The 69,183-nt window shown below is 33.8% G+C and overlaps 1 non-coding gene across 1 annotated transcript; it reads left to right on the forward strand.

The window, feature by feature from the left end:
• The first annotated feature begins 39,191 nt into the window (after positions 1-39,191).
• Positions 39,192-39,298, forward strand: LOC123324182. Its single transcript, XR_006539672.1, has one exon. It is a non-coding gene; the product is annotated as a U6 spliceosomal RNA (small nuclear RNA).
• The last annotated feature ends 29,885 nt before the right edge of the window (positions 39,299-69,183 follow it).

The following is a 69,183-nucleotide window of genomic DNA, read 5'->3' on the forward strand; positions in this document are numbered from 1 at the left end:
CCTTTTAAAGTATTCATGTATACTTTAGAAATAACCTTTGGAACAATTATACAACAAGTCTTTCATTGAGGAAATGTGACAGCTATGTCCTTTCAGAGACCAAGGGTAAAGCAATTTCCATTTTGTCAAATATGCTAAATTTTTCACAAATTGCCTTACATCATTCATTGATGCATCCTTCATTTATCAAGGAGTTATTGAGCACCTGAAATGTGTTAAATACCATGTTAGTTTCTAGAAATACAATAAAAGCCATCACTTGCCTGATGTCACACTATAATATATACCAAAAGTATGTAGCACAGGCAGAGGAAAACTGCATGGTGAGATGGTTGAAAGAAGGTACTTTGGTCTGCATTGCCAAAAAGCAGACAGAATTTGTGATCCCAAGAAGAAATTCAACTATTAGAGAACAAATCTATACGAGTATGAACTACTTAAATCCTATCCCTAGTACATGCACACATTCCAGAGCTCCTTCTTGGTATCGTGCCTCAGAGACTAGAACAGCTTTGCTCAGGAACAGCAGAAGAAGGAGTAGGTATATGATTTAGGCTCCCACTGAAGACCTTCAGAGGTACTCCCCTAAAAGTGCCCTTTAGGTTTGTGAGGCTCTGTCACAGCACTCACACTACCTAGAAGCAAAGAAAATGTAATCTGTCATTTCTTTTAAAAGGTCCAGAATCCCGGGGCGCCTGGGTGGCTCAGTTGGTTAAGCGACTGCCTTTGGCTCAGGTCATGATCCTGGAGTCCCAGGATCGAGTCCCGCATCGGGCTCCCTGCTCAGCAGGGAGTCTGCTTCTCCCTCTGACCCTCCTCCCTCTCATGTGCTCTCTCTCATTCTCTCTCTCTCAAATAAATAAATAAAATCTTTAAAAAAAAAAAGGTCCAGAATCCCATTCTCCATAAAAACCAGATTAATTTTTCTGTATCTACAATTAAATGACATAGTTGCTTGAACACAGAATCAAGAATATTGAATTAACTTGGTGCAGAGTATGAATTCAGTGTGTGTGTGTGTTTGTGTGTGTATGTGTGAGTGTGTGTGGCAAGGGAGGTATGACTATTCCCATATCTGATTATACTCCCTAACTTTCAAGACTTCTACCCCTACCTTCCACTCCACAGTTTTTACGAAACAAGGGGAAAAAAAGAAAGAAAGGAAGGAAAAGGCAAGCAGGTGGCAGAAACTAAAGCACTGGAAGTATGGAGGTAAATAATGCAAGGTAGACCTCTTGCTCCATTGAAATTAAAAAAAAAAAAAAGTTTGAAAGTGATCAAAATACCTTTTGATCCAGCTACATATCTTTTAATATTTTAACCCTTGACACAAAGCACAATATTTATAACTAAAGCACTTATGCAAATAGGGGCGCCTTGGTGGGTCAGTTCGTTAAGTGTCCAACTCTGGCTCAGGTCATGATCTCATGTATCATGGGATCCAGGCCCACCTCGGTCCCATGCTCAGTGGGGATTCTTTTGAAAATTTTCTCTCTCTCCACCTCCCCACTCTCATGCACAGGCATGCACACACACACACACTCTCTCTCTCTAAAATAAACAAATAAGTCTTAAAAAATAACACTTTATACAAATAGTGTAAAATACCTAGCTTATAGCTTGTAACATTATGCAGTGGCAACAGTCAGGCTGTGGTTGAGAATAGGACGTCTGAACAAGGCTGTCTGGGATCAAATTCTGGTTCTGAGTGACCTAGAGCAAATCTCTCTCTCTGTTGGTTTCCTTAGCTCTAACTTGAGAATCAGAGAAGAACTATATCACAGGGTTGTCATAAAAATGTATACATGTCAGTTTGTATAAATAAGAAAACATGATAAATAGTAGCCATTTAAGAAACATCAGCCATATTATATACAACAGCTCTTTAAGCACTCTACCGGCTGATACCTTTAAATAATTAGAGAAAAAACTAAAGATCAATAGCATATTTTGTCTTATTATAGGAATAAAAAAAGGAAGAAATTCATTGGAAGATGATGGAAAGAGTCCCATATTTTGAAGCATTATAACTCTAATGTTCTTCAAAATAATTTAAAATTAAGATATTGTATTATAGGGAAAAATTTTATTTGTTAAATACAAATCTCTTACCCAGAAGAGTTTAGGATTAATGTTGATTTGATTCATTTACTTCCAAAGAATCAAATAAGAAATAAGTGGGAAACTTTTAATCTCCCATCATTGAATCAGCAACTGTTCCCTTAATGTTTCAATAAAATTAAAAAGTGAAAAACAAAGATTCAAGTAGAGATTTTTAAAAAACCTCAACTTTGTAACTAATGTGAGGTCAAAAAGTTTCTATTATTTGGTTCTGAGAGTAAATATAAATAAGACTATCATTGAATTTTAAGGATCAAAAAGGCAAAGATATAAGAGGTCATCTGTTTTTCCTTTCTATAAATTTCTTTCCACCAGATTTTTTTCCCATCCATTTTCAGACATCCCGCCCTGCATTTCTAAAATTTCCCAGGGGAAATAATATGGACTTAAATTACAGGCAAACAACAGTTCTCATATCTTGTAACTTTATGGATAGCACAGTACAGAGGGTGGTATGATACCATAAAATGCCTTGGGATAAAGAAAATGGAAAAATAAATTCAGATTTCCTTTTTTAACCATTAACATTCTAGATAAAAATCACACAAGCTGATGAAAGTTACAATCACGCGTGATGAATTCATCTACAATTTCCCACACTTACCTACATTATTTCTGAGGCCCCAGTAAAATACAACACGATTAACTCGTGGTTTAGAACAACTTCCCATCACAGATTTCCATTTGAAACAGGTCTATGTTGTGTTTCAAGGAAGAATTGTCCATCTGTATGCTAAAACACATTCAAACCTCATGCGATTATTCTGTTCTAAACTATTCCTGGAAAGAAAAAAGGAACAGCATTTAACAGTATCAATATATTGGCTCTCCTCATGTTTCTTTATGAGATGGAACTGACATGCACAGGAATATCTGAGACTTACCTCTGCAGATTTAAAATTCAGTAGCCAACATTCTCAAAGATGAGGAATCAATTTCATTATTCTTTTTAATTCTTTAGTACATTCCAAACAACAATTCCCTGACCTTACAAATATTCTCACAAACAGAGTTGTTCAGTCAAGCTGCACAATGAAACTCCTTTGCTCTCCCCCTCATCTATCAATGCCAGCATTAATTTATTCATTGCATTTATACTTCTTGGAACTCTAATTTGTCTAGACCTTTTTGTTACTCTTGTGCTAAAAAATGAATAGAGAATTCTCAGTTAGTGCATATTTATGCAGGATTTTAAAGTAGCATATTTTGATTTATAACTAAGGCCACAGAAAGCATCATTTAAAATGAAAAGATAAAGCAGTCTTTTCAATATTTGGACTATTTGAATGAATGGCTATATTGAACTTGCAGTTAAAATTGTTTCTTATTATGGCTGATAAAAATGAACCAGAAACTGCTTTTTTCCTTAATTCACAAGACTGTTGTAAAAATCAGAAGTTGTAATATATGCAAAAAGCACTTTGAAAATCATAAAACACTTTATGCATGGAAGGCATAGCCATTACTATTAACAAACATATGATCCACTTCTAGGAATGTCCAATGAGAACAGGAGAAAGCAAGAGCTAAAATTAAAAGCAATGAACATACATCCACCCTCCAGAATGAGCAATCTGCATATTGCAGTCTTTCCCTATGGTAGGAAGAAAATTTTTCTCTCCCTGTGGATAGCACTTGATTCTGCATCCCATTGTCAGGACTGTAGATAGTACCATTTATGTGTGCAATCACTTCCTTCCCATTTGACTTATTCTATACGACATTATTCTAGATAACTTAGTGAATATAAAGATATCTGAGATACAGCTGAAGTTATCAAGCTACTAAAATATATTAAAAGTTGATAAGCCATATACACAAACAACATAATACAGGAAAACAAACTTTCGTTTGTTTGTTTTTGTTTGTATTGTTCCTTGAAGAAGGAGAAGCTTGATTTTTCAAGGGAAGTGATGCACATAGAGGCCACCTAGGGGCAGGAATTTGCAGCCTCTTTCAAGAATTAGTGAAGCCCAGGGACGCCTGGGCGGCTCAGTTGGTCAAGCGACTGCCTTCGGCTCAGGTCATGATCCTGGAGTCCTGGGATTGAGTCCCACATCGGGCTCCCGGGTCATCGGGGAGCCTTCTTCTCCCTCTGACCCTCTCCCCTTTCATGCTGTTTCTCTCTCACTCTCTAATAAATTAAAAAAATAAATAAAATAAAAAAGAATTAGTGAAGCCTGGTTTCTTAGAGAAAAAGTGCTACAACAGAAGTCTGAAAACCAAGCTACGCATATGTCTTACATACATGTACAGATTCCAGAAGCCAGCTCACGTGGTATGCCATGCACCAGCAAACAAATGTGTCACGATACTTCCCCAAGGAAGTACATTTCTCTGAGAATATTCTTCCCTTCCTAGGAATCACTAGGGACTTCTTAAAGCAGGTTATAAAATGTAGGACTACAAGCATGTGCTTGATTTCCTATGAATTCCTTCACCAAATCACCACAATTCTAGAACAATAAAACAAAAAAATACAATTTAAATTTTTGAACATAACATGAACTTTCAAAGCCAGATCAGAAACAAAGGAAAAAAGAAAAGAAACAAAATAGTTATAAAAGATGTATATTTTATGATACAATTCTTAATTGAGGAAGATATATTTTCTGACATGCTTTTAATATCTTTTTTAATTTAAAAAATTTCTGAGACAAATAAAAATCAGTGAAAATATTCGCAGCATATATGATAAATAATAGGTTATATGCACTATGCATTATTTTTACAAGTGTCTATCTAATAAAATACTAGAAAATACTAAAGACTTGGTAGAAAACTGAATATAGTTTATGAATAGTATACAGATAGACCAACCAAATAAGCACTATTGAAAAAAAATGCAAAATAATTGAGGTATAATATACTCCTTTATTTGAGTGAAATTAAAAAGAATGATAATACATTATCAGAGTACTGATAAAGGTGGGGGAAAAAGAACACTCTACATTTCTGTAGGAGTTGTGAGTTGCTACAGTTTTTTGAGAAAATAATCTGTTCACACCTGTACAAATGGAAACTATTCTCAAATCTTGCATTCCTTCTTCTAGGAATCAAGCTAGTGGAATTAAAAGCAGCATTACTCAGGCTATATGTAAAATAATGTCTGCCACCACAGTTTTGTATTTGGAAAATGTTGGAAACCACTTGAAAGTTTGGTAATACTAAAATATTTGAATAGGTTTTGAAATATTATACCAATATTGAATAAAATAGGTTGCATTTGTAGTTATCGTCTCTAATAGATATCCATATATCCATGATATAAAATTATTTGGAAGAAATGATGAAGTAAATTGCTGAATATGCATTTACGTCTTAATGTGTATATTATAATCTTTTATTTTTCTCTATTTTTTTGATAATGCACACACACAAAATTCTATACACCTGAAAATTTGTGTTTTATAACTCCATAAGCTTGGAAGAAGTTGTAAAGCAATATACAGCGGCTGTTATAATTAATAGAACTGGGAAAATAGGTGTTTGGCTACAAACAAAAACAAAAGCAAAGCTGGAAATTAATTAGAAATAGAAAACAAAATCCTATATTAAACAATATCGAATATGTGAAATTTAAAATTAAATTTAAAATTTAAAAATGAATATGTGCCAAAATTAAAACAATATGACCAATTAAAAACAGATTTGGTTATGAGAAGTTAAAAATTTAGGGTTTTAGGTTTCTGTCATTATTAAAAACAAACTCTTTGGCAACTACCAATTTGTAGGTTTTTGGTATATGTTGGAACAACTTTGGATAGGACATTTCTACCTTTAATGTCAAATTCCTTCTTGGATAGAAAGTATATGTATTTACATGCTTTCCTTTCTTTTTTATTGTGTTTTATGTTTTTAAAAGTTTTAAAAGATATATTATAGGAGCTTGATATATTTTCCAAAATCAATGCTACGTTCAAATAAACAAAATATCTCAATAACAAAAATTAAAAATCAGGCTAATTTTAAATAATAGTGAGATACTGATTAAATAATACATTTTTTAGAATATCTATTTCTAAATTCTAAATATTCTAAATACTTAGAATATTTTTTTTCATCTTATCTAAAACTTACATGCAGCATTGGCCCACAATACAGTTTAATGGCTAAAATGGTTTAATAATCTTTAGAATACAAATTAGCATACACTTTTGTAGGAGTTATATACATTCCTGTGTATATTATAGCTTCTCGAAGGTATGCAAATTCATCGGGAAGTCCTCATTCGAACTGAGGCTGAATCCATGCAGAACAAACTAAGTGTAATCTGTAACTATCTCGTTTATAGATGAAGACAAACTGATCGTTTATAGGCCAAAATACTCATTCATATCCCTGATGATCAAACCGGTTGTATCATCACCTAATCTCAGTTTCATTCTGTGGTATTTATTTATTAATAACAATACTTCAATTTTGAAACTTCCTTGAATGAATAGATATGCTTTAACAGAAAAAGATAAAAAACTTAGAACTAGTATTTCCCTCGGGGCTACCATATCACTTTTCCTCTCACAGAGGAAACTCAACTCATAATTTCTGATTAGAAAAAAATACTGCGAGATTTCCCGGTAGAAAAAAGATCATGCCTTGGGGAAAAGTCCCTAGTCAATGTGAAAAACCATAAGGAAGAGAATGTTCTCTCTGGAAATTTAAACCAGCTTTCGGGGGAGAAAATGGAAAAGCTTACTCTATTATTTCCATTGCTATAATCCATGAATATAATTAATAATTCTGTTACTCTTAGAGTCTAGTGCCTTGATCCAGAAAATGAATCATTTAAAAAGAGGAAAACCCCAGGGAAGTAAGTGTAAATTGTTTCTCTACTCCACGGCTAAGATGGTTTAGACATTTTAGATTAGAATATATTCCTGGTAGGTTACATAAATCCCTGCGGGTATATTAGCTTCCAAATTTTCTTGACTGGGCCTAAGCCACATTTGAAATGTTATGAAAAACAGAATTATTCCTCAAGATGGCAATTTCATTATCCTGTTCCACAAATGGGGAAATCGTGATTCCTGAACAAGCTCAATGAAGGGTGGTGATAAGGATTTGGAATTACAATCAGGAACACAATCTATGTTTTCCAGCTTAGGCAGGAAAACTTACACAACTTGAAGGGATAGCTTAAATAGCTTTCTTAAGAACACAGAATTACAAAAGCTTTTTATCTTGATGAAGTCCCAATAGTTCATTTTTGCCCTTGCTTCCCTTGCCTTTGGCGATGTTTCTAGGAAGAATTTGCTGCGGCTGAGGTCAAAGAGGTTGCTGCCTGTGTTCTCCTTTAGGATTTTGATGGACTCCTGTCTCACATTGAGGTCTTTCAACCACTTGGAGTCTATTTTTGTGTGTGGTGTAAGGAAATGGTCCAGTTTCATTCTTCTGCATGTGGCTATCCAATTTTCCCAACACCATTTGTTGAAGAGACTTGTCTTTTTTCCATTGGACATTCTTTCCTGCTTTGTCAAAGATGAGTTGACCATAGAGTTGCGGGTCCATTTCTGGGCTCTCTATTCTGTTCCATTGATCTATGTGTCTGTTTTTGTGCCAGGACCATACTGTCTTGATGATGACAGCTTTGTAATAGAGCTGGAAGTCCGGAACTGTGATGCCACCAGCTTTGCTTTTCTTTTTCAACATTCCTCTGCATGGAGCACTGGGTGTTATGCACAAACAATGAATCATGGAACACTACATCTAAAACTAATGATGTAATGTATGGGGATTAACATAAGAATAAAAAATTAAAAAAAAAAAAAAAGAAATACTTCTCTCCAGGCTTCAGAGTATAATTCCCTGTTTGGAATAACAAGTATGTACACAAGATTCATTAAAAAAAATGAGATAAAAAAAAAAAAGAACACAGAATTATACCTTAAAATCAAGTATGAAAATACCTTTTTAAACTGCAATGTGAAAGTAAATTACAGTAATTTTTAAATTTTAAAAAGCAGATGACTACCACAAACTTCAAAAATATCCAGAAATAGCATAATACCTTTGTCTGTATTAACTTTGATTGTCTCTTTATAGGACACGATAACAGAAAAATCAATCAGACTTTCCTCTATCTTGGTCTGTTTAGAAGGGTGTGAGGGTTCAGGAGTGCTCATGGCTGGGATGGCCAAAGGTCGTAGGAATGTTAAAACTTTTCTGCTGTGCACAGCATCAAATTGTGTGGGTATTAGGTAGATGCCCATACATGGCTATGCGAATCATATAAATATATAACTAAAATTCCATACCAACAATTTACACTCAACTTTCTCTTAATACCCTAAATGCCAGTAGCTAATGTAATGCTATCAGACACCAGGAGGAGTGTGATGGACAGGCAGTTAGAGTGGAAAGAGACAATAATCCTATTCGTTTGCTGTTAAAATTATTTTACTTTTGCAAATTTCATGAAAAAAGTAATCATAAAAGCATATTATAAGACCAAATCTTGAGCTTCATTAACTTCAAAGTAATCAAGCTTATTACTTTTGGTTCTATTGATTAGAACATTTTGAAAAGATCCTTAAGCAGATGCTGTGCTATAAAATAAATAATAGTCACAGGGAACAATTCTGGAAAATACGGAATAAACCTAGTAGTTAAATATTCTCTCTTCCTATATCCCTGTGTGCTTTCTTATTTGTTACAACCTTAAATGTTTGGTTTGAAAATAAGTTCATTGTATGATAATTTATATATTAACCTACCAATTATACAAGAACAGATGCGTGCAAGATTGGGAGACCTTTCAACCACTTCCCATACATACACAAACTTACCTTAAGTTGAAAATCAGTGTAGATAAATATAAAGGTACAGGAATTGATACGGACACAAATTAGATTAATATAATAGATTATATTAGATTAATATAATAAATAAAGCTAGAGATACAATGGTAGTAGAAACAATAGGGAGATATGAAAAGTATAGGCATGATGTTTTTAAGTCACTGTGGTATTACCTTTGCTTTTACCTAGAATCATTATTTCAAACAGTAGGGATTTTTTTTTTCCCTCCATTTGTTGTTGTTGCTGTAATCCTTAAGTCACTTTCCTAAACATATCCAGAATATTTATATTCTCCAGTTACAATAGAATTTGTAACTGCCAGTTATAAATAGCAAATCAAGTGCCTAGAATTTTCACTTCACCAGGTAGATAGTGTTAAAAGCCCTAATATATTTTTGAATACATGAGTAAATTTTAGGGATTTTATGTATTTAGGATCATTTTTAAAAGTCATCAAATTGATTTCTTATTAGGATTTCAATTCTCAGCAGGGATGGACCTAATGGACTACTCAGATATTTACCTTGCAATTACCTCAAATTCACGTTAATGACATCTTTGCTAAGTACAAACTCCTCCAAATGTATTTTTAAATATATCATTTTCCTGTAAGTTCCAGTGATCTTTAATATATTAAACCACTAAAAAAATTTAAATGTCAGTAGTTTTCCTTACACAGATAATGCTACACATAGCATCAAGTTCAAAAATACAAGAAATTATAAAATAAAAAATTCTCTTCAGACCATTGTCACTTATTAATAGTTAATTAATTAATATTTATTCATAATTAACTATTGCCAGTAATATCATGTTTGTTTTTTCAACTACGTTTCCCATATTTTGAAACAAGAGGTATGAAACAATATAAATATTGTGGCATCTTGTTTTTTTTTCATTTAAATTAGAGATATTTTTACCTTCGTAATCTTGGTAATTTTTATAAAAATATGTATGCCACTTTACAATGTAAAAAAAATAGTATTTGAATTTCACTTTATGCATTGGATCTTCTAAATTCATTTATTTATTAATAAGATCTCCCTACTGATGATATTATCCCTACTATTTTTTTTTTTAAGATTTTATTTATTTATCTGAGACAGAGAGAATGAGAGAGAGCACATGAGAGGGGGGAGGGTCAGAGGGAGAAGCAGACTCCCTGCCAAGCAGGGAGCCCGATGCGGGACTCGATCCTGGGACTCCGGGATCATGACCTGAGCCGAAGGCAGTCGCTTAACCAACTGAGCCACCCAGGCGCCCCAATATTATCCCTACTATTAAGGGATAGTATCTAAAAGCAGATTTGCCCTCTGTCTTTTAGTTTTTCACCACTTTCTACCATCATATTATTTTGGCTTAGCAATTCAAATAATCTTTGAAAGAGAACATGATGATATTCCTTTATTTAAAGATAGTCCTTGTTTTATAGGTGGCTTTTTTAATTGTGGCAGCTCTTAAGGCCTTAATTTTTAACATTGGAAACTAGTGTCTCTCACAAAACTAACGAAATAGTAATTTATGTTGTACTATTTAAACTAATAGTTATATTCACAGGTTTAGGAAAGTCAGTATGGAGAAAAAAAGTTATTGTGCCTGGGAGAAAATGTTTATACCTGCATGCCCAATTTGCACATAAGAATTTGCATGCATGTATATAAGTAATCAACTATCAAAGCCAATTACTTTTAGAAAATTAAGTGAGTTATTACCTTCCTGAATTATTTATTCTACATAAGACATCCAGTAATAAGAGATTTAATTGCACAAATTCACAAATTTTAACTTTATTTGATTTAAGAAAGAAGAAATAAACTGATGACTTAAAATTAGATTTTTAAACATAAATACCACTAAATTCAAACCAGATTTGATTATTAGCTAGCCGTATTCTTGTTACATCTTTCATAAGGGCAGGAATCCTGATGTAGGGTATTATGTCACGGAGGTTAACAGCATAATAATTTGAATCATACATGTGTGTTTGAATGCCAGCTTCAACACTTAAGTGTCCACAACTATAAAATAAGATAATAATTTCTACTTGGTATGCTTGCTCTAAGGATTAAAAAAGGTAATAAATGAAATTAAAGTTATTCCCATAAACTGCATGCATAGTAGGCACTCCATACCTGGTAGATACTTTAAATGGCTCAGGTTTATCTACAACATCGTTAAAGACTTTGTATACTTTATAGTTATGTATTTGCCAATAAAAATTATTTAATTCTATCCCATTCGTATTCTTACTTAATTCTACATTGGTATTAGAGGGCTTAGTATTCAGAACACATGTACAGATAGATAAACTGAAGATTTGCTGTTCAGAGGAAATACCCCTCAAGCCTTATAGTGTTTTGATTTCTTTGAATGTACTACAAATGGAATAACATCTATTATTTGCGACTCAACTATATATCATAGTATACCCCTTGATATGTTACAATCAAATCATTATTTAGGCCATAGGATATTATAAGTCAAATCAGCTGGGGCCTCCCAAACAGAAAATGCCTTTTTATAAATTCTAGTAAAAAAAAAAAAAAAAGCAATATTCCTCCTCTGCATCTCTAATCATACTCAAAAGGGTGATAAGGACAGTGTATCACAGATTTGGGAGCACATGATGTGTTTTAGAGAGGTCCTATATCCTTGGTAACCATCTTAAATAATATTTTAATTCTACAAACCAAAGAAATAATGGTCTGTTGTCTAAGCTCACTGTTAAGCATAAAACTTTAAATTATAATGTTTGATGCAGCTATTTTATGTGTGATTCCTCAAGTCACAAACTTTTATTCCATATTTTCAATGTATAAATCATTAATATATGCACACATAGTAATATATATGCATATAGTGGTAGCATTCATTTAGAAATATATTATTGATTGTCTTTTCTCAGGACCTCCAATTTAAGCTGTTTTCCAGTAGGAACAAGCCTATCATAAATTTTCTCTAAAACTATATCCAGTATCAACATTTGAATATTATTATTAATCTGGTTAAGGACTCATCATGTGTCTTTAAATCTGCAAAGGACTTTGAGCCATAAAGTCATTGTGTGTTTTAAACTGGGTTTATATAGACCATGATATAATAAACTAAAATTGCTATTTCACTCAACTGAAATGATATTTCATTATAACAAACTCATTTTTTTTTTTTTATGGTTGTATCACTGAGATGGTGTAAATCACTTGCATTGAATAGCTCTGGGGAAAAAAAAAAAAATGGTCATTCTTGCCGGAGTGACAGTTGGAGGATAATATGATAGAATGCCGTGGAGTTAACGTTTTGTGAAACGAAGAATTCAGGTTTTAGGATTCAGCTACAGCCTGCAGGGAAGATCCAGCAGTTATAGTTGTGGGTCCAGTGTTCTTGTTCCCTACAATCAGCTGGTGTAGCCAACAGGAGGGAGTAGGCCAGTGGCTGTCAGGATAGACACTGAAGCAGGGCATGAAGCTTGAGCCCTTTGGGCTGAAGAAACACAGACAGTGGTTATGAGAAACTATTGTGGGGGTGCCTGGGTGGCTCAGTCATTAAGTGTCTGCCTTGGGCTCAGGTCATGATCCCAGGGTCCTGGGATCGAGCCCCGCATCGGGCTCCCTGTTCCGCAGGAAGCCTGCTTCTCCCTCTCCCACTCCCCCTGCTTGTGTTCCCTCTCTCGCTGTCTCTCTCTCTGTCAAATAAATAAATAAAATCTTTAAAAAAATAAAAAAAATAAAACAACAACAACAACAACAAAAAGGAACTATTGTGGATACATTGTGGATATTCAGTGGTCTTTATATAAGACAAATAATGACCTTCTTTCATTACTAGCAATGGGGATGGGCTATCTTTGAGTTATCCTTATGCCAATGAAATTGTTTATTATTCATTATATGCCACTAATGGCATTTACCAGAAACAGATCATTTTTTTAGGGACATTGCTTTAGGAGGCAAGGACTTTCTGTTTTTTCAAATCTTGGGCATATTCATTTCTATCATTCATATTCCAGCAAAACAAAATTATTCCCACCTAAATTATTCAGATCAATTCAAAAAGCACACATTGAATGCCTACAATATGACTTGAAGTGTTATGAATTTAGATATTTGACTTTGAATGATTCCTGATGTAATGAAGTGAGAAACAGAAGAGTGAATTCCTCTGCAGTAAGGAGCAGGAAAGGAGGTATGGAGAGGGCATTGTCCGAGTTATGAGATCATGGATGAGATCCCATAGGGCATTAATATGCTCTTTGAAGTGAGGCTTCCGTGATGCATGAAAGTCAATAAGGCAAAGATGTGAATGTGTACGTCATTTGTTTTCATATAAAGGATTTTATTTTTGAAAGTAGATTTAATTAGAATTATTCTATAGGTTCATCTATCCAGCGAAATCTATTCACTGATCATATATATGTTCTTTTTAAATTTACATAATTTTAAGACATATCTATATTAACTATCTGGAGTTTAGAAAGTAAAGGGCTAGCTATGTGAATAACCCAAAATTCATGGGTTATTTCTCAGAAAAAATATCTTAAATAGCATATTATTTTTAATTTTTAATATTCATCAAGCGTTTTTTATGGTTAATAAATGTGAGATATTGACATCTTCAATTGATTCACCTGTAGGATATTTCACAGGTATCAGTTTAATGTCATCATTCTGAGTAACTATTTTCCACAAATATTTTGCAAGACAAAACCCATGAATGGTTGGCCAAGTTTTTATGCCGCTGAGGTTAGATTTTTGTCTTTGTAATTTTGTATCCCTTTGGTATAGAATACAGAAATTTCAGGATTTTTCCCACAATTTTTTATTTCAAATTACAAGTACATGGTTTAAAAATTAAATCTTCATACAGTGGTTGAAGTACTCACAGTCTAAGTTTTCAATTCCTGTAGGATGTTATAGAACAATCATGGAGGATGTCAGGGACCTACCATAATGAGTACCAGGTTCAGTTTATGGGATCATGGAAGAGATCTTTTATTTTTGCAAACTTTGAATACTAGCAGCTCACTAGAATCTTCAAGGTTTTTTTGTCATTTTATTTGTACAATATTTTTGACTGTAGATTTCCATTTGTTTTTGAACAAATACAAACAAAATTTAATGTATTCATTTATTTAAAATGTCAATATCATTGTGGGACACCTGGGGTGATTTACAAGAAGTTCTTCAGAGACTCAAGTGTTTCTAAAATCATATTATCAGAAATAAAGAGAGAAATCTTTTACTCTAGGCTGAAGTATGAGTTTTCCAACAACTGTTTCACAAATTTTGTAATTCAGCTATTATAATACACACACATATATTTACCAAATGTGTGTGTGTGTGTGTATATATATATATATATATATTTACAAAATATACATACATACATGCCAATTAGTAGCATATCATAGCATTGGGGGAAATAATTACAGTTTATATATTCACTACAAGCAATGCCAATTATATTTCCACTCTGTGATGGTTATTTTTATGAGTGAATTTGGACAGTGTTTTTGGATGTTATTAACATTTAAATAGGTGAACTTTGGGCAAAGTAAATGGCCCTTTATGATATGGGTTGGCCTCATCGAAGCAAATTGAAGGCTTAAATAGAACCAAAAACCTGAAAGAGGGACTTCTCCAGCAGACTGACTTCAGACTTCATCTGCACCATTGAAATTTCTGGGTCTCCAGCCTATCAGCGCACAGATTAGCCCTACAGATTTGGATTGGCTAGTTTCCATAATCATGTGAAACAACTCTTTATAATAAGTCTCTTTCTCTCTCTCTCTCTCTCTCTCTCTCTCTCTCTCTAGATAGATCCTACTGGCTCTCTTTCTCTGAAGAACTCTAATACATGCCCCATAGGTTTCTAAATTTGTAGAAATACTACTTTTACCAAAATAATTCTTCCTCAAACTTTTTATTTGTAATATCAGTGAAAACAAAACTTCATCTTTATGTAAATTTATAATAGTATTTGGAGTGTTCGTTCTGACAGACTGAACTGAAAATTCGGTTTAGATGATGAGACAGATGACAACACACACACCCAATAGAGTAAAGATTTACTGTGCATATGAGACTTTCTGGAGAGAGTATGGCAGGTTCCTAAGAAGGTACCAAAATGGTTTAAGTAAAGGGAGGGCTGGAGTGGCTCTGGCTTGTATTGTCGTTATAAGGTGGTGGGTGAGGGGTTACTTACTGACTGGGATAAACATTGTGAATGGTTTGAACTTCCCGTCAGGGCAAGAGGAGGGAATATGGGGCTTTTTTATGCTTTTGGCCAAGTGTGGAGCAACAGAGAAACTGGGAAGGGTACAACTTGAAAGCTGTCAGTGATCAGACATCAAAAGTAGGGTCAGACTGTGAACCCATAAGTTGGATGAAATATCAACTGATGATGGAAATTAACGTATTCTTTATTTGAAAGATCTGATGGCACTGTTATAAAACTGGCATTATTTTACTATTTACAATTTTTTTCTTCTGCTAATGAAGCCAACACATTAAAAATACCTCTTACACCTTTACTTACCTGTACAAGAAAACTTGGAATTAAAATAAGGAAAATTAATTTTGAGGAGCAGCATTTTTAATTTAAATGTCAAGTTACACTTCACAGAGAGTGATTTGTAAATGCACATCCTGCTCCTAAGTGAGTTTTATCATTTTAAGCACAGTCTTATAAAAGCAACTGCTTCTTTGCAGACTCTCCTTCTTAATATCACTGATTGGGTCAGTGATATCACTACTACTCCCACAATAGATGTCAAATGTCTACAAACGTTTTGTGGAAATTATTCATTCATTGTAAACTTCCTGAAGAAAAGCCCCATAATTTATTGTTAATCAAGCATGAACTTCCTTTTTTATTTGTTTTTAGAGCTCATTGCTTCTGAAATGATTTATTTAACAATAAAAAATATCACTTATCCAATAGTAAAATGAATAAATAGCAATAGATTTACTATTCAATAAATGACCGAACGCAGTAGTAAGTGTGCAGGCTACTCCCTCCATTGATGGAAAACTGCTTAGCCTTTACATTCTGAGAATATTTCATGAACTTTTAACCTGTGAATCTTCATATTTGTTCACATCATAGTTTGAGTTCAGCTATGAGGCTTGGTGACAGGATATATAGTACAACTGGCTAGGAATCCTAGGGCCAGCAGCATGGACTACTTCTCCCTCCATCACTCAAGATAGGAAGGAATATGCTTCTAGGAGATTTCCTATAAGCACAGTTCATTTCTGGTAAACACTAAACCCGCTGTTCTTGGAAGACAGGTGTTAGGGGAAGGGGGGCGGAATGAAACAAGACGAAACCAGAGAGGGGGACAAATTGTAAGAGACTCTTAATCTCAGGAAACAAACTGAGGGTTGCTGGAGTGGAGGGGGTGGGAGGGATGGAGTGGCTGGGTGATAGACATTGGGGAGGGTGTGTGCTATGGGTGAGTGCTGTGAACTGTGTAAGACTGTTGAATCACAGACCTGTACGCCTGAAACAAATAATACATTATATGTTAATACAAAAATTAAAATTAAAAAAAGAAAGAAAGACAGGTGTTAGTTGTCTTTATTTGGAAAAGGGAGGAGATGCTTTATCAATACACATCCTTCAGCTACAAATACTAGTTAACATGAAACCATATGCATATCCTTCTTGTATGCTGCTAGAAAATACGATACGGAAACTGGAAGAAGGGAGGTATACCATATCCACGTTGGCTATTAAATGCCATTATTAATAATTTTTAAAATTCATGAAAATTGTGAAATGCTGGCTTAATACTATGTTTAATGGCATGCCAGGACAACAGTGAAAACAGGGACGGTGCCAAACAAACAAATAAACAAACAAAATCCCAAAAGGAAGTTCGCTGCATTTATGAGGAAAATAGTGCTATTGTCATTGTTCCCAATAACTACTTTTCCCAACACAAGTCAAACAGTAAATGCCAGAGCCCATATTTGGACTCAGACATTTTGATGCCAAAGCTTGAGTTCCTCACCATTACAAGTAATGCAGCTTGAAGACAGCTATGATAAGCTAAACAAAAGCACTGCAATTATTTAGAAGGGACTGAAAAATGATTAGTAAGGAGTATCAAGACAGGATGCTGAAGTGGGAACACGTGCTTAATGGTAATTTCTTTAAAAGAATGGCAGATACTGCAACAAATTTATTGTCCTTACTCTTTAGGTTTAGGGACCAAATTTATGGGAGTCTTAGCCCAAATTCATTTATCCAGTCATTTAATTAAGTAATTAATTTAATTAATACACAGAGTACTTCCTCATGTCAAACTTTTCTAGATGCTAAGGGTAAATCAATCTGCAACAATGCAGACATGGTCTCGTGGAATTTATGGCATAGAAAAGTAGACAAGTGTTCAGTAAGCACCATTGTCTCAAACTTTTTTACTTACTAAAATGCCAGTAAAATATTTAAGCATGCTGAGAGAGATTTTAACACATCTGGGGAACTGAAGAAAGACCAGAATCACTGAAGCAAAGAAATCAAGGGGAAAGTGATAAGAGGTGATACCAGAGAGGTAGGTAGCAGTGATGACTTCAAAGCCATCCTTGAAAACCATGACTTTTGGATTCTAACCTTAAGACAGTGAGCATTTACCAAAAACAAACAAACAAAACAAAACAAAACAAAAAACCAAAAAACAAACAAAAACTTTAATCAGAAACATAATTTAATAGGAGCTGAATTTTTGAAAGATCAGTTTAAAAATCTTAGAAACTCTGTAAAAGTGCAAAAATAGGTGTGGGCGCCTGGGTGGCTCAGTCGTTAAACATCTGCCTGGGGTTCAGGTCATGATCCCAGGGTCCTGGGATCAAGCCCCTCATCGGGCTCCCTACTCAGTGGGAAGCCTGCTTCTCCCTCTCCTACTCCCCCTGCTTGTGTTCCCTCTCTTGCTGTCTCTGTCAAATAAATAAATAAAATCTTTAAAAGAAAATAGATGTAAACATATGAATAGGAGGTCACAGTATTAGTGAGAAATATGATAAGGACTCTGTTTAGGTTGGTGGCAGAGCAGATGGAGAACAGTTTAAATGACTGGACTGCAGAACATTCCAAATTACTGTGTTCAAAATATAAGCCAAAGAAAGGGCAGGGCATGGAACCTGTATTCATCTGCTAAGACTACCATAACAGAGTACCACACATTAGGTGGCATAAACAACAGAGATGTATTTTCTACAGTGTGGAAGCTAGAAGTCCAAGATCCAGGTGTTGGCAGGGCTGATTCCTTCGGAAGGCTGAAAAGGAAGGATTGTTTCAGGCTTCTCTCCCCCATCTCCCTTGCCTCTGGTATCCATGTCTTTTCCTTGTCTTCCCTGTGTGCATATCTCTTTCCCTTCATGTGGCATTATTTGTTTTAAGGACTTTTTTAAAAGTGACTTTGGTTGGCCTTTATTTTCCCTTTGTTTCTCATAAGTTATAGGTAGTGTGGAGATAGAAAATTAGCAATGGGGAAGGTTTGAAGAGAATGGAGGCAGTTTGATGTAGTTACAGGGAAAGACAGGGTCAGTTGCTTCAATATGCTCATTTAAGATTCCATGCCTGTCAGTGGTTGCTTCCCCCATCAACCAATGGATCTCTCTTTGTTTTTTCATGGCCTCACAGTAGGCAGAAAAGAACTGAACTGCCCCATTGAATTCTGTCCTTGAGAATGATAGTTATCAGCTATATTCTTGCCCTCAAGGCTGGACCTGGGCTGGAAATTTTTTTCAGAGTTTGTACAAAATTCAATTAATCTAGTTAAAAAGGAAGGAAATTTTGGGGCACCTGGGTGGCTCAGTTGGTTAAGCGACTGCCTTCAGCTCAGGTCATGATCCTGGAGTCCCAGAATCAAGTCCCATATCGGGCTCCCTGCACAGCAGGGAGTCTGCTTCTCCCTCTGACCCTCCCCCCTCTCATGCTCTCTCTCTATCTCATTCTCTCTCTCAAATAAATAAATAAAATCTTTAAAAAAAAAAAAAGGAAGGAAATTTCAATATACATTTATCATCACCACTTCAATTAAATAGAATATTTTTACTTTTTATTTCTGAACCAATAAAATTTAACATTTCTATGTGAGGGAAAAATAAAATAAATTAAAAAAAATGATTATCAGCTGCATCGGCTCCTACAATAACTAAACTGATCTATAAAATCCTGCCTGAAAGACTCAGTGTCTATTTCAAGGTCTGCTGGATTGTTAGCAAGTAATCCATGACAATTTGTTACTTAAACGGGAGTATGAATGAATGTTATTATATAAAATGTGCAATGGTGCCATAAAGAAAGTAGATAATCAAGAGTTAAAATTAGTAGGAAGAAATAATGTAGTAAGTCAATCAAATTAGCATGAGCTTAAAATAGGTTCCTTTTATACCTTTTGTTCCAGCATACAAAATCAGCTGTTTAGCTATCTAAAGTGAATTAGAGCCATTTGCATTATCACCTTTTTATTTTTATTTATTTATTTATTTATTTTTTAAAGATTTTATTTATTTATTTGAGACAGAGAGAATGAGAAACAGAGAGCATGAGAGGGAGGAGGGTCAGAGGGAGAAGCAGACTCCCTGCCGAGCAGGGAGCCCGATGCGGGACTCGATCCCGGGACTCCAGGATCATGACCTGAGCCGAAGGCAGTCGCTTAACCAACTGAGCCACCCAGGCGCCCGCATTATCACCTTTTTAATTCACTAAAATATACTGAGCAAAAAAATAAGTCTATTTTTTAATTTATAGATCACAGATGTTCAAGAGATTTAGCCAGTTCCCCAACCTCCTTTGAATAAAGTTTCTCTAGATTTGAAATATGAAAATGAAATCAGCAGTTTTACCAAACTCCTGGACTCATAAACTAAATGCAACTACTACATAATTTTTGAAGTTAAGAAATCTTTGTTGGTTTAAATGTCTATCATCTTGTTATTTTTATATGCTTGGTATTTAATGAAATACTATAATTAGGAAAGAGCTCTAGTTGTTCAGGCAGTCAGAGAACTCTTTATTTCACTATTACTTAACCACAGCACAGAAAAGTAAGCTTTTGTATACACATGCTGTTCGTTTCATTTTCGAACCTAAACGTGTATTGTTTATATTAACTACATAAGTATCTCCACAAATATGTGACTTGTCCCAAGGTTGATTACAAATTCTTCTAGGATAAAGCACAAGTCTAAACATATAGTAGACACAAAATAAACACTCTTATTTTATTTTGAGATTACATATTATAAATAATTAAAATAATGTATGTAGTTAAATCCTACAATTGAGTAAAGCAATGAGTAACTAGTGCTATGAATATTGTCTATACAATAGTTTTCAAGCATTTTAGATTGAAGGAATACATGCAAAATTATCATATTAAATTCTTGTGAAAATGTTCATAAATATATGGTCACTGTTCATATATACTTTGAGAATAATGAAAATGCATTCGTTGGCTAGACATAAAATTTTATTTATAGGTATGTATAGATTGATTTCAGAGTAAAATTTTATACTCTTTTTTATCTTGTGTCACCCATGAAATGATCATGATGTTTAAACGAAATTTGTAACCTAGTAAATGAGAGTAGTTACAGCTGTTTTGTAATCACAATCTTTTGCAACCTTAGATTTATTTTCCATGTCACCATGAAAATTAATACACTATAAAATAAAATCTATGCCCTTGAAGATCTTATGGTGCACCTTTCTGTTAGACCACAGTGTGAGCTTTTTATACAACTATATGGAATTTTTTCTTACCTGAATTTTCCTAATTTGAAAAGGCCATGTTGGTTAAAGCTAAGATGAAGCAAGTTAAAATGCTGAGATATAACATGCTTTGAGCTATAGGTTTTTATTCCTAATAAATTATTGTTAATAGTTGATAGTTAATAGTTGAAATATATATGTAATTATATTATATTAATAGCATACATGTATTGAGTTAAAATATCCCTGACATTTGCAGATCAGTTTCCATGCATAATCTCATTTATAATTATACTGACCCAGTGAAGTTGATGCAATTATTATTCCCATTTCACAGGGAAGGGAAATGAGGGATAGAGAGATTAAGAAGGAAGAAATTGACAGGAAGAAGTGAAGAATTTGGGAGAAATAGAGAAAAACAATAATATCAGAACTTTTCCTCTACAGAGATTCAAAAGTGAAGATTTCCACCTCTTATTCTACATTTAGAAAGGAAAAGGATGACAACAGTGGAGCAGCATTTTCAAGAAATTAAGGGAAAAAATTGTGTGGAGCGGGGACTCTATATCCAGCTAAGCTTTTCTTTAAGTCTCAAAGTGATAAAAAAACAATGCTGCATTTTGAAGAACATTGAAGAACAGTGATATCTTCTTTCTGAGGAATTCAGTACAGGATGAACCTCACCAATAGAAGATGACAATGAAAACTTTGGCAAAAAGAATGACTTTGATCATTTTGTGTTTAATTGTTGAGCTAAGGCAACCACAAGAGTGGAGTCATGGGTTAAATGATTATATGTAACCATTATGGTGTCTGACAAAGTAGAAAGATGCTACTAGAAAAATTGGGAGAGAATAGGTAAAAAAAGAAGAAATTAAAATAAGATTATTGATCGATATGTAATAAATGCTAGTAAAAGATGTATAAAACCAAGAAAAATGATAGTATAATGTTAAGTAAGGAAATACTTTTTTTTGTTGTTAAGATTTTATTTGTTTGAGAGGGAGCTCAAGAAGGTGGAGGGGCAGAGGGAGAGAATCTAAGCAGACCTCAGGCTGAGCTCAGAGCCGGACATGATGTGGGGCTCCATCTCACGACCCTGAGATCATGACCTGAGCTGAAACCAAGAGTCAGATGCTCAAACAACTCTTGATTTCGGCTTCAATCATAGCTCAGGGACATGAGATGGAGCCCCATGTCGAACTCTGCACCCAGACGGGAGTCTGCTTGGGATTCTCTCTCTCCCTCTTCCTCTGACCCACCCCCTGCTCATGCTCTCTCTAAATAAATAAATAAATAAATAAATCTTTCAAAAAATATGAACACAAAGGTAACCATTAAAATAAAAGTGAAAATTACTCTAAGTACTAAAAAAAAAAAAAAAATTAAGAAATTCAAAGACATGGGGTGCCTGGGTGGCTCAGTTGGTTAAGCGACTGCCTTCGGCTCAGGTCATGATCCTGGAGTCCCTGGATCGAGTCCCGCATCGGGCTCCCTGCTCAGCAGGGAGTCTGCTTCTCCCTCTGATCCTCCTCCCTCTCATGTGCTCTCTCTCATTCTCTCTCTCTCTCAAATAAATAAATAAAATCTTAAAAAAAAATAATGGTTTAAGAAGAAAAAAAAATCTATATCTGGGCGCCTGGGTGGCTTTGTTGGTTAAGCGACTGCCTCCTGCCCAGGTCATGATCCCAGGGTCCTGGGATGGAGTCCCGGGATCGAGTCCCGCATCGAGCTCCCTGCTCAGCGGGGAGTCTGCTTCTCCCTCTGACCATACCCTCTCTTGTGCTCTCTCTCACTCTCTCCCTCAAATAAATAAAATAAAATCTTAAAAAAAGAAAGAAAAAAAAGAAATTCAAAGACATGGGATGTCTGGGTGGCTCAGATGGTTGAGTGTCTACCTTCGGCTCAGGTGAGACCCGCATCAGGCTCCCTGCTCAGCTGGGAGTCTGCTTCTCCCTCTGCCCCACCCCCCATATTCTTTCTCTCTCTCTCTCTCTCTCTCTCAAATAAATAAATAAATAAATAAATAAATAAATAAATAAATAAAATCTTTAGGGAAAAAAAGAAGTAATTATGGCCATATAGAGGTGGCAACGACATAGTGACTACCAAGTGAGATTTCAACTGCGTGATAAATTTGTCCAGAGTTTTAAATTATCATTTGAAAATATAAATTTGTGAAATATGCAAAATGATTGCTCATTAAGAACATGGCTGAAGGTGACGTGGCATACATCACAAACTGGAAATTTTTGGTCTGTGAGTCATATCTGCTTTTCATATTAAGTTTTATTTTTAAATTGAAAAGTACTGTCCCACAAATTATGTTTTTAAAATTAACTTAACTGACAATATTTTTCAAAAGAATTTCCCTTAAAATCTACTATTCTCTTTGGCTTAAAAAATAGATCTGGTAACACTGGGTTTGCATTTCTATCCAGCAATAAATGGAAGGTGCTTCCGAACCCTCTGGGTGAAGGATGTACTCTGAGTCTGGAACAATTTCTTCCTTGGGTATTGCGTCCTCACTTTAAACCCAAGCTTCTATTTCCTATATCTACGCCTTCTTTACTCATTAACTCATGGCACCGAGAGATGTGACTATTCCATTCTGGGCCTATAGAATAGAATCAGGAAATGAAAATGTGAAATGTAGAGAAATTAATTTAATCCAAGGAAGAAGGACATTTCAAAATGGGGAGTAACTAATTGTGTTACTGTTATTTTTCTTGTAGTTAAATATGTCCACTTAAATGCCTATTAATTCAAAACATGGATGTTCCAAACAAGACTTTAAAAGGGTCTGCATACAGGGTTAATAAACCGCAAACCAACTTTCTGGCAGAGACAGTGATCAAGCAAATAAGAAAAAGTCAAGAAAAGAAACATTTATATAATTGTTGACAAAATAATAAAGTGCCATACTATGGGACAGAAGTAACCCAAAATGAGAAACATAAAGCTTACAGGAGCTATCTTTCTTCAAATGTTGATTATTTTATTAATTTTTAAGATTTTTCTTTATTTTCTTAATTTCTAGTTATATTACTATATAATCATCAAGTATATTATTTTTAAAAAGTAAAGAAATCTATTGTATTTAGGATATCTCATGAAGAGATTCTCCAATTTTCCAGTGTCCACGGTACGCTGATTTTATCTACAAAAAAAGAAAGCTTCAATATCCCTAGACATCAACCCGGCTGTTTCTAGCTTCTGTTATATTTATACTGATTTATCTAGCATGGCATATAATTAGTTGTTTGGGTTATTGAATAAAGCCTAACTGTACTTGATTATGATTCAGAACATATTATTTATATTGTCATTATGAAGGCAGTTTTGAGCCAAGGTGCATTTCAACATTTTTTTTTTTTAACTGAGGAAAACATGGAGAAAAGAAAAGGTACATAGCCTAAAACACTATAAATTATTTGCTGTATGTGCTTAATGAAAACATTATCGTTTTTAATTAAAAAATGTGTTTAGAGAGTTCTAAAATACTCATATCCACGTAACAATAGAAATTTTTCATAGCCTATTGAAGTTTTTCACAGCCTTTAAAATTAACTCAAAGTCCATGTTTATGTAAATTTTTCTCTTAAATTTCATTAAAAGGAATTCATTCATTTATATTTATAATGCATATGGTATATGTTTTACAAATCCATCTATCTGCAATAGTGGACACAGTCATATTTGTGGAAAAGCAGAAGGGAGAAGACAGGGAGTATAGCTGACATATATTCATTCTCCTTTAGGACCAAAGTTTTCATATACCACTTTAGATAGTATATTTCACATCAAATCTAAGATGATATGCTTGTTCATTGTTCTCTACCAAAAGAAAAAACAAAAAAAACAGCAGTGGTTCATAGGAAGACATGACTAAGACACAAGTATTTAAGGAAATTCTTCAGCTATCGTTAGCTCAGAAATCTAATTTCAGTAGAATATTTTATAAAAGTTATAAATATTTGCCTTCTAATTTTCCTTCAAGGGTTTCACTAAAAAGTCACAGTATAGTTTAGGAGTCATAGAAGTCTTTAATTTATATATCAAAGCCTGCTATCATTTGGGCCAGGGATGTACATAGCATGCACGCTAAGCATTCCCCAATTGCTCATGCCAACTACACAGAGACAAGAGTACGGAGATTCACTGCTTTCATGCTAAGCCTAACTCAGCTATTCCAAAGGTCAGATGAAGATGAGCAAAAGAATGAGAAGACTCTCTGGGAGCCCTTAACTACTGCAAACTACCGTAATAAATTAGTTAAAATTTGTCCATATCTTCTTCTTTTTTTTTTTTTTTTTTTTTTTTTTTATGGGGTTTTTAGGGTTTTGGGTATTTGACTATTCTTGTGTACTTTAGAATGAGGCCAGCTCCTATCTTTTTATTGGAAAATTTGATTTAGGATTTTTAGCTGCGGCATTATTCTTGCTATATGAGGGAGACAATACCAGCTTCTTAACTGAAAGAAAATGTGTTTTATAAATTAAATAAAAAATACAAGATAAATTTGATACCTGAATATGATGAGTATCAATTAGGATGTGCCTCTTTTCTCAAATTCTGCCATTATAGCTGCCTACTATTCTTGGCTAATATCTATTTCCATCAAAAACATCCCTGTAGTGAACAATCTAAGAGCTAAGATCTTCCATGGCTCTCTTTTTCACACACCTGAATCCGTCCTAAATGACGTGTGTCTTAAAAGAAGCAGGTCAAGATTTTAGTTCATGAGCTGATACCTAACCCAGTTATTTCTGCCGATTAGGGTGCATCTAAAACTAACTTTGTCAAATTCTCATCTGTGATACAAAATATTTGCTGCCAACGCACAGTGTCACTTTGCCTGTCTGAGATTAGGCAAAACTCTTGAATAGTTCAGAAGCAGGGACACTATTATAGGTAGAATCACTTTTGTGATTAAATACATAAAAACGCAATGACCAGAGACAGTAAAATTAGATACAAAAAGCAAGGAAGATGTGAGCACACCTTTCATTTGGTCAGAATTATTTACAAGTATCAAGGGGCACCTGCCTGAGTGGTGGCACAGTCAGTTAAGCGTCAACACTTGATTTCGGCTCAGGTCATGATCTCAGGGTCGTGAGATCGAGCCCCATGTCGGGCTCTGTGCTCAGCACTGAGTCTGCTTGGGATTCTCTCTCCCTCTCCCTCGGCCCTCCCATTCATGTCCCCACTGTCTCTAAAATAAATAAATAAAATCTTTAAAAAACATATTTACAAGCATCAAGAAAAACTGGGATTCTCAGAGGGAGCAGAGTTATGCCGAGGAGAGTCCTCAGATTCATTATTGTGACAACAGATCCCCCCACGCCCACCATTTAACTTTATGTCCATATTCACATAAACTGGTTTCTCTGAAGTGCAGAATATGTGTGTCGTAATTCATTTGCTAAAGGGCCAACAGGCCATATTCAAGCAGACAAGGAAGCAAGTACGGGCTAGCTTGCAAGTATGTGGTTATTTAATCAAAAACAACAAAACTAGCTTTCCTTGACATGTTTCATCTGTGATGCAAATAAGGAGGTGGTCCCCAAGACCAGAAGTTGCTTATTGTTTTTCAGAGCAGTTTCTATAGCCTCTTGTCCACAGAAAATAGCAAGAAAAAAACATCTGCTGTCAAGATTGATTGACAATCTGTAATAATTAACATCATGAACAATAGATTGCTTTCCTTACTCCTACTCACTAAGCGAAATACTCAAAGTCATTGAGACTGCTTGAGAGATAATAAGGACTAAAGAACTTGCAGGCGTTACACACAGAGGCAATGAGCAATGCAGTCATTACAGCCCTCTAATTCCAACCGGAACAGTCTCCCAGACAGTTGCAGGGGAACTGAATGGTGACTCACTTTAAGGAGGAAGGTTCTTCAGTGTAGCCGTGAGCCGTAAAACTTTGAAAGCAAGATTAGTAGGCAACTTTTGGCCTTATAGTTATAACCTTTATGGGTGATTCTACCTGAAATTTGGCTTCTGTCTAGCTATATTGTGGATGCCTTCAAACACCTGTGTGCCTGCGATTTGCTGCGAGGGTGCCATCACCGTTTTCAGGCGAAGAATTCAGCTTTGCAGTTGGTCAGGGATCTATCTGAGGCAGAACGCAGCCTAGGAAATGACTGAGATGGAGAAAGCATACAGTCTAGCTTAGGACTCATGCTTTTCCTGTCACAGAATGGGACTTTCTTTCCCAGGGTTGTCTTTTTGAATTCTTCCTTGAAATAGCAGTAATGCTGAATTCTGATGAAACAACACCTGCTTCAACCCCAGGGCAGGCTTTTGAGCAGTAATCCTTTCGGATACTGATTCGTTCAAGTCTGCTAAATAATTAGTGAGTCAACTTTCCTAGTTGATTTCCATTCCTCGGGGTAATGCTAACTCTTCTCTGATGTGAATTGTTTTATAAGATAATCCCAGAAGATAGCTTCTAACAAATGAAATCCAAGTTTATAAAATACAATGTCCCCTTTAAAAAATTTGAAAGTAACATTTAATTTTATTTTTTGCATAATTAAGAATACAAACTCCCTCCCTAAAATATATGCATTTACCTCATATGCTGCGGTGGCACTTTATACATGGCAAAAATAAAAATATAATTTATGGGGGCGCCTGGGTGGCTCAGTTGGTTAAGCGACTGCCTTCGGCTCAGGTCATGATCCTGGAGTCCCGGGATCGAGTCCCGCATCGGGCTCCCTGCTCGGCAGGGAGTCTGCTTCTCCCTCTGACCCTCCTCCCTCTCATGCTCTCTGTCTCTCATTCTCTCTCTCTCAAATAAATAAAATATTAAAAAAAAAATATATATATAATTTATGACGCTACTGAATCTAGAAATGGCAATGTGTTCTTATGACAGAGGCTACCTTATTTATCTTAGATACCTTTTATTATTTTAATGTAATCCTTAAAGAGTTGAAAATGACACTTATTTCTTGAATTTCCTATGAACAGTTTAGTCCACGAACAACACCCTTTGCCTAAGTAGTCCTGACAATACACATGTTCCATGACCTGAACTCAATTTTTAAATTTAAAAAATTTTAAAACAATAATTTTAAAATTAAAGCCATTAGGAATATTGCATATACTAATATACAAATATTAATGTATACATGTTATCTATAAATTTTTCTGACTATGCGTTTTTGTCATGTAAATTGATACTGTTTAAATATTTGACATATATATTATTCAATATACTAGACAGACTTACAAATAATTTAAAACCTGTAAGTCTTGCATATTATATATAAAAATATTTTTTTAAAAAATCCAGCTAAACTCAGTTACATTTTTTAGTGTAAATCATGGGCCGTAGGCCAATTGTAAGAAAAGGGGGATCATAATAATTTTAAAAAGACATTCAACTAAAATATTACACGTTCTCAACCGTGCTGAGCAATCACACGATCAGGGAGATCTCTAATCCTCTTGATTCACTGAAATCTGCCTCCCTCATTTCTACTGAAACTCTTCACACGGAGACCTTCACTGATGTTATTTTTAAAAGATCCAACAAATGACATGCAACACAGACTTGTAAAAACTGTATTGACTATATTTAATTCACATTGAGGAACAATAGGCAGGTGGAATACCTATTCAATAGCAATGTATGTGATGATACAAAATACACTTCAATATCTGTAACAAAGCTTTTTGAATAGTGTGTTTTAATTTGTCCAAACTATAGTATAATTAAAAACGTTACATTAAACTTTTGAACGCTAGTGTAAGTCCAGAATAGAGACACAGAGAGAGGTAGAAGAGAGAAAATAGGACTGAGTTACAAGATCATTGGGGAAAAATTTTAAACCACACTCCAAATTTTAGACAATCAGTGGGTTTGGGAATAAATTGTATTTTATTTGCTGCTTGTTCTTCTCTATTTTAAATTGTATACAATCACAAACACTATGTGCAATAATGAGATTAAAATAAAATTAATATATATGATGTGAAAGAGAAGATACAAGTGTCTTAACTATTTTTAAACTAAAGAAAACTAATTCTGTGATTATTTTTAAATTTAATATTGTAAACTCTATTATATAGTTAGCATTTCATATTGTTACAATGTTAAAATGCTGATCATTTAATAACAATGAATAGCTATCACTATGTGGAAAGAAAACAGATTTCAAGGGGCGCCTAGGCGACTCGGTCAATTAAGCATCTGACTCTTGGTTTTGGCTCAGCTCACGATCTCAGGGTCTTAAGATCGAGCCCCATGTCAGGCTCTACACTCAGCGTGGAGTCTCTTGACCCTCTCACTCAGCTCCTCCCTCCACTCCCCCGCCCCACCATGGAATAAATAAATAAAATCTTTAAAAAAAATTCTAAAAAAAAAAAGAAATCAGATTTCACTATCAATGAAACATTTTGAATAATTCACCTGAAATTATGACTATCAGCTATTGGACATCATTTTTCCACATATGTTTCAAAATTAAATAATATTACATTGCAATAAATTAAAGCTCATAAAATTATTTTAACATAATATTTGAATTTTGAATATTGCCACCATTATATTCTTATTAGTACTATTTCTAAAAATGAGTATTTCTTTTTAAAGGGAAGGAAACATGTACATATACAAAATTAGCAATAGAGCTTCCCTGACTGCTCAGATCACAATATTTTCTCTCTCAGCCTGACCCTTGTGAACAGGCTGCTGGCATAACAAACTAAAATACCATTCTGAAATGCATTTGAAATGGATTATCATTTTTTATCAACAACTATAGTTTGTTTATTTGGCAAGTTGTTTATTTTGGCTGTTGTTTATTTATTTTAAACTAAGCTGTTGGCTGTTGTTTATTTATTTTAGACTAAGCTGTTCTGAGAATGACCTGGTGAGATGTCTGGAGGACAGTTAGTATTTTCTTTGATCATATTAAATAGTCATGAGGTATATAAGTTAACAACACGGTCATCTTCTAGTAGTAGAGGCAGTGTTTACGGAATTCACATCTTGTATATTTTATCTACTAATATAGAGTAACTTGGCATTGTTTTTATTCAAAATTCTCTTAGCTCATCTTCACTAGGATAAAAGAAACAATGTTGTCCTTATTTTAATGTAGAATATCATTGTTTGAGATACAAAGCTCTTTTGTGGGTTTAATTCCATCTAATCTCAGTGGTACCTAACAATTTATGAAGGGTGTGCATCTTTTCTCTTGCACCATGAGACATAAATATATGATATTTAATGCAATATAAATGCTTAATATGATGTAAAATAATTTTGTAAAAGTTTCTGGTGCATTACACAATGAAAAAATGGATAAATTTAATAAATACCACTGCAATATGTTTTGATTTGTAAGGATTTATTTTATACTAAGCATTTACAGTTGTAATGCCACTTAACTTTTGATCAAAAGTGTCTATCCTTATTTTTCAAACAATTTAAGTGATTACATTCTTCAGTGTTTGGAGGCCTACAGCCACCAGCCACTTGGAGCGTATTCTCAGAGGTTCAAAATATAACATTAGACTTCTGTTTCACTTTGATATTTTCTTTTATGGCAGCTATAACAAATAACCTAAGGTGGTTCTCTTCTGTGATAAGGGAATATTAATTCCCAGGAACAGATGTAGGTTTCTCAGTTTTCTTGCCAGGTACAATTTGGAAAATACAGTTGCTATATTTTTTTTTTTTTCCCCACAATTTCACTTTTTGCTCTTCTGACTCAGCACTGGTTACATAGCTCAAAATGGGTTACACCTTTGATAAAATTTTTGAATAAGGCTGTTGGAGGGCACTTTCCAATACTTTTCCTTTTTTTTTTTTTTAATTTGCTGCTGTGTTTAACTTCTAAGCATCTTTTGGATTGACAATATATTAGAGAGATTTAGATAAACATTTGCAAAAGTTATGGCCAACTACAAAGCCTTAGGGCAACTGCAAAGTTTAAAGTAAACAGCCCACCCAAAACTGCCTTCTTTTCTGACTGCAACTTCAAGTTGGAGGAATAGGGTTTACTTAGTAGTTACTTTTAGGTTTGACAATTCACTAGAAAAACTCACAGAATTCACTTAAGGTGATTATATTTGTGGTTACAGTTCATTATGAGGAAAAAAATACAGCTTGAAATCAGCCAAGGGAAGAAATGCATGGGGCAGAGTTCAGGAAAGTTACCAAATGTGGAGCTTCCAATGTTCTCAACTAATGGCGTTATGGACATGTTACTTTTCCAGCATTAATATGTAACAATACACATTGAGTATTAGTAACCAAGAAAGCTCCGGAATCTTTGGTGTCCAGAATCTTTACTGGGGCTCAATCACATAGTACCCTTGTCATCCCCTGCTAGAGGTCAGGTTAAAACTATGATTTGCCAGTCTTTCCTGGAGGCAGAACTGATACCATGTGGTCCAAAGCCCCTATCATGAAACATATTGTGAGACTGTTGGCCAAAGCCTCCAAGCAAACAAAGTCACTTCTGTCAGGAAGGATATTCCAATTGCCTAAAGACCATTTTGAGAACAAAGGCCAAATCTATCTTTGTGTAAATTTAATTCTTCACTACATAACAAATAATATAACTAGAACTGAGACATACATATTAAATTCAGCAACTACGTAACGTAATAATTTTTATTATCATTTCTGCCATATTTGGTATTTCCAATAATTCCTGTTGCTTACCTCACAATTAGAATAAAACCATGATATAATTCAGGGAAACTGCCTTGCATATTATTGGGACCTTTCACTATGGATTTAGATGCTCCTGGTTTTGTATCTCAGGTAGGGTTTTAAGTGTGTACCATCTGAGAATCCAGAAAAGAAAATGTTTTCCATTCCTTGTTTCCAGAATCAGGCTCTAAATTAAAGGGAAATTCTCATGGGTGTATCCTTCAAATCTCACTTCATGAGAATACTTTTCTAGTGGCTTTTGTCCACAAAATACAGGAGAGTAGAGCACATGGCAAACTTTCTTCTCTAATTCCCTTTCCTTTCTCCCTTCTCTATGTCCCCTTTCTCCAAACAGAACCTCCTTCTTCTATATTAACTAGTCAGTTAACTAGTGAATAAACCTTGTAGACTTCCAATATCCACACAATATTTAAAATCAAGAAATGAACAATAAACAAGTGTGAGCATATAAAATAAAGGTACATAATCACAAACAACAAAGAACTTCTAAAAAACAAGAAAGAGACAAATGATCCTACAGAAATTTAGGAAAGATTATTAATATGAAATATGTACAAGAAGATACACAAAAATATGTTTAGCTCCACTAAAAACTAGAGGATTATACTGAGAAAAAAATTGTGATTTTTAGCCAAGTGGATTTCCAGGAGCACATATTATTGAATACGATTATTATTTTGAGATCAAGAACTGTGTTTACATTGTCTTCTGATGTATCCCAAGGATTAACATGTTAGTTTGCATATTGTAGACATTTATTAAATATTAATAAATGAGTGAATGGATATAAATATGAAGTGGATACATTTCGTTTCTGATTAAAACAAATTCATAAGCTTTGATCATTAATGAAACAAACTATAATACTGACATTTTTATGAAATTTGAAGAGCTCACCGTGGACATATTGCTGAATCTATGTCCAGCCCAGTCCTACATGGAAGTAGATTGTAGTAAGTGTCCAGATGTACTGAATGTATTTAAGCCACCAGAGCATCAAAGCTACTTGCCAAACCTTCCTATAGTAACTAAATCCTTGGATGTATATAGTTATATATTTATATACATACATATCAATTTAGTATCTATTTGTGATCCTCACAATAACATGGTAAAATTCATAGTAAAGGTTGGTTCTGTAAACATTGTGAAAAAATGAAAAAAATTACCCAAAAACATTCAGTAATATAGTCAAGGCTATACAAGCTTAGTAACTAACAAAGGAATGGGCAGTATTATTCTGTCTTCTGAATCAGTCCATTACCCTTCTTCCCTAGTACAAGAAATATTTCCAATTAGACTCTAGAAAACCCAAAATTTGTAATCATACATACAAATTAGCACTGAAAATATTACAGGGGAACCTGGGTGTCTCAGTTGGTTGAGTGTCCAACTCTTGGTTTTGACTTAGGTCATGATCTTAGGGTCATGAGGTTGAGTCCTGAATTTGGCTCTGCACTCAGTGGGGAATCTGCTTGAGGAATCTCTCCCTCTCCCTCTACCCCTCCCTCCTCTCTCTATAAAATAAATAAATAAATCTTAAAATAAAAAAAGAAGAAAATAATATTATAGTACAAATAATTAAAGCAGAAATAAAACTAATTTTGCATATATATATATATATATATTTATTCCTAAATGTTTTTCATCTTGTGCTTTCTAAACACTAATTTCCTACCTAATGAATAGGATGGCAAAGGGGAAAAATAATCATGATGATGGTTTTCCCCTTTCTCTTACTGGGTTATTGCTTTATAGCTCAGTTCTTTTTCAGCACTATCAGTCTCTTTCAGAGTTGCAGCCCATTGGTGTCTTCTACTCTTTCCCAGGATTACCATGTTCTTTTAATTTTTTTAATAGACTTTAGTCTTTAGGGCAGTTTTAAGTTCACAGCAAAATTGAGAAGATACAGGGATTTTTCATATACCTTTGACCCCACACATACACAGCCTCCCCACCAACAAGCATTCTGTCCCAGAGTGCTAAGTTTGTTGCAACCAACGAACTTATGTTGACACACCATTATCACCCAAGGTCCTCAGGTTATATTAAAGTTCACTCTTGGTCTTGTACATTCTACAGGTTTGAATAAATGTATAATCACGTTGTGTCCAGCTACAGAATGCTACAGAATTGTTTCACGGCCTTAAAAATCCTCTGTGCCCTGCCTGTTCACTTCTCCCCTCCCACACTTCTGGCAACCAAGGATATTCTTACTGCCTTTCATAATGTGTCACACATAATTGGAATCGTACAGTATGCAGCCGTTTCAGATTGGATTCTTTCATTTAGTGATATGGAGTTAGGTTTCTTCAATGTCTTTTCATGGCCTGATACCTCATTTCTTTTTAGTACTGAATAATATTCCAACCATGCTTTTTTGGACAATTGTTCTCTCAATCTCAGCAGGGCTTTCTAGCTTTTATGCTTTCACTGTATATTAATTTTAAGGAAAAAGAGAATAGTAACTAGTAGGGGATATTTGTTCTATCTCTGTTTTAATACAGAATGGACTTAAAATTTGAAAGTTATGATTTATTTAAGCTTTAGTTAAACAGCTTAACCAACTTAGCTAATATTTGGTTCAAATATTCCTGTTGTCTTGAGAATGTTACATTGTCCTAAGTCCTACTCACTCTTCTACTCATAATTTGAATTTCAGATTTCTCCCAAACTAAAGTTCTAACAAGCATGAAGCTCATCTTTGGTTCTCCCATTGCCACATGACTTAATAAAATCAAATAGCCTTGATTTATAAGGAAGCAAATGTGTGTACTTATTTCTCTATGTATTACTTACCTGTTACAAACTGAACAAATACTTTATCATCAGCAACATCATCAATATTATTATTATTACTATTACTTTAAAAATTTATTTATTCATTTGAGAGAGAGAGTGTGTGTGCAAGCGGGGTGAGGGGCAGAGGGAGAGGAAAAGAGAGAATCCTTAAGCAGACTCCCCACTGAGCAGGGAGCCCACACGGGACTTGATCCCAGGACCCTGAGATCATGACCTGAGCCAAAAACAAGAATCAGATGCTTAACTGAGTGAGCCACATATGTGCCCCAAAATTAATATTATTATTATTTCTATAATTTTCATAATTATCATCCTTATTTTGTTACTTTTCTTGTAAATTCTATCAAACATACAGAATAGTATATACCATTTTACACTTTAAAAATTAGAATCATAAAATACAATCTCCCTACATAATATTTTAGAGGAACATGAGTTGTTTGATCTTTTAATTTTATTTTAATAATCACATGCATTCCTTTTTAAATTTTTGACCCAAAATGGTACACTCTGATAAATAATTTTTGCTGATTTTCTGAAAATAAACAGTATCTTTCTGGGTAAAATTTCATTGAGAACTCATGATTTCATACTACTTAATAAGAAAAGTTAGAAATTCTTAAAAACTGAACATTATTTTTTTCTGGCCCAAACATTTAATTTCATTTGCAGGTATTATAAAACAAATATATTACAGCAATATAAATATTTGAATTGTGTTGTTTGATCAGGCTAAGTCAATAAAATATATTATAGTGAAAATTTTCTATTTCATAATCACTAGAGAAAATGCAATAATTAATAAGAAAATACCTTAATATTATCAAACCACATCTTTTAAAATAAATGTATTCTAGTTTCAACTTTCAAAAATAAAATTGGCTCCTGCTATCCAAATTCTCTGTTGAACACAGGCACCAAGAGTTTCAAAAGGCAAAATGTTACATGTTCATAGGAATATATAAAAGGATTCTGTTTTTCCCTCAAAGTTAGGCAGAAAATATTGAATATCTTTTCTCTATAATGCAGTTACATTGACAATATTAAATATTGCTTTATGTTTTACCACCATTGTTTTTCACAATTCAAGATGTTCAGGATCAGTTCAACCTCTTTTGATTTTATATACTATGAACAACTATTTCTCTCTCTTAATCTCCTTCCCCCTACTTCTTCCGACCTCCTTTCCTTCCTTAACTCTCTTTCTCCCTAAGATTGCACTGCATCTGTCTATTCAGTTGCACATATGTATCAAGTAATACTCCTGACTTTCTCTTCTTCTCAACATAGCTACTATATACATACAACCTACTAAAATTTTGTTTAAGAATGCAAAGTGATTTTATCAAGATATTATATGAGGTCATAACATACAAGCATACACAGAAAAACAAACAAAGGTCTATGCTGGAATCAGCAAGAGGGTGCAAAAAGACTTAACAAGAAACTGAGCTGTTATTGAAATTATCTTTAAAAGCATTTGAATTCAACATGGAATACCAAATGGTTTTGTTTTAAAGTCCAATGTTACTTTATCTCACAATTTGACCTTAATGTCTAAACTATTTTCCCCCTAAGTAGGGGCAAAAAATATAAGTAATAGAGCAATAAAGAAAAAGAAAAAGTAGTCATCATCTCAAAGAGACATCACTCTTTTTTTTTTTTTTTTAAATCACGATAGCTAAAAGATAAAGTGACCCAAATCCCTGGTATTAATACAAGAAAGGAGATAAGTATATTGTTAAAATCTGTATCATTGTCTTTCTTTTAAAATACATTCCAAAATTATGTCATAATTTTTTTTAAATATCAAAAATAAACATTGTGTTGGGGTGCTTGGGTGACTCAGTCTTTAAGTGTCTGCCTTTGGCTCAGGTCTTGATCCAAGGGTCCTGGGATGGAGCCCCCACATCGGGCTCCATGCTCCGCGGGAAGACTGCTTCTCCCTCTCCCACTCCCCCTGCTTGTGTTCCCCCTCTTGCTGTGTCTCTCTCTGTCAAATAAGTAAATAAAATCTTAAAAAAATAAAATAAAATAAACATTGTGTTTTTTGGAGTAAAAACAAAATGAAAACAGAGATGCTTTTTGCTAAGGCACGTGAAGAGAGAGGCAGTTATATATTGGAAAAAAAATTAACCTTAGATAAAAAACATCTGGCAACAAGTTTATCATAACTGTTTACTGGTGACAATTATTTGAAATCTATGACTTGAAAACAAAGCAGATTAATCTTTTGTCTTATAAAATTTTAATGAGTAATACTTTCATCGGTAGTTTAATAAAACTTCTCCCAAATGTAAAAATATTCCCCATAAAACAATCCAGTCATTTTATACAAAGTAACAATTTAGTTCATCCATAGGAATAGGGGATAAAAGTTGCCTAAATTTTAGAATATCGTAACTTGGTATAATCATGTTGAAGAATTTAATGGGTATATTAAAACCTTGTTCAATTTTCTAAATGATCTCAAATAGGCTTTTTATACTTCTAAAACATAAAAAGATATAGTGATAAATAAGAATGCCAATAAGCAAAAGAAAAAAAAAATTAAAGATTTTATTTATTTATTTGAGAGAGAGAGAATGAGAGAGAGAGAGAGAGCACATGAGAGGTGGGAGGGTCAGAGGGAGAAGCAGACTCCCTGCTGAGCAGGGAGCCCGATGCGGGACTCGATCCAGGGACTCCAGGATCATGACCTGAGCCGAAGGCAGTCGCTTAACGAACTGAGCCACCCAGGCGCCCCGCAAAAGAAAAATTTTAAAGGGTTTTTTTTTTTGAGAGAGCGAGAGTGTGCATGCAAGGTGGGGGCACAGAGGGAGAGGGTGAGAGAGAGAATCTCAAGTAGGCTCCATGCCCAGTGGGGAGCATGATGCAGGGCTCCATATTAAGACCTTGAGATCATGACCTGAGCCGAACCAAGAGTCGGAGTCTTAACTGACTGAGCCACCTAGGTGCCCTGCAAAGGAAAAATATTGAATGGTTACTTATTAATTTTGTTTCTGTGTATTTTGTCCTCAAATTGTTAATTAGGGTATAATTACCTGGTTTGATGACTGTGATTATCCATTGTTACTATCATTATTAACTGAAGAATAGCAAACAATGGCATTATATTAGGAAGCAATCATTATTTACTTGTTAAATAAGAATGTTAATCTAGTTCATCAAATGAATGTTTACTCATTTTATATATAATTTTAACTTAACCAACTATGATTTAATATATGGAAATGTTTCTAAAATAAAAAGAAATACGATTTGAAGATCTGAATAAAAAGAGTTGATAGTTACATAAAGTCTCTAAGAACCTCATGATATATATGTGTGTGTATATATATATGTATATACTTATGTAAATAATAATATAACTAATTCTATCTAAATCAAGAGTTTTTTCACCATAGAAATATACATTTTTAAGGTGTATATGTCTATCTTCAATAACCAAAAAGAAAAAAGGTATTTGTTAGTTTCTCCTATACTTCATAAAAAAAGAGTCAAGAACCCCACACTGTCTCCCTTTGGTATGGCTCATCATTGAAAATCTTCGATGGTCTTGTTTGGTTTGGTCCTTCATAAGCACCTGGATAGATCTGTGGAAGCCTCTAAGACTTACACAGGTACAAACTTGGGTTGAACCAATAATGCTATTGACCACTTAAAGCTACAAGTAACTTCATAGACAAAGCAATAATCATAAAGCTAGTAGATGCCTTTCTTTAATACCCATAATGAAGAATTGTGTTTTAAAAAGTGAGTTTATTTAACAAAGAAACAAATACTGGCATCATATCCAGTTCTAAAAGCAAATTTATGAAAGTCAAAACAAACCAATAAGAAGTGATCTCTTATTCATCTTTCTGATAGGATGTAGTGGACACAAAGAAAAAATTGCATTTGTATAAACATATTTTTTTAGCAATATACAATTGATAATTACATCAACAACCTTACTATTGAAATAAAGTTCAGAACCTTTTTTTTTATTACATATATTTCATTTGTCAAAAACTCATGCAGTTCAATTCCTGTGTTTTTTTTAATAGTAAGAACAAAAAAAAATCATATTTTTCCTCCTAGCAAGAAATTTCTCTCTATAGGTTCAAGACAGAAGACAAAAACCTACATTGTTGCTGGCTGGTATGTCATACAAATCCATTTTCAAATTATATGTGATATATGTTGTTAAGGCTTTGTTAAGCAGAAAAAAAAATCTACACTTCCTAGGGAAAAATATACTAATTAAGAAAGTTTTTTTGTTTTTGTTTTTGTATTTTAAGTAGATTTGAACTATTTTAACTTCTGACCATTGTTAGAGTCTTGCACTGGAGTATGGTTAGAATGATTTGTACATGGAGACAGGTAAAGCAAGATAGCTTTGTTCCCTCTATCTACTCTTATTATTTTAGAATGAATAGTTTATATATCCAAGTAAATTATCCTTAGAATTCATCTTTGTCACTTTTTCTTTTTCTGTCTGACAGTCTTTATCTATTTCTATCACTCTCTATGCAATGTGAGTCTCAGATTGCGTATTCACTACAACTGTTGATTACTAGTGCCTGATCTGAAAATCAAACATGAGAGAATTCAAAAGGAGAGAGATTCTAAATATCCATTCAGAGAATATCTCCTATGCTTAAGGTTTTACTCTAAATGGTGTTAACATTTCAATATACAATCAGTCTGCAGGATTGAACATTTAGCATGCCATGTAACTAGCAACCTGATACAGCCTTTTTCAACATCCCAATAAAGGAATTATAATTCAAAGAAAAATACAAAATTTTCTTATGGTGTCTTTGAAAATATCTGCTAAATGACTCCCAGTATCTGGGAGATATTTTCACTAACTATAATATATATTGAAATGAATTGGACTGAAAAATAAGTAATTGAAAATATCTCTTGCTATGGCAATGAAAACCAAGAAAAGTTACCCAAAAAGGAATTAGGTGAAATGATTATCCCTTTTTCCTCATTCCCTTAAACCCCAGCCTTGGACTCTATCTGCCACCTTGATCAAAAAGACAGTGAACTCTTGTGCTCGCTTCGGCAACACATATACTAAAATTGGAATAATACAGAGAAGAGTAACATGACCCCTGCACAAGGATGAATAGAAAGACAATGAACTGTTAACTATAAACTCTGAGAAACAAACTGAGGGTTCTTGAGGGGAGGGGGATGGGGGTATAGGTTAGCCTGGTGATGGGTATTAAAGAGGGTACGTTTTGCATGGAGCACTGGGTGTTATACACAAACAATGAATCATGGAACACTACATCAAAAACTAATAATGTAATGTATGGTGATTAACATAACATAATAAAACAAAATTAAAAAAAACTATAAACGCTGAAAACAATTTGTCTACAGGACTTATAAGTTGTAATGACTAAATTCCTAGGGTAAACCAGTAAGATTTGATGAGGAGACATCAAAGGTTAACTGCAAAGTGGGCATATTGTGTTTTTCAAAAGTTAAAAATGTTTAAGCAAGCCAAGGTGATTTAAAGCAGGCGCATCTTATATGTTCTATATATGAAGTACTTTTTTATTAGACAGGCAGAGGAGCTGGGATTAAATTTTGTCTCACACTGGCAAATCTACATAAACTATATATTTGCCAGATGTTGGGGAAAAAAAGCTATACATATCAGACTGCTTTTATGTGAACATCTGAAAAGATTATTCCACCAACACAAATGTGGATAATAAGTGGGTCCATGGCAACATAGATGTCCTATCCTATGATGATACACAATATCTCAAAGTTAAATCTCCTGTTCTGTGATAAAGGAGAAAGTAAACACTCACACATAAATGGTATTATAGAAAAAAAAAAAGCAGAAAAAAAGAATTTTTCCTTAGAGTGAGAAAAAAAGAGGTCTATGAAGTAGGTTTAAGTACTACAGAAAATAATATGCCTTATAATTGTCTGACAAATAAATAAAAATAAATTAAAAAATCTTTAATTGTGTGGCATTATTCTCTGTAAAAAAGAATAGAAGATATGAATAGGAAAATTGAGATTAAAAGCACAAGTCAAAATCCAAAAAGAGAATATTTAAGGGAATAAAGTCTATTTGCCACTGAACACATTTGAAGTGATCAAATAGTATTTAAGCAATGGAACAAAGAGTGAAATAAAAATAATTGTAAAGACTCCCTCCCCCCAAAAAAGAAAACAACTACTAACAGAAATAAAACCTACATTGGAAATAAAAAAAAACAGAATTTTGACGGTGGAAACTGGAATTAATATAAGGGTGGAAAAATGAAAATTATCTCCAAAAATACAGGCAGAAATCACAACAACATAAAATAATGAGAGTAAAGGTAATAGGCCTTAGGTAGGAGTTGGTGACAACATAAAAACAAAAGAAATTCTGAGGAAAAAAATAAAATATTGAAATAGAAATAAGTATCAGATATTTTCAGCACTTAAAAAATACATGTTATATGTAGAACAAAAATTCTTTTTCTTTTTTTCAAGATTTTATTTATTTATTTGACAGAGAGAAACACAGTGAGAGAGGGAACACAAGCAGGAGGAGTAGAAGAGGGAGAAGCAGGCTTCTCGCAGAGCAGGGAGCCCGATGTGGGGCTCGATCCCAGGACCCTGGGATCATGACCTGAGCCGAAGGCAGATGCTTAACGACTGAGCCACTCAGGTGACCCTGTAGAACAAAAATTCTTAACCCAGGAGAAAATCAATAAAGTTCTACCCATTGTTTAACACACTATATCGTATTTTAGAAGATAAATAAAAGAGACTGTTGTGAGTAGGTTTTTTGTACCTTATTCTTTTTTTAACTTGGTTTTCTCTGCTAAATGGGAGCACTTTTAATATTTTTATACAACAATCTTATTAAATTGTTTTATTATTTCTAGTTATTCATAGATTATGTTGAAGTTTCCATATAAATAACTACATTTTCTAGAAACAACTATAATTTTTTAATGTCCTTTCAAAATTTATATGTAATTTAATATCTGGCATATGCCATACTCAGTGACTAGGACATCCAGTACAATATTGAAGAGTAAAAATAACAATGCGCATATTTGTATTGTTCCCAAGGTTACTTGGGATGCTTGTGAATTTCAATATTAAGTATGATGTCTGTTAAAAAATTCTGTAAGTACTAAAGAATAAACTAAAGTTGTACAAGACCTTAGTATTGAAAATTACAGACTATTATTAAAGAACAAAGAGCATGTCTATTAGTTAGGAATATTCAAAATTATAGAGATGTCCTTTTTCTTGTAGTTAATCTATAAATCTAGTGTCAATCTCATCAACATATCAGTGAGATATTTTTATAGAACTTGAAAAAATGATTCCAAAGTTCATACGGAAGACTGAGGTAATTGTCAAAAATACAACATATCTAACCAAGGAGGGAGAATTACTATAGAACTGAATATAATTTTGACAAAAGTGCAAATTATGAATCAATGGGAGAGATACTAGGTCAGATATAGAGAAATAAACACATGTGGTTATTTGCCATATGTCACATGATGTGTGATATAAGACACATTACATATCAGTATGTTGAGTGTGGACATTGAATATCTATCACATATAAATATATATATAGACATATATTGACATACACATATATATCACATATAAATACATATATACACAATTGAATCCTTACTTCACATCATACAGTATAAAAGTCCAGGCGGATTAACATATAAATAAGAAAAAGAAAATTTTAAGTTATTAGATAAAAATATAGAATAACTCAGTGATATTCTTATTATTTCTCACTATAAGAAAAGATGAAAAATAATACATAAACAGGGGTGCCGGGGTGGCTCTGTCAGTTAAGTGTCTGACTCTTGATTTCAGCTCAGGTCATCTCAGGGTTGTGAAATTGAGCCTGCATCAGGCTCTGTGCTGGGCATGGAGCCTGCTTAAGATTCTCTCTCTCCCTCTCCCTCTGCCCCTGCCCCCCCCCCTCTAAAAATAAATAAATATGTAAATAAATAAATAAATAAATAAAAAGGAAGGAAGAAAAAAGAAAGAAAATAATACACAAACAGCAGAAAACCTAAAGGAAAGTATCCATTTATTCATTCTTTCAATAAATATTAAGCAATTACTATGACCCAGAAATTCTTCCAGATGCTAATAATGTAGCAGTTGATGCAAAATTTCCTGCATCCATAAAGTTTAAAGTTTCACAGTTCATAATTTTACCTGCATTCAAAAGGGCATGCAAATGTAGAATGAGAAAAGATATTTGAGACATATTACATAAAGAAACATTATACTCAATTTAATTTTTTATTTAAAAATAGAAAATCAACAAAACAAATTTAAAAAAGCAAATATGAGGGATAGCAGGATATTCACCATTTGCTTCTTTCCACTCATTTTCCATCTTTTGCTACCATTTTCCATATCCCAGAACACTAAATTCTGTAGATTGCATGAAGGTGATCCCTTACTTCTAGCTTCACATTTGGGTTTGGCAGATGGGATCCATCAATCAGCAGAAGCTGAGAAAGTAATGAGAAGAGGAGGGTAGAGTATTTACATTTCTGTCGACCTGCCTGCTTGAGCACCTGGTGTAAAGCACATCCGTCTACAAAAGGCACATCATCTGTAAGGCAGGCATCTCCTATACTTCCTCTTTTCATGCATGTTCTAGAAATCACTTTCTCTATCAAACCTGCTAGTATCACCAACTCCCTGATGTTGTTAGCCCCAGGGTGCTTCAACACTTCTTGTTGATTTGTCTCAACAGTCCACATTTTTGTAAAGTGGTCTTTTCTTAAACTCCTCAGTTATCTCATTTTAGTATACCATCAGTTTTCTGTTAGAACCCCGCCTGATATAATTGACAATAAAAATGAAGAGGAGAGAACCTGTGTTTCTCAGTCGGTTAAGCGTCTGCCTTCCGCTCGGGTCGTGATCCCAGGGTCCTGGGATCGAGCCCCATATCGGGGTCCTTGCTCAACGGGAGGCCTGCTCCTCCCTCTCCCACTCCCCCTGCTTGTGTTCCTGCTCTCACTATCTCTCTCTCTGTCAAATAAATTTTAAAAATCTTAAAAAAAAAAGACAAATAGTATCATTGGAAAATGTTAAAATATCATTGCCAGGTGTGATAAAGGCAACACCAGCCATGGCAGAACACAGAGATGGAAAGAACCTGTGTCTGATTACATAGTTCAGCCATGGGTTAGCCAAGTCTGAAGCCTGTTGAACTTCTGGACTTAGGGTTACGTGATCCCAAACAATCTCTTCATTGCTTATATCAGTTTGATTTTAATGTTCAATAAGTTTTCACATAAAAATGTATCAACATACAAATGAAATTAAGTCCAATATTTATAGTAATGATATAAATATGAATGATATTATTCAAAAATTCCACTAAAATTTTAAAACGTAATAATTTTTGTAGCGAGTTGTTGCCTTGGAAAACTTTATACATTCGGTAACTCTTTGTATTTGCTCTACCCCTTCAGTATTATCTTAGCTAAGCTTAGATAGGCTTCACCCTCTGGTTCCCTTGCAAATATGAAATTAATTTGCCTATCTCCAGAAAACACCCTATGAGAATGTTGAATAGAATTGCACTAGATTTAGACTCATTATTTTTAAAAATCATTTTATATTCCCCACTATTAACTTATTAAGTATACGTCATTTTACTATTATGTAAGTGTTTACCCTAGGCTTTCCTCATTTATTAAAATATGATATGAAATGGCACTTCTTCCCTTCCTGGGCAATGCATGAGTTAATTAGAACTTAACATTTATTTATTCTTTCCCAATATATGTTTTATGTATTCATTTTATATATAACTTAGACTCCCAAAATATCATTTTTGCATACAGTCAGTAATCAGATATGCCATGATATTTACCATTGTCCTCACTTTACATTTACTCATCATTTCCTCCTGCATCATAAACTTTCTAAATGGCATAATTTTTCTGTCTGGAGAAGAGCCTTTAATTCTGTCGAATAAATTCTTACTGATTTACTTTGTCTGGAAATGTCTTCATTATTGACATACAATTTTACTTGATGTTGGTTCTAGATTAGCAGTTATTCCTTAGGGCACTTCCAATATAATATCCCATTTTTTGCTGGCTCCCATTTTTACACTGAGAAATTACCTTTAATTCTTATTTTTATTCCTTTAAATATAAAGTGTCTATTTTTCTTCTGGCTGCTTTTAAGATTTACTATCTTTTCTTGGGTTTTAGAAGGTTACTATGTTATGACTTGTTATTATATGCATGTGTGTTTTTACGTGTGTATAATTTAATGCTGCTAAATTATATAGTGCTTCTTGAAATAATAACTTAATGCCTTTCATCGATTTAAAATTTCTTATTTGTTATCTCTTCCAATTTACTTGTGCCTACTTTGTCCCTATCCTCATCTTTGGGGAATCTAACTGCATGAATATTATACTTTTAAAATATTTTTATTTCTTAGTTTTTCTATATTCCCCATCACTTTGTCTTTCCAAACACCAGTGTAGATACTTTTTATATGTAATTTTGCTAATTCTCTCTCTGGAGCTGAATTTAATCTGCTATTAAATCTAGAAATTAAGTTATTAATTTCAGATTTTCTTTTAAATTTTATAATTTGTATTGGATTCATTTTAACAGTTTCCAGTTATTTACCCAAAAATTTTTATCTAGTCACCTAATTACTGAAATATTTAACTGTATTTATTTAGAAATCATAATCTGATAATTCCATTAGCTTTATCTCTGTATCTTTGTATTGTCTATTGTGTCTATTGTTTGGAAAAGTATTGTTTTCCCTTTTTCCTTGTTATTTTTTTTTAAGATTTTATTTATTTATTTGTCAGAGAGAGAGAGAGAGAGGGCACAAGTCGGGGGTGCTGCAGGCAGAGAGAAAAGCAGGCTCCCTGCTGAGCAAGGAGCCTGCTGTGGGACTCGATCCCAGGACCCTGGGATCATGACCTGAGCCGAAGGCAGATGCTTAACTGACTGAGCCACCCAGGCGTCCCATGCCTTGTTATTTTTTACTGTGCTCCAGATTGTTTTCTGTATCACATAAGTTTTCTGAAGATTTGAAACATATCATTTTTACATATTTATTGAGCTTTTCTGGTTATTCTTAAGATGGCTATTCTATAGATGTATCTATAAGGCAGGCCATCTCAGGTATATACAGATTATATATTTAGATAGCTATGTGATTGTCACTGCTTTGAGATACTATAGCTTCCTTAATTTTTAAGAGAGTGTAATGAGAAAAAAAAAAGTAGAATGTCATGATATACTTTTCTGTGAGTATTAATTAGTGATTTGCAGTAAAATAGAAGGTGGTAGAAGAGAACTTTTAAAAATATTCAAATAAGCAAATTTAAATAGACTTCTTTCATTACTGAGTTTCTCTTAGGTATTAATATAGGGATATGTACTATAAGTTGACAAGAAAAGCATAAGTTATCAAATATTTTTATTGTATTTACCAACATAAAAAGTTTGTATTAATTGAACACCTTACAAGATAAAATTCCATGCTATAAGCTTTGGGTGTTAAACTAGATGAACCAGAGAGAAGATCCATCTTTTCCATTATGTGAATTGCAATAATTAAATTTAAGATTAAATAAGGGATCTTGTTAGAAACTGTCTTTAAGTGCATGAATAGTTTTTCAAAGGACGATACTGGCCATCTGTTCTCTTGCTCCACTGAGGATAAAACAAAAGCATGTGAAACTTATGTTTGAGAAAGAGAGATTCAGGTTAGATGTAAGAAACAACTTATTGACATTAAGGTTGTTTAAACACAAAAGTGCATTACCAAGGGAATTTATATAATGTCCTTCCCTGAACATCAGTAAGAATAAGCCAGACAACCATCTGTTTTAGTGGCTCAGTTTGTAGCCCCACCTGAAAGCGCAGCACCAGATTATAAATCCTCTGGAGATACCTTGCATTTTATAAAGATGTATACAACATGGAAATGGCAGAAAAAAAAAAATATAATGTAAAGTGATGCTCTGATTAAAGGATATACTCTAAGAAGAACTCTGGCATTAAAAAAATAAAGAAGAGGAACATTTTAATAAATTTTAAATAAAAAGTTTTATGTTAACAAATTTAATGTCAAAATATTAAATTTTTATCTTATATTCTAAATAAACTTTATTAAGGAATAGTTGGCATGCAATAAAATGACTGTTTTAAGTCTACCACTCAAAGATTTTCAACAAATATATACCCATTTAACTACCAACCAAAACAAAATAGGGAATATTTTTATCATCCCAGGAAGTTCTCATGCAGCCGTGTCATCAATCACTGAACTACAGGCAACCTCCAATCTGAATTAAATCACTATTATCTTCATTTTGCCCATTGTAAAAAGTCATACATATATACATAATATATTCATATTCTATATCATGTATAATATTCTGAATTTATATATTCATATATATGTATTATGTGTGTCATTCCATGTGCTCAAGTTAATTATTAGAAATTTATCCATTTATTTGCATCATCAGTTTTTTCCTTCTTGATTATTACTTCTGTTTTTTAGACATATACAGCCACACGGATGACTATTCCATTGTTTGACTAAAGCACATTTTGAATATCCATTAACCTATCGATAGGCATTTGGGTTGTTTCTGGTCTTTGTCTACTCTGAATAAATCAACTTTAAATATTATTATTGTACAAATATTTTGGGGGTATATATGTTTTCTTTACTTGAAGAGATATCTAGGAGTAGAATTGCTAAATTATAGAATAATTGTATTTAACTTTATAGGTAAATGTTAGGCAGTTTACCAAAGTGGTTTTCCATCTTACACTTTCAGCTACAGTGTAGAAGAACTCCAGTTGTTCTGCATCCTTGTCAACATTTGCTATTTTCAGTTTTTTATTTTAGCTGCTCCATAAGAGACTGGCATCTCCCCATAACTGCTGATTTTGAACATTTTTTTATTTCCTTATTGGATATGTGCAAGTACGCTTTTCTGAAGTGGCTACTCAATTATTTTTCACATCATTTGTATTTTTATTATTCCTTTATGGGAGCATCTATATATAAAGCTATATAACTATATAGTGCCTAAGTCTTGTAAGATATAAGTAACAAGTGTACTCCTTCCCACTCTGTGCCTTGCCTTTTCATTTTCTTATCAGTGTCTTTTGTTGAGAAGTTTTCAATTTCATTTAGTACAATTCATCATTTTTTCTCTTATTAATAATGACTTTTATGTCCTAAGATCATCATTAGTTACCATACAACAACATGGATGACCATTAAGAACGTTATATAAAATCCATAAGTATATGTGACTGGTCTGTTTTATCTTTTAGTTCTGATTCCTGCTTGCAGCCTATATTTTGAAGGTCTGTTATTAAGTGAATATGTTCTGATTGTCCTGTCTTTCTGAGAAGTTTCACTTTTCATTATGAAATGTTTTTCTATGTCTCTGGGATGCTCTTTATATTGAGATCTACTTTTTTTTTTAATGTTAATAGAGTCTCAGAGTCTCATCAGCTTTCTTGTGCTTACTAATCACAGAATAATTTTTTTCTTTTCTTTTACTTTACTTTAAAGTATGAATCTTATACACAGAGTATAGCTGGATGTTGCATTTGCATCAGTCTGACCTCTCCTGCCTTTTTTTTTTTTTTTTTTTTAAGTAGGCTCCACACGGGGTGCCTGGGTGGCTCAGTTGGTTAAGCAACTGCCTTTGGCTCAGGTCATGATCCTGGAGTCCCGGGATCGAGTCCCACGTCGGGCTCCCTGCTCAGTAGGGGGTCTGCTTCTCCCTCTGACCCTCCCCTCTCTCATGCTCTCTCTCTCTCATTCTCTCTCTCAAATAAATAAATAAATAAAATCTTTAAAAAAAAAAAAAAAAAACTAGGCTCCACACACGGAGCTCAATGCAGGGCTTGAACTCATGACCCTGAGATCAAGACCTGAGCTGAAATCCAGAGTTGGATGCTTAACCAACTGAGTCACTCAGGTACCTGTCTTCAGCCTTTTAACTGATATGCCTAATCTCCTTTATTTAATATAGTTATTGAAAAAGTTGGATTTATGTCTACCTTATTGCTATTTTTCTTTTTCCTTGTATTTTTGTTCTTTTGTTTTTTCTTTCCTCCCTTCTTTTGAGTGAACTGAATATTACCCCCTAGATTTTCTGTTATTTTTTCATGTATTTCACATTTTATATATAATTAACTCCAGTTGTATTTCGGAGAAAGTAAGAAGGCAAAAAACATAGACATGAGATTTAGGTAAAGGAATGAGGAAAATAGGGCTTTAGTTAGGTAAATGTGACAATGTGACTAGAAGCTGGGTTATGTTTAATGTTTTCTGTATTCACAGAATCCAGAGACTTTAGCTTCTGTATGTACTTGTTGCCTCCTTTTTTTTTTTTTTTTTTTTTTTCCCTCCCCTTTCCCCCCCTTTTTTTTTTTCTTCAACAGCAACTCCTACTTTAATAGATGTGGTCTAAGGTTTAGTAGAAGGTAAGCATTCTATATACTTATGATTAAGTATCAGTCTTTTAGTGGGTCTGAGTCCCTGGGCTATAACAATCAAAGGCAATTCTTAGCATTACTATTTCCAACCTTAGGTAAGACAGGAAGGCAAGAAGAAACAGGAGTCTGCAAATGGTTCTTCACCCAGGGAGAGAGCTAGTATTTTCTCTGGGCAAGTAGGCCTTTGTCATGTAGAATAATCTGATTATCTAAGTGTATGTCAAAACAGTTGCCACATCCCACCCCCACACTCACCCCATGACCAGAAACTTGAGGGATTTTTTTCTGATCTTTATTGTGAGTAGCTGGTGGGGTCCCTGGTGGTAAAACTCACAAAAACTTGGAGTTCCTCCTAACACAGGACTGATAGGAGTTTTTCCCTCTCCAGGTAATCCACACTCAGCCTCCAGCAATTCATCCAGTAGGAATAGTTGTGTTTCTACTAGTTTATAACTGATCTTGATTATGACTCTCCAGATTGCCCTGTGATGGTTCGCCCTCTGACCTCAACTGTCTGAAGGATCTAAAAAGAGTCATTCAATTACAGTTTTTTCTGCCTCCTTTCTTATGATAAGGACAGAAGTGACAACTTTCTGGGCTCTTGTTGGAACAGAACAGTGAGGTGAGAGATATTTTTGCAGTGTTGTTGCTATTCACCTCTAGTCTGACCCATACCCTCTGATTACTGGAAAAAATTCCTCTAAAGAGAATTGATTCACAAAGAGATTATTTTTGCTTTTGAGATTCCTCCAAACTTAAATCTGAAACACCAACCCAGAAACACCAACCCAGCTTTGTCAAACGTTTGCCTGGATTTTTCCTCACCTGAGCAAAAACTGTCCTCTGGTGGGCTTCTTCTTAGGCCTAGTATGTGTGCTACCTCAGCGTTTGGCCCTAGGGATAAAAGTGACCTCTGTCACTAAAAAGTGCTTGCGTGACTCTAAAATTTAGTTCTTTCAGATATCATTATGTCAAACACTTTTCTTTGAAGAAATTGTTTTTTTGTTGTTGTTTATCCTGTAATTATCTATTACTTTAGTAGGAGTGACAATCTTTCATTATCCTTCTACCTTCTAACCAGAAGGGGAACTCAGTTTTATTTTTTGGCTAATAACACTTTGCTGGATTTTATCGATGTTTCATTCTTTTTATGGTTATCTTATATTCTATTAGCTGATTTTACATATTTTCTTATTAAACTAGTTGTGACCAACTTCCTACATTGGAGACAATGTAAACAAATGCAAGTGGCAAAAAAAATGAACTATGGTTAAAAAACAATAAACGAACAAACCCTCGGTCCAGTCCTTTAGCAATGCTTTTTGTGCTAAGGAAGTCTGGTTGAGTTATTCCATATTATTTAGACTTTGGCCAAAAATTCTAACTTTTCTATTTGAGTGATTTTCTTTTTTCATTTACATGAATTAGAAAGCAAAACCATGAGCTCATGGATTATGTTACAATAAACATTTAAAGCTCTGCACCTATTTTCTATAGGTACATTCTCATTTATATACACACAGTGCACATACCTTTTAGAAATCCATACCCCATAATACTGTCCCATAGATTAGTATATATCCATAATGGAGGTAATCAATTTATCCAACTGGCCTTGATCTTTCCAACTAGGCCTCTTGCTTTGGTCACCAATAGGTAGCAATATTGGTACAGCTAAGTAACTGCTGATAGTTCTCCAAAGTGAAGCCTTCAGCTTCCCTTATTTCCATTGCTTCTTCTTTTTCTTTCTGAACTACTGTTTAGAAATTATTACTTAATAATAATTAAGAAGTGATATCATGTACACTATCCAGTGACGAAATTTGAGTATTATACAACTTTTTGAGTATTCACTAAATATATATTTGGGGTCCTCTATTTACAAGTTATGAAAAATGAAAGCAGTTTCTATTCCGATGAAGATTAGATTCATTGAGGAGAGAGAATGAAATATTAAAATAAGTTGTGATAAGACCTACGACATAAAAATGCAGAGTATTAAATACAAAGTTTACCTAATTTATTTTAGAGTCATTAGAACTTCCTAGTGCTGCTGGGTGCCTTAAAGCAATAGAAATATATAGTCTCACAGTTCTGGAGGCTAAAGGTTTGAAATCAATGGGTCAGCAATATCATGCTCCCTCTGAGGTTTATAGAAGACTACTTCTTTGCCTCTTCCTAGCTTCTGGTCCATTTGCTGACAATCTTTGCCATTATTTGGCTTCTAAGTACTTCATTCCAATTTTCCATGTTTACATGCCATCCTCCCCAGGTGTCTGTGTGTTCATATGATACCAGTCATATTACAGTAGGAGTCCACCCTATTTAAGTATTAACTCATCTTAACTAATGGTACCTGTGATTTTCCTATTTCCAAATAAGGTCACATTCAGTGGTACTAGGGATTAGGAATTCAGCATATCATTTTGTGGAAAACAATTCAACCAAAAAAGATTATTTCATATATTCCAGGTGCTATAAGCAATTTAAAAAATGAGCCACCACAAGCCACTATATGAGTGATATATTTGAATTCTTCTGAATTCTTCTCACTTCCTTCCTTAGAACAATGGCTATAAAAATTAATATTTAATGAACATATGCCAATTTTTGGTACCAGCCCTACTCACTTCACTAGGCTACTAAAAAAAAAAAAAAAGTATAGTAGGTATGAAAAGGACTTAACAAACAAAAAAGTTCAGAAAAATGAAAGGAAAATTCTTATTATTATAGCTATAAAGAATAAATAAATACATGTTCATAATGGAGATCTAAAAAGTGACTTTGACATCTGTCCTAATTCCACCTATCCCAAAATGCTGCAACAAAGTTACAGTGCAGAATTGAAATTTTTATTTCTTCCCCTCTATAAAAAAATAGATGTTTTCTAATACAATAATTAGATATGTTGAATTTTCCATTGGATTTTTTCCAGAAATTTTATATTACTGTGCCACAAATTACAAAAAAAGAATAAACTCTCCCACAAGTAATATGTACCTAAAATTGCTTTTTACTATACTAAACATCTGTATAAAAATTGAAATGTATGACCATCTATTCTCTATCATATAAACACTTGACATTATTTAGGCAAAAAATCCAGATCCTTTACTAAACTTCTTGGATATTTTTATAAAGGTAAAATTTTCTTGTTTAAAAGGAAAATAAAAGCAATACCTTATGAGAAAAGTGAGTAATGAGAATAGTCTCCCTCTATAAATATAAATTGTTACTGTCCCTAAAAGTTAATGAAAAAATTAATTCTACTTGAAAATATCTGTCCCTACAGTATAATCATGAAAAAGAAATATTTAAATATCTAAGAATATTTAAATTACAAAATTCCTTATATAACTCAACCAACACAACATTACATTTCTTTGGTTCAGTTAATATTTTGTTTCTTTTCCTGAACACTAAAAAAGATCATAATGATAAATATTTAGATACTTATTTGATATTTCATAAAAATAAATTGTAAACTTTTGGAGTAAAAATTGGGTGTCATAAATTTCATAGCATATTTTTATTTTAAAGTATTCAGGGTAAGAAGAATTTAATAATGGATACTATTTTTACCCACAAGTGCACTTTTGTAGTATACCAAGCTTTTAATTGTTAAGGGAGGCTAAATAAGCGATAAGCTAACAGTTTTAAATGGGTATAAAATGCTATGTAGATATCAACTTTAAAAATGAATCTTTGATGTGTGTCTTCTTTTCATTTTTGCAATTAATTTTAGCTTTTGAAGTTATTTGGCATTTAATTTAAGTCCCCAGAGTATAAAATTATGCATTAACTTGAAGACAGACCCATATTTAGCACAAACAAGGTCGGAAGATCAACAAATCTTGTTGAAATGTTAATTTCAAATGTATAAACTCAAGTTTATTGGGGCTTTTAAACCAACTAGCACATTTGTTCCTTATCAAAAGCTTTAATTTAATCATCAGAGACTGTAAGATGCTTTTCAATTATTTCTCTCATATGGGACAGCCTAGCATTTATTGTCACACAATTTGAGCAAAAATCCACAGATGAACCTAAAATAGAAATTCAGAGACACTAAGGAGTTTTGATGAAAATTTTACCTCTTTAAAGTGAATACCATTAAGAGCTGAGAAAAAGAAGTTAGAGAAAAAGCTTTGAATCTACTCTTTCTGAAATCAGAGCAGAGAAGAGGGTTCCAATGTCAAAGATCCTTTATGTGGATACAGGGACAATATGACATTCTGGACATATATTCAAAGTGAGCACCATCTTGCACAGATATGGGACAGAATGAGGCAGAACCAGAATCTCTAGTCTTAGGTTAGTTTCCTATGGTGATCTTTCCTGCGACAATTGCACATAAACTATTATAGGCTGTGAATTAGCCAAAAGACATCTCTTCATTATCAATCCATCTGAGTAGATTCATTATTGAATTTGATTATCATACTTTTTATTTAATTATCAGACAATTAATTAAATTTTCAGTTGAAAACACTAGAACCAATTTTACTTCCATTATATTGATTAAGTCAAAGTCTTCAGGCATTTTATACAGATATATCAAAATATTGGCGAGTAAATGCTGGGCAAAAACTACACCACATGCATTGTCTTACTTAGTCATCTAAACATCTATATAAAATATGTATTATTTTTCCTGTTGTGAGGAAGGATATTTGTTCAAGGGGAGATGACTTCAAAGGGCTGATAATCAATGTTCTTTTTTATTTTATTTATTTATTTATTTATTTATTTATTTATTTATTTATTTATTTTTAAATATTTTTATTTATTTATTTGAGAGAGAGAAAGCATGAGAGGGGGGAGGGTCAGAGGGAGAAGGAGACTCCCTGCCAAGCCGGGAGCATGATGTGGGACTCGATCCCAGGACTCCAGGATCATGACCTGAGCCGAAGGCAGTTGCTTAACCAACTGAGCCACCCAGGCGTCCCTATTTATTTTTTTTTGACAATCGATATTCTTGAATGCAGATGCACTAAATTTCTGGAAGTGTAACCGTTAATGTTCCCATGTATACTTATTGATTTCCTCACCTTCCGACCTCTCTGGCTTCTCATTTACTTTCTTATGAATTTTAGAATTGTTAAAAATGTTTTAATAAATACCTTGAATCAAGTAGTGTTCCCAAGTGGGCCAATGTTTTTATCATAAAAATCCATTTCCAAATTCTCTTTAAGGAACAAAGATTATTACCACTGACAAAAAAAAAATAATAATGTTTTGCATGAAGTATGGTATCTAATGGATTTCAACAGGGTTGGTATCTTGATTGATACAGAGATACTTCGGAATGGCATTACAAAAGAAAGCGCCAGAAACATGCTTCACTTAGCAGCTACATTTTTCAATTTCCTTTTCAAGTATTTACATTTATGAGTCTTGTAGAAAGCAATAACCCTGCTCACATTTGTACTGAACTCTTTTATTCATTAGTCGCAATCGGTGAACAATGTTTTATGGTTTCATCAGCCACTTGCATTTCCTGAATAAATGCAAAACAGTACAAATGAGCAAACAGATAAAGAAAACGTAAATGGCACCAGAACAAGTCATATTTTAAAGAATAATCATGGATAAATAGCACAAGGAATGCTCAAGGCTGCCTAACACGTTTAGCTGAATATCTGTTAGTAAATAGTCAATGTAAAATCATGTTTCTATACTTAATAAGAAAAACACATTCAGGAAAGTAAGATTATCCTTTGACTTTTTTGCTTTTAACTTTGTACAAAAGTCATGTTTGGAGGGACTTTCTTTGGTTTTGATACTATAAATGTGTATCTTTTTAATCTTACAACTTGATTATTTTAGAATTTTCCTTACATGGTGTTTATGAAATGTTCCCCTGAGTTAATTAAAAATTGCTGTGCTCTTTGATGAGAATGTCTTCTTCCTGAAACAATATTCTTGCTGTTTAAGGAATATTGTTATTGTTAAATTCATTCTAAAATACAAGTACTGACTAATATTTTTCCTTTTTTTTTCCTCAGGAAATAAACATGTATCACATTTAAGTCTAGGCCACTGAAACCAATTATATGTATCCTTGGCAAAATTGTAACTCCTAAAATTGAATTTTTAAAACAAAAGCATTAATTGAAAACACATTACTGATGTAAGTAGTAACACCTAAACCATGAATGACAAATATGAGAAATTCAATAGAAGTAATATTTAGGAATGTACCACACTAAATACAAAATGAAACAGGCAGTAATTTACCCTGTCATTTTCTGCATTATGTGAGAAATATATTTTCTTATTTATAAGAATAATATCATATACAGTATTTCTATTCTCTGTTTTTCTAAGGTCAAGTTATAAAATGTCTGAAAAAAATACTCATTTGACTAAAATATTAAGTATCTCAGTATTACTTCCATTTACAAAATAAGATAATTTTCTACAGTGTACTCCATTTGCCTTATTACATATATTCACAAATCCCTACATGTGTTCATTCTTCACACAGAGCAGGAGAAATCCACTATTAAAATAACATGATGTTTTTTAGGCTCTATCACTACAGTATACAATTGTTCTAAAATGAGCCAGTCTTATGTCAGTTTTTATATTTGTAAAGGCTTCTCTTTTTCCTTAGTGCAATTTGATTTTGTTGATGCCTATCAGCCAAAGGCCACCAGGAACACAGTCATGGTAAAATCCCAGTAAGTTTCATTGAATTGGCTCCTTATTGAATTTGAATACGTATCAGAGGAAGAAAAGAGCATCTTGGTAGGGAGTAGTTTGGGGGTGATTATGATAGAATTTGAGCTTATGGTGAGTGACTACAAGGAAGACTTTAAGGAAGTGGGGTCTAGGTCTGAACTGAATGCTGCCAGAAAACAGGAATAATTTGGCAGTTGAGAATCACGTTGTTTTGGGATGGAGGAGAGTCAAAGTGGGGACAGGTTTTTCATTGGTAAAAAAACAATTATAGGTCATGTTGGAAGAATAAGAAAACTTCTGTTGTGGTTGAAGAGAGTCCTTGTCTCTGGTTTGTTTCACCACGATAATAGAGTGGCCTGCTTGGTCATTCTTCACGTTCTCTGAAGATGGTTTTATGTTCAGTCCGTAAAAGCAAGGCTTTTGTTGCCGGCTGCTAATGTCATGTCTTCACTTTCTTAGGGAAGAATTATTGTATGCAAGAGAAATATTCCAAGCTCGATTTTTTTGAGATTTCTTATTATAGACATATTCTAAATTATTCTAAACAGCAATAGAAAATAATGAAATTTTTGGAAAAAAATTGAAATTTTGGAAAAAAATGGATTTTTTTTTGCTTATGAAAGTACAAACAGTCCTAATTTTACGTGGTAATATAAGACCATAAAAATATCCATGTAACCTGAAGCTGTACAAAGTGATCTTAATAGTAAATGGGGAAATTAAAATTGTCCTGTGATCTTTAAAAAAAATTGTCAAAATATTAAAAACTCTTTTACTTTTGCTCATGAATGTATAATGAAATGAAAAAATAGTGAAATAAATATTTATTTACGCTGTGATTTAAAACATTAGAAACATTGAGAATTAAAGTGTTTTATTTCTCTGTAAAAAGTTATCAAAAGTATTTTGAACAATGCCTTTGTCTTTTTCTTCTCATCATATAACTTACAGGGGGAGAGTCTTTTCTATGCCTTGACAAATTGTCATACTCCTCAGATTGTCTTAGTTTCTGGCCTTTTATCCTTTGTGCTTTCAATGTAAAATATATCCAAGAGGGGTTTTTTGCCAGTGTCACTTCCTCTGTGACGTATTCATACTTTTCATCACAACCACTTTCCTCATTTACATCAATAAGGTTGCCTTCATAAGGTCCTAAGGGGGCATATGGAGAATCTCTCCACCTGCCCCAGCATCATACTGTCGCAACCTGCGATTTCTTCCATAACTCAGTTTTACATTCAATTTGGATTTCACTTTTGGTATTATCAGTTTGTTTCATTGATGTATTTTTATCTTTAGTGACTAATTCCATCGTTTGATTTTTCATATCTATAAACTGACATGTAGATTAATTATGGAGACACAAAGAGACAACATAACTGCATACTTATCTGTGTATGAACTAACAGCTGTACAGTGACCAATCACTAACTGACTTTGAAAGAAAGGTGTGATTGGTCTCTGGTCATGATGCATATCTGTTAGTTATATAGTAATTTGCAAATGTAAGTGCCGGTAGCAAAGTTGTATTTTATGCAATTACTCTTAGTTAATATAGCATGGTAACTAAAATTTGAACCGTGTAGTTGGGGGGTTGGTTTTCTTTAACTAAATTGTGGCAACTGAAATGCATGTATGGCAGAACCAGATAAAATGAGGACTATATGTATTTATATATATCTAAAGATCAAGCATTTGGTGCATTTGCACTTATTTTATAAAAAGTCATCTGTGCTCATTGATTTTGTATGTTATCATAACTATGGTTATTTTATTGAGATGGAAAGAAAGCAGATGAAAAGTTTAATACCATAATATCATATGGTTATTTTATTGAGCTGGGAAGAAAGCAGAGGAAAAGTTTAATATCAATGCATTATATATGAAAAATGTATTTGCTATAGATTATAGAAAATCAAATAAGTATTAAAAGCTATATTAACCCTCATAATAAGAATTTAGAGTGGTTCTAGGGTTGATTAGTAGGATGGCTTGATATCATTTTAAATGACTCCAAGTCCCATCTATTTTTTCCACCCTATCATTATGGCTGTCAGCTTTGTCCTTAAGGTTAGTACACTTTATATCCATTTCCAAGAACTGCTGTAACAATTTATCACAAACTGGGTAGCTCAAAACAACAGCAAATTTTTCTCTCACAGTTCCAGAGGCTAGAAGTACAACATCAAGGTGTCAGCAGGGCTATGCTCCCACTGAGACTCTGGGTAGAAACCTTCTTTGTCTCTTCCCAGCTTCTGGTAATAGCTGTCCATCCTTGTCATTCCTTGGCTTGCAGCTACATCAGTCCAATCTCTGCCTCTGTCATCACACAGAGTTCTCCTTATGTATCACTGCCTCTCTTCCTCTTATAAGGACATTAGTCATTTTGGATTGGGGCTCACCCAATTCAACATAATCTAATCTTAACTTGATTGTATTTGCAAAAACCTTATGTCCAAATAAGGCCACATTTACTGGGGATTAGTTCTCTAATACAGTTTTTGGAGGACACAATTCAACCCATCACACCCCTCATGATCACAGAGTATCTGCAAATAATTTTGTTTATCCCATTCAGACACAACAGCTCCCAGAAGAGATCAACATTTCCTGTGTGTCTCAAACCAAAGGAATGCTTCCCATAAATCCACCAGAGGAATTTTTCTTTACATTATTAGCTAAAATGCTCTATATGACTTTGTTTATATTTATCACTGCTAAAGAAAATGGATCCTGATGGCTAGGTTTGTGTCCACCTCCCTTTAAATCTCAACTCCTAGCCGTACTTGCTAAAGAGCATGGATACCAAGCACAGCCAAAACTCCACTAACAAGGAGCAAAAAGATGATGATGGAGATGTGTTAGTTACTTGGCCAAAATTTCCTACTAAGTGCAATCTCTAGTTTCCAACTGAGTTGCTTAGGTTTCATTTTTTTTCTACCTGTTGCATACCTCATCTTCAACCATCTTTTCAACATTCTAAGTTTCTATTTATTTAGAGATTTCATTTTTTTCAAGCCCCAGATTTCCTATTTATGTGTACTGCAATAAGAACTAAGTAGCTTGAAAGAGTTAATGTTGTTTGGAAATTGTTCCAAAGACTTTTTTAGTATATTTATATCCTCCATGTATTAACATAATTTAGCTTCAAACTTTCAATATAAAAAGCTAAAAATAAAGTATAAAACTACAAAATCTAATGATACTCTGGAATGTATTCTTAGTTTGATTTACTATTAAACCCATTTTTCTGCTGTTATTAATATTATGTATAATATCTACTACATACATTTGATATAACAGGATACTTTATATTCATGAATTTCAAATTAAGACTTATTGCAAACCCATAGAATCATAAAAGAAAGAGCCTTAGGCACAAGTCTTTCTCTCTGGTCCACAAATACCAACTAACTTCTATAATGGTCTCTCCACAAAATGTATGGAAATGTAGAGGTATACCTTGTTTTACTGTACTTCATGTAACTGTGCTTCACAGATATTGTGTTTTTTACAAATTCAGGGTTTGTAGCAATCTTGTGCCATGGAAGTTTATCAGCACTATTTTCCAACATTTGCTCACTTGGTATCTCTGAGTCACATTTTGGTAATTCTTACAACATTTCTAACTTTTTCATTGTTATTATATTCACTATGGTGATCTGTGATCAGTGATCTTTGATGTTACTATTATCATTGTTTGGGGATGCCACAAACTGTGCCCATATAAGACAGCAACTTAATAAATGCGTATTTTGACTGCTCCACCAAATGGTGATTTCCCCAATCTCTTTCCCTTTCCTCAGGGCTCCCTATCCCTTAAGACACAACAATATTGAAATTAAATCAGTTAAAAACCTTATAATGGCTTCTAAGTGTTCAAGTGAAAGGAAGAGTCGCATGTCTCTCACTTTAAATCAAAAGCTTGGGGCACCTGGGTGGTTCAGTCATTAAGCGTCTGCCTTTGGCTCAGGTCATGATCCCGGGGTCCTGGGATTGAGCCCCACATTGGGCTCCCTGCTCAGTGGGGAATCTGCTCCTCCCTCTTTCACTCCCCCTGCTTGTGTTCCCTCTCTCACTGCGTCTCTCTCTGTCAAATAAATAAATAAAATCTTAAAAAAAAAAAAGCTAGAATGATTAATCTTAGTGAGGAAGGCATGTGGAAAGCCAATATAGGGAGAAAGTTGTACTCTTTCTCTTAGTACTCTTGTACTAAACAGTTAGAAAAGTTGTGAAAGCTAATGATAAGTTTCTAAAAAGAAAAATTAAAGGTACTATTTCAGTGAACACATGAATGATAAGAAAGTAAAGCAGAGAGGTGCCTGGGTGGCTCAGTTGTTAAGCGTCTGCCTTCAGCTCTGGTCATGATCCCAGGGTCCTGGAATCGAGCCCCGCATCAGGCTCCTTGCTTTGCGGGAAGCCTGCTTCTCCCTCTCCCACTCCTTCTGCTTGTGTTCCCTCTCTCGCTGTGTCTCTCTGTCAAATATATAAATAAAAAATCTTAAAAAAAAAAAAAAAAGTAAAAGAGACTCATGCGGAGTCTGATTTGGAGAAAGTTTTACTGGTCTGAAGAGAAGATCAAACCAGCCATGACATTCCCTTAAGCCAAAGCCTAATCTAGAGGAAGGCCTTAACTCTCCTCAATTCTATGAAGGCTGAGCAAGGCAAGGAAGCTGCAGAAGAAAAGTTTGAAGCCAGAAGATGTTGGTTCATGAGGTTTAAGGAATGAAGACATCTCCATAACATCAAAGTGCAAAGTGAAGCAGCAAGTTCTGATGTAGAAGCTACAGCAAACTATCCAGAAAATCTAACTAATGAAGGTGGCTACGTTAACCAACATATTTTCTATGCAGATAAAACAGCCTTCTGTTGGAATAAGATGCCATCCAGGACTTTCCCAGCTAGAGAGGAGAAGTCAATATCTGATTTCAAAACTTCAAAGGAGGGGCTGACTCTCTTGTTAGGGCTAATGCACCTGGTTACTTTAAGTTGAAGCCAATGCTCATTGACCACTCTGAAAATCCTAGGGCCCTTAAGAATTATGCTACATCTACTCTGCCTGTGCTCTATAAATGGAACAGCAAAATTTGGATGACAACATATCTGTTTATTGTGGTTTACTGAATATTTTAAGCCCACTGTTGACATCTACTGCTCAGAAAAAAAGATTCCTTTCAAAATATGATTGATCATTGAGAATGCACCTAGTGTCCTAAGGGTTCTGATGGAGACAAACACCAAGATGAATGTTGTTTTCATGCCTGCTAATACAATATCCACTCTGCAGTCCGTGAATTAGAGAATAATTTTGACTTTCAAATCTTACTGTTTAAGAAACATATTCTATAAGGATATAGTGCCATAGATAGCGATTCTTGTGATGAATCTGGGAAAAGTAAATTAAAAACTTTCTGGAAAGGATTTACCATCCTAGAAACCATTTAAATCATTCATGATTCATAGGAAGAGATCATCATATCAACATTAACATGTATTTAGAAGAAGCTGATTCTAACCCTCATGGATGTTTTTTTTTTAGGGTTTTGGGGCTTCACTAGAGAAAGTAACTGCAGATCTGGTATGAATAGCAAGAGACCTAGAGTTAGAAATGGATCCTGAGTGTGGAACTGAATTGTGGCAATATCATGATAGAGTTTTAATGGATGGAGAGTTGCTTCCTATGGATGAGCAAAGAAAGTGGTTTCTTGAGATGGAATCTACTCCTGGTGAAGATGCTGTGCAGGTTGTTGAAACAAGACCAAAAGGTTTAGAATATTGCATAAACTTGGGAAAGCAGTGGCAGGATTTGACAGGATTGACTCCAACTTTGAAACAAGTTTGACTGGGTAAAATACTATCAAACAGAATCATATCAATCATGAAAGGGAGAGTCAACTAATGTGGCAAATTTCATTGTTCTTTCATTTAAAGAAATTACCACAGCCACCTCAACTTTCAGCAACTACCACCTTGATCAGCCAGCAGCCATCAACTTCAAGGTAAGACCCCCCCACCAGAAAAATGACTATGACTCACTGAAAGCTTGGATAATGATTAGCATTTTTTAAAGATTTTATTTATTTATTTTTAATTTTTTTATTATGTTATGTTAATCACCGTACATTACATCATTAGTTTTTGATGTAGTGTTCCATGATTCATTTTTTGCGTGTAACACCCAGTGCTCCAAGCAGTACGTACCCTCTTTAATACCCATCACCAGGCAGAGAGAGACACAGCGAGAGAGGGAACACAAACAGGGGGAGTGGGAGAGGGAGAACAGGCTTCCTGCTGAGCAAGGACCCTGATGCGGGGCTCGATCCCAGGACCCTGGGATCATGACCTGAGCCAAAGGCAGACGCTTAAGGACTGAGTCACCCAGGGACCACACAGTTAGCATTTTTTAACAATAAGGTATTTTTTAATTAAGGTGTGTACATTACAGTAGCAATAATAGCTATTGCATGCCTAATAAACTACAGTATAATGCAAACATAAATAAATAATAGCAATAGCCTCTGGGAAAATCATACCCAAAACTGTAACTGTCATGTGGAACTACTCTTGTTCAGATATTTAGGTATAACCATACACAAAAGGTACTTCACTTGATTTTTTTTTTAACCTGCAGAATATTTTAGTTGAAGTTGAATTAAATCACAGTGAAGAATACATTATTTTAAAAAAGAATACATTATATGCAAACTAGTCAACTTTACAAATATACACCCAGAAAACTAACAATGATATTTAGTTTAATTCTGATGTTAATGCCCAAATTTTCATCACCGGTGACCTAGACAAACAAGTGTAGGTACATGAACTGCTTCTCTTCTGGTTCTTCATTCCTTCAATCCTCAATTATCTTCTGATTTTCCTTCTTAAAAAAATCAAAAGAAACAAACAAACAAAAAAACCCTTTTCGTTTTGCAAAATAATTCATACTTTACTTTCGTAAAACTGGAAAATTCACAAAAGCAATAACAAAAAGTAATAAGAAATACATTTACATATCCTACTACACAGAGATAAGCATTATCAACAGATGTTGAATATCTTTTAACTTTTAAAAAGTCTTGTTTGCAGGTCACATCTGTAACCCTCATTAGTCCCCAAATGTCATTCATTGCATTTGAGAGATATTTTTGTTTCTCTGCATTTCTCTAGTTCTAGCTACTGCTGTTTTTAATAGATAATAAGCAAATCTGGGAAATCAATTCTAGAACATAAGGCAATCAGCTGTTCTTCAGGTACACTCTAAAAAATGTCCACTGCAGTTGTTTTTTGCCTCGATATTCTCAATTGTGTGCTAAATCCTTTATGCTTTTTCCCTTCTCTTCATGCTGGTTCCCTTCTCTGTTTAAGTGGCCCTGTTTAATGAGTTCATAGTCAGTTTCACCTTTTTGTCGGAAAAGAATAAATTGAGGCTGCGTATAGCCTAAAAAAACTCCTAGCCACACAGAAGTCATTGATTTTGTGTTAACTTCATATGTCACATGACACATTATCAAACATCCCTGCTGGCTATAGCAGGCTATGACTCTGCCATTCAACAATCTCGTACCTGCTGTGTGAAAAACTTGTGAATTCTTTGCAGTGTATTTGCATATCTACATTTTTGCCATTGCTATCTCCAAGAGTATAATGTTGTATCAATGCAGAATATGGTCTGGAACCTCTGTACAGGCCTGTCATTTGAGTGTGAGGTGGAAAAAAAAGTATTATTTTCCTTCTTTCATATTTGTAATACTGTGTTATCCAATCACTTAGGTTATGTTTAACTAATTTAATTGAGATCTTGGAGAGTATATGAATAAGCTAGACATTGGTAGGACTTAGACAACACACAGTATGGATGGAAAATCACCAGTTTTAAAAACGAGTTGTGGAACAGGAGTACATTTCTCTTACTTTTAGTGTGACATAAATTGCAAGGTTGCACTCAACAATAGTTGAGTGATAGTACCTTTTCTCAATGATATAAATTCTACTATATCCTTATTATTATTAAGTTTGGAACATAACTGAGGTCTTGATTTTGAAAAAACAGTGCAGTGAGCCATAAGATTCTGGAGACTACTTGGTCATTAGAGACTACAGACAGCATATTAGATGAATTAAGAAGAGTCATGCGTGCTCTGTGGAACTCTATTGCCTAGTTTGTGTATTGACCCCAGTGTACTTGAAGGAAATAAAGGAATCTGCATACTTTAAGTCATAATGGAGAATTTAAATCCAAGATATCTAATTGAATAAATAAAGTTTCACCCAATCCAAAATCGAATGGAACCCATACATGAAATAGAGGGAAAAAAAATTTAAGTAGCCACTGAAAACAACAGAGATGAAACCAGCTGATCAGAATGATGGGAAAAAAAAAAAAAAGCTTTCTGGAAGTTATGAAGCAGAGAATGAAGATAAAACCCAAGGAAGGGGGAGAAAGTGGAGAACATTGAACACAAAATTCAATACAGAGGAAGAGAAAGAACTCAAATACCAAAATCAATGGTGAATAGGAGAAAACTAGCCATGGGAGACCAACCAGGTAATTAATTAAGGAAGGCAGGGATAATGTCTGGTGAATCTACAAGTTAGAAAAAGTGGAGTAATGTCTTCATTTATGAAATTTGTTTTTTAATTTGAAATCTTTTACCCATCTGTATGATTTATGTTAGAGGAATAAAATATAGCATTTTCAGACATAATAGTTTTCCAGTAAAGAACTCTGACAGCATTATACAGATTTTCTTTTTTTTTCTTATTATACATAAATATTCTTAAGCAAAATGAAAAAAAATAATTCTAAATACAGGAAAATACATAAGAAACACTGTTGAGTAAAGAAACATACAAAATATAGAGCTAAGTAAATTAATGCTGAAAAAATATTAATCTAAATTTAATATTTTTAAACTGGAATTAATATTTTAGATGATTGAAAAAGATATAGGAACAAATTTTGAGAGGTTTGAAGGAAAAATATGGAAAGAAAATTATATTTTGAGTAAAAGATGTGAGATGTGAGCTAAAGGCACTTAACATTACAGGAAATCACTAGATAAAGATGTCTTGCTAAGCAATAGGGTTACAAAAAGAAATATATATATACACAAATGTATACATACATATATATCTGTATTACAGCTAGAAATATTTAAAAATTTCAGACAGCATGCATTATATGTATGAAATTTATTGCTCTCTCTTTAATCTCTTCATACACATACATTATGAAGCAGAGATAATGAGAATAAAACTTAAGGGAACTGGGAAAATTCAAGTTGTGGAAGAGGAGTGTATTTCTCTTCATGTGTGACATAGAATTCAATAAAGATAAAGGACATAATTCAAAGATCAAACCTAGTGGTGACTAGGAGTTCTATCTATCATCTATCTATCTATCTATCTATCTATCTTTCTATCTATCATCCATCATCTATCATCTACATATATCCAGAATTGTATACACTAAACTTTAACCAAAGCTACTTATGCAGGAAAGAGAAATATGAGATTTGTGGAGTAAGGGATGAAGCAAGGCTTTCATTTCTTTATATATACAACCAATTGAGTTTTGTTCTTAACCATTGGCCTTAATCCATATATTTACACATATGTGTAATAAAATAAAAATTAATATGTGATATGTATAAATGCTGCCTATACATTAGTCATTTGCTCTGCATTATTAATAATTTTATGTATCTTCTCTACTTTGCATTATTTCAAGGATTAATATATTTTTTTAAGTTTAGATTGTCTTGAAACTCTAGCAATACATCATAGTGATAAGGACAGTGAATTTTGAGTTAGAAAAACTTGAATTTAAATTATGATTAACTTCTAAATTTTATTTCCTCATAGAATTTTTATGAAGGTAAACTAAAAACTTGTATGTAGGGCTCTTGGTTTACCCACATTAAATGCTCAAATCTTGGTGGGGCTGGTTAGACTAATGATGAAGATAGTGGGGCTGATGAGATATCTGCATATGAGAAATTTACAGTGGGTGAACAGGAAAGCTATCTCTGAGAAAGCAACATCTAAGCTAATATATAAAAGATGATAAAACATTGGGTTTGGAGCTTTTCAGACAGAGAGGCCAGCATGTTAGAAGTCCTGGAGAGGGAAAGCCATGGTCCAATCAAGTCCAGGCTAATATTCCTGGACCTTGTGTGAATGAGATGAGGTTAGAGAAGTGGAGGCCATAGAATGCAAGGTTTTATTCCAAGTGCAAAGAGAAATGACTATATGATTTCAAACTGGCAATTATCACAATACTACTTAAGTCGGAAAAAAAAAAAAAAACACCACAAAACAACAACAAAAAACTCACACTATTATGGGAAGAATTGGTTAATGTTGTCATCCATTCTAAGGACAAAAAAGGCTATTTAAACCTGTGATTTCCTTCCCACAGCACTACCACCACTGCTCTTACTCTCTCAGTTAAGGTCTGATGAAATATGTGCTTTTTTTTTTTTTTTTTTAGTATAGTTGACATACAATGTTACATTACTTTCAAGTGTACAACTTAGTGATTTGAGAATTTTATACATTATGCTATGTTCACCACAAATGGAGCTGTCCTGTTAATCACTGTTCCACTATCATTGACTGTATTCCTTATGCTGTGACTTTTATTCCCATGACATTCATTCCATAACTGGAAGCCTGTATCTCCCATTGTCCTTCATCCATTTTGCCCAATTCTCTATCCCCTTCTACTCTGGCAACCATTGGTTTGTTCTCTGTAGTTATAGGTCTGATTCTGCTTTTTGTTTGCTTATTCATTTATTATTATTATTTTTTAGATTCCATTTATGAGTGGAATCATATGGTATTTGTCTTTCTCAGTCTGACTTATTTCACTTAGTGTGATACCTTTTAGGTCCATCCCTGTTGTATCAATTGGCACAAACTCATCCTTTTTATGGTGAAGTGACATTCCATTGTATATATATGCCACATTTTCCCTACTTATTTGTCTATTGATGAACACTTAGGTTGCTTCCATATTTGGTTATTGTAAATGATGCTTCAATAAACATAAAGGTGCATCTATCTTTTTAAATTAGTGTTTTCATTTTCTTTGGGAAAATGACCAGGAGTAGAATTATTGGAGCACATGGTTTTCTATTTTTAATTTTTTGAGGAACCTCCATACTATTTTACACAGTGGCTGTACTAATTTACACTACCTCCAATAGTGCACAAGAGTTTCTTTCTCTCCACATCCTTGTCAACACTTATTTCCTGTCATTTTGATTGTAGCCATTCTAACCGGTGTAAGGTGATATCTCTTGTGTTTTTTTTTTTTTTATTTGCATTTCCCTGATTATTAGAGATATTGAGCATCTTCTCATGTGTCTATTGTTCAGTTGTATGTTTTCTTTGGAAAAAATGCCTACTCAGGTCATTTGCACATTTTTTTTTTAAGATTTTATTTATTTATTTGAGAGAGAGAGAATGAGAGAGAACACATGAGAGGGGATAGGGTCAGAGGGCAAAGCAGACTCCCCGCCGAGCAGGGAGCCCGATGCGGGACTCGATCCAGGGACTCCAGGATCATGACCTGAGCCGAAGGCAGTCGCTTAACCAACTGAGCCACCCAGGCGCCCCTGCACATTTTTTAATACGATTTTTGGGGCTCTTTTTTTTTTTTGGTATTGAGTTGTATATGTAATTTATATATTTTGGACATTACATTTTTCATTTGTAAATATCTTCTCCCATTCAGTAGGATGTCTTTTTGTTTTGCTTATGGTTTCTTTTGCTGTGAAAATTCTTTTTTTTTATTTTGATGTAGAAAAAAACTGGAAAAAACACAAACAAATGGAGACTAAACAACATGTTACTGAACAATCAATGGGTTAATGAAGCAAAACAAAAAAAATACATGGAGACAAAAAATAAAAATACAATGGTTCAAAATCTTTGGGACACAGTGAAAGCAGTTTAAGAAGGAAGTATACAGGCCTACTTCAATAAGTAAAAAAAAAAAAAAAGTAAAATAAACAATCTAACTTTAATCCTAAACGAACTAGAAAAAGAAGCACAAAGTGAGTAGAAGAAAAGAACTAATAAAGACTAGAGCAGAAATAAATGACATATAGACCAAAAAAAAAAAGAGAGAAAGTCAATGAAACCAAGAGCTGCTTTTTTTAAAAGATAAACAAAATTAACACACCGTTATCCAGACTCATAAGAAAAAAAGAGAAAATACCCAATACACATATAAATAAAATTAACAAGAAAAATAACAACTGACACCACAGAAATACAAAGAATTATAAAAGACTATGAAAAATTACATGCAAACAAATTGGACAATCTAGAAAAAAGAGATAAATCCCTATAAACATACAATCTTCCAAAACTGAGTCAGGGAGGAATAAAAAATCTGTACATACTGGTTATAAGTAATAAAATTGAATCAGTAATAAAAAAAATGCCAAAAAAAACCCAAGTCTGGGACGAGGTGGAGTCACAGGGAAATTCTACTGGACATTTAAAGAAGAATCAATATCTATTCTCCTCAAACTATTTCAAAAATAGAAGAGGAAGGAAAGCTTCCAAGTACATTCTAAAAAACCAGCACTACTCTGATACCAAAACCAGAAAAAGATAGCACCAAAAACAAACAAAGAAACAAAAAACTACAGGCCAGGGCGCCTGGGTGGCTCAGTTGGTTAAGCAACTGCCTTCGGCTCAGGTCATGATCCTGGAGTCCCGGGATCGAGTCCCGCATCGGGCTCCCTGCTCGGCACGGAGCCTGCTTCTCCCTCTGATCCTCCTCCCTCTCATGTACTCTCTCTCATTCTCGCTCTCTCAAATAAATAAATAAATCTTAAAAAAAAAAAAATACAGGCCCATGTTCCTGATGAATATAGATGTAAAAATCCTCAACAAAATATTACAAACTGCAGATAGCAATACATTAAAAAGATCACTCACCATGATCAGTTTGGATTTATTTCAGGGATGCAAGAAAGTTTCAGCATTTGCAAATCAATCAACATTGTACACTACGTCAACAAAACAAAGGATAAAAATCATATGATCATCTCAATAAATGCAGAGAAACATTTGACAAGATTCAATTTCCATTCATGATAAAAACTCTTAACAAACTGAGCTTAGAAGGGCCATATATAATAAAGGCCATATATGAAAAACCTATAGGCAACATCATACTCAATGGTAGAAAAACTGAAAGCTTAAGGGACAAGACAAGGATGACCACTTTCATCACTTTTATTCAACATAGTACTGGAAGTCCTAGCCACAGCAATCAGACAAGAAAAAAAAGGCATTCATATTGGTAAAAAGGAAGTTAAACTGGCATTATTCTCAGAACACATGGTACTATATGTAGAGAGTCCTAGACGCCACCAAAAAATTACTAGAAATAATAAACAAATACAGTAAAGTGTCAGGATACAAAATTAATACCCAGAAATCTGTAGTGTTTTTGTACATTAATAATGGAGTAGCAGAAAGAGAAATTAAAAAAACAATACCATTTACAATTGCACCAAAAGTAATAAAATATCTAGGAATAAAAATAACCAAAGAGGTAAAAGATTATACCCCAAAAACTATAAAACACTGATGAAAGAAACTGAAGATGACACACAAAAAATGGAAAGATATTCTATGCTCACAGATTGGAAGAATTCATGCTGTTAAAATATCCATATGACCCAAAGAAATCTATATATTGAATGCAATCCCTATCAAAATACCAACAACATTTTTCATAAGACTAGAACAAAGAATCCTAAAATTTGTATGGAACCACAAAAAAA

Source organism: Neomonachus schauinslandi, chromosome 2 (assembly GCF_002201575.2).
Source record: "Neomonachus schauinslandi chromosome 2, ASM220157v2, whole genome shotgun sequence".
NCBI lineage: Eukaryota > Metazoa > Chordata > Mammalia > Carnivora > Phocidae > Neomonachus > Neomonachus schauinslandi.